The sequence below is a fragment of the Bufo bufo genome, chromosome 4, assembly GCF_905171765.1.
Source record: "Bufo bufo chromosome 4, aBufBuf1.1, whole genome shotgun sequence".
In the NCBI taxonomy this organism is placed as follows: domain Eukaryota; kingdom Metazoa; phylum Chordata; class Amphibia; order Anura; family Bufonidae; genus Bufo; species Bufo bufo.
The window spans coordinates 612,148,911-612,220,999 of NC_053392.1; the positions used below are offsets into that span (position 1 = coordinate 612,148,911).

A 72,089-nucleotide genomic window follows, 5' to 3' on the forward strand; every position below is an offset into this window, starting at 1 on the left:
ATTACTACCAAGATGCATAACTTTACATTTATCCACATTGAACCTCATTTACCAAGTTGATGTCCAATCACTTGTGTTCAAGTCAGCTTGTAGTATATGGACATCTTCCATAGACTGTACAGCACTACACAGCTTAGTGTCATATGCAAAAATAGATATGGTGCTATTAATCTCGTCCTCAATATCATTAATAAATAAATTAAATAATAGAGGGCCCAGTACTGAACCTTGGGGTCACCACTTATAACACCGGACCATTCTGAATAGGAATCATTGACCATAACTCTCTGGACACGGACCTTCAGACAGTTTTCAATCCAATTACAAACTATACTTTCCAAGCCAATAGACCTTACTTTACCTATTGAACGTCTATGAGGGACAATATCAAAAGCATTTGCAAAATCCAGAAACACTACATTCACAGCTGCCCCTCTGTCCAGGCTACTACTCACCTCCTCATAAAAATAAATCAGGTTAGTCTGACAACTTCTGTCCTTGGTAAACCCATGCTGGTTATCGCTTAGAATATTATTTATAGTCACATACTCCTGTATATAGTCCCTTAAGAGTCCTTCAAACATTTTTCCCACAACAGAAGTTAAAGTAACTGGTCTATAATTAAGGACCTAGATCCTTTTTTGAATATGGGCACCACATTTGCCTTGCGCCAATCACTTGGCACTGTACCAGTACCTAGAGAATTTTTTAAAATTATAAACAGGGGCACACCAATGACTGAACTGAGCTCTTTAAGAACTCTTGGGTGTAATCCATCTGGACCCGGAGCTTTGTTCACATTTACCTTCTTTAACTTATCTTGGACCATATCTACAGTTAGCAATTGAGTATATCACTGAATGTACTAACAGCCCCAGCACCACAGATATCAGCTCCTTTCTCTTCTTTTGTATATAAAGAGCTAAAATTTTTTTTAGTAAACTCTGCCTTTTCCTTATCTTTAGTGACTACCCCCTCCCCACTCTTTACCATTATTTAGGGGACCTACCTGCTCGGACCTTGGGTTTTTAGCATTTATATATTTAAATATTTTTGGGGGATTTGTTTTGCTCTCTTTTGCCACCTGCTGTTCGTTTTGTATTTTTGCAAATTCTATCTCCTTTTTACAGATTTTATAAAGCCCTTTGTAATCTTCAAATGCTACAGCTGACCCCTCAGATTTGTATTTTTCAACCCCTTTGGGACACAGCCTTTTTTTACCTTAAGGACCAGGCCATTTTTTGCAAATCTGACCAGTGTCGCTTTAAGTGGTGATAACTTTAAAACGCTTTGACCTATCCAGGCCATTCTGAGATTGTTTTTTCGTCACATATTGTACTTCATGACACTGGTAAAATGAAGTCAAAAAAATAAAATTTTATTTATAAAAAAATACCAAATTTACCCAAAATTTGTAAAAAATGGCAAATTTACAAGTTTCAATTTCTCTACTTCTATAATACATAGTAATACCTCTAAAAATAGTTACCGTATTTTTTGCCCCATAAGACGCACTTTTTCCTCCCCAAAAATGGGAGGAAAATGCCCCTGCGTCTTATGGGGCGAATGCTGACAGTTTTAACATCGCTAGACGCGATGTACGGAGCGGGGGCCGGGGGAGGGACTGGGAGGAGGAGCTGGGGGCCGGCAATAGCGGTGGGGGCGGTGCGGTCACTGTACTATAGCCTCGCCCCACCGCTCCGGTATACTAATATAAAATGTATTATTGAATTAAAAGTTATTAAACATGCCCCCCTCACTCCTAATAGTACCGTATATTCTAATTTCTTCTGTATAATGCCGGAAGGTAGGACAGGCGGACGGCAGCGTAACTCCCTGATGTCACGTGCCTGCGCCGCCTGCTTTATGAATGAAGCAGGCGGCGCAGACAAGTGACGTCACTGAGGGACGCGCCGGCCGCCCTGCCGGCATTATACAGAAGAAATTAGGATATACGGTACTATTAGGAGTGAGAGGGGCATGTTTAATAACTTTTAATTCAATAATACATTTTATATTTGTATACGGCGGGGGCGGCGGCGGCGGGGGGGGGGGCACACGGAATCTGTGGATGGCACAGTTAAGGGGTGGGGGTCTGTGGATAGCACTGTTATGGGCTGGGGGAGCACTGTGGATGGCACTGTTATGGAGTGGGGGGTCTGTGGATGGCACATATATAACAGTGCCAGCCACAGATCCCCCCCCTGTAACAGTGCCAGCCATAGATCCCCCCCTGTAACAGTGTCCGTCATCCACAGATCCCCCCATAAGTGTCCGTCATCCACAGATCCCCCCATAAGTGTCCGTCATCCACAGATCCCACCATAAGTGTCCGTCATCCACAGATCCCACCATAAGTGTCCGTCATCCACAGATCCCACCATAAGTGTCCGTCATCCACAGATCCCACCATAAGTGTCCGTCATCCACAGATCCCCCCATAAGCGTCCGTCATCCACAGATCCCCCATAAGTGTCCGTCATCCACAGATCCCCCCCATAAGTGTCCGGCATCCACAGATCCCCCCATAACAGTGTCCGTCATCCACAGATCCCCCCATAACAGTGTCCGGCATCCACAGATCCCCCCATAACAGTGTCCGTCATCCACAGATCCCCCCATAACAGTGTCCGTCATCCACAGATCCCCCCCATAACAGTGTCCGTCATCCACAGACCACCATTAGTTCCAAACCCACCAAAAGCACACCTTTTGGTTAAAAAATTTTTTTTCCTTATTTTCCTCCCTAAAAACCTAGGTGCGTTTTATAGGCCGGTGCATCTTATAGGGTGAAAAATACGGTATTACTTTACATTCCCCATATGTCTACTTCATGTTTGGATCATTTTGGGAATGATATTTTATTTTTTGGGGATGTTACAAGGCTTAGAAGTTTTAGAAGCAAATCTTGAAATTTTTCAGAAATTTTCAAAAACCCAATTTTTTGGGACCAGTTCAGGTCTGAAGTCACTTTGCGAGGCTTACTTGATAGAAACCACCCAAAAATGACCCCATTCTAGAAACTACACCCCTCAAGGTATTCAAAACTGATTTTACAAACTTTGTTAACCCTTTAGGTGTTCCACTAGAATTAATGGAAAATAGAGATACAATTTCAAAATTTCAATTTTTTGGCAGATTTTCCATTTTTATAATTTTTTTCCAGTTACAAAGCAAGGGTTAACAGCCAAACAAAACTCAATATTTATGGCCCTGATTCTGTCGTTTACAGAAATACCCCATTTGTGGTCGTAAACTACTGTACGGGCACACGGCAGGGCGCAGAAGAAAGGAATGCCATACGGTTTTTGGAAGGCAGATTTTGCTGGACTGTTGTTTTTTACACCATGTCCCATTTGAAGCCCCCCTGATGCACCCCTACAGTAGAAACTCCATAAAAGTGACCCCATCTAAGAAACTACACCCCTCAAGGTATTCAAAACTAATTTTACAAACGTCGTTAACCCATTAGGTGTTCCACAAGAGTTATTGGCAAATGGAGATGAAATTTCAGAATTTCAATTTTTTGTCAAATTTTCCATTTTAATCCATTTTTTCCAGTAACAAAGCAAGGGTTAACAGCCAAACAAAACTCAATATTTATGGCCCTGATTCTGTCGTTTACAGAAACACCCCATATGTGGTCATAAACTGCTGTACGGGCACACGGCAGGGCGCAGAAGGAAAGGAATGCCATACGGTTTTTAGAAGGCAGATTTTGCTGGACTGGTTTTTTGACACCATGTCCCATTTGAAGCCCCCCTGATGCACCCCTAGAGTAGAAACTCCAAAAAAGTTACCCCATTTTAGAAACTACGGGATAGGGTGGCAGTATTGTTGGTACTAGTTTAGGGTACATGTGATTTTTGGTTGCTCTATATTACACTTTTTGTGAGGCAAGGTAACAAGAAATAGCTGTTTTGGCACCGTTTTTATTTTTTGTTAATAACAAAATTCATCTGACAGGTTAGATCATGTGGTATTTTTATAGAGCAGGTTGTCACGGATGCAGCGATACCTAATATGTATACTTTTTTTTATTTATGTAAGTTTTACACAATGATTCATTTTTGAAGCAAATAAAATCATGTTTTAGTGTTTCCATAGTCTGAGAGACATAATTTTTTCAGTTTTTGGGTGATTAACTTCGGGTAGGGTATGATTTTTGCGGGATGAGATGACGCTTTTATTAGCAGTATTTTGGGGTGCGTGTGACTTTTTGATCGCTTGCTATTACACTTTTTGTGATGTAAGGTGACAAAAAATGGTCTACTTAGCACAGTTTTTATTTAAAATTTTTTACGGTGTTCATCTGAGGGGTTAGGTCATGTGATATTTTTATAGAGCCAGTTGATACAGACGCGGCGATACCTAATTTGTATACTTTTTTTATTTCTGTAAGTTTTACACAATAATATAATTTTTGAAACAAAAAAAAAATCATGTTTTAGTGTCTCCATAGTCTGAAGCCATAGTTTTTTCAGTTTTTGGGCGATAATCTTAGGTAGGGTCTCATTTTTTGCGGGATGAGATGACGGTTTGATTGGCACTATTTTGGGGTGCATATGACTTTTTGATCGTTTGCTATTACACTTTTTGTGATGTAAGGTGACAAAAAATAGTTTATTTTGCACAGTTTTTTGAATTTTTTTTTTACGGTGTTTATCTGAGTTGTTAGGTCATGTGATATTTTTATAGAGCCGGTCGATACGGATGCAGCGATACCTAATATGTATACTTTTTTTTTTATTTATGTAAGTTTTACACAATAACAGCTTTTTTAAAACAAAAAAAATGATGTTTTAGTGCCTCCATATTCTGAGCCATAGTTTTTTTATTTTTTGGGCGATTGTCTCAGGTAGGGGCTCATTTTTTGCAGGATGAGGTGACGGTTATATTGGTACTATTTTGGTGGGCAAACGCCTTTTTGATCGCTTGATGTTGTACTTTTTGTGATGTAAGGTGACAAAAAAATTGTTTATTTAGCACAGTTTTTATTTTTTATGGCGTTCATCTGAGGGGTTAGGTCATGTGATATGTTTATAGAGCCGGTCGATACGGACGCGGCGATACCTAATATGTATACTTTTTTTTCCCCCCTATTTTTTACCAATTTTTTTAAACTTTATTTGGGGAAAATTACGTTTTTGTTTATTTTTACTTGAAACTTTAATTTTTTGGGGGGAAAACTTAATTTTTTCAACTTTTTTTTATCGCTTTTTCTTTTGTCCCACTTTGGGACTTGAACTTTTGGGGGTCTAATCCTTTACAATGCATTCCAATACTTCTGTATTGGAATGCATTGGCTGTATGAGTAATACTGTGTGTATTACTCATACAGCTTCCGGCCTGTGAGATCCAGGGGGCTGGATCTCACAGGCTCGTCACCAGAAGGCAGCGGCGATGCCTCAGGAAGGCATCGCGCTGCCTTCCATGCCATCAGGTCCCCCCTACAGCCCCATGGGGACCCGATGGCACCACCGCTGCCGCTGCCGCACCAGGTAAAAGCCGCAAACCGCAGGTCTGAATTGACCTGCGGTTTGCGGCGATCGCCGACACGGGGGGGTCACGGTGGTGATCGGAAATGCACATGACGTACCGGTACGTCATGTGTCCTTAAGTACCAGGACAACATGCCGTACCAGTAAGTCATGTGTCCTGAAGAGGTTAAATGCCCTTTTTTTGTCTTTTATTGCCCTTTTTACAGTACCTGTAAGCCATGGGGGTCTAACCTCCTCAGGACCGCCGTACGCAGGATTGCGTCTTTGCGGCGCGTCCTCTCGCGAGACGCGAGATTTCCTGTGAACGCGCGCACACAGGCGCGCGCGCTCACAGGAACGGAAGGTAAGAGAGTTGATCTCCAGCCTGCCAGCGGCGATCGTTCGCTGGCAGGCTGGAGATGTGTTTTTTTTAACCCCTAACAGGTATATTAGACGCTGTTTTGATAACAGCGTCTAATATACCTGCTACCTGGTCCTCTGGTGGTCCCCTTTGTTTGGATCGACCACCAGAGGACACAGGTAGCTCAGTAAAGTCCCACCAAGCACCACTACACTACACTACACCCCCCCCCGTCACTTATTAACCCCTTATTAGCCCCTGATCACCCCATATAGACTCCCTGATCACCCCCCTGTCATTGATTACACCCCTGTCATTGATCAACCCCCTGTAAAGCTCCATTCAGATGTCCGCATGATTTTTACGGATCCACTGATGGATGGATCGGATCCGCAAAACGCATACGGGCGTCTGAATGAAGCCTTACAGGGGCGTGATCAATGACTGTGGTGAACAAAACCAGACAAAGAAATACCATACAATGGCCGCACCTCAAAGTAATATACAATTTATTTAGGATATGAAGGTTTTAAAAACAACATATACATGGGGCATCAATGACTGTGGTGATCACCCCATATAGACTCCCTGATCACCACCCTGTCATTGATTACCCCCCTGTCATTGATCAACCCCCTGTAAAGCTCCATTCAGATGTCCGCATGATTTTTACGGATCCACTGATAGATGGATCGGATCCGCAAAACGCATCCGGACGTCTGAATGAAGCCTTACAGGGGCGTGATCAATGACTGTGGTGATCACCCCATATAGACTCCCTGATCACCCCCCTGTAAAGCTCCATTCAGATGTCCGCATGATTTTTACGGATGCACTGATAGATGGATCGGATCCGCAAAATGCATCCGGACGTCTGAATGAAGCCTTACAGGGGCATGATCAATGACTGTGGTTATCACCCCATATAGACTCCCTGATCACCCCCCTGTCATTGATTACCCCCCTGTAAAGCTCCATTCAGATGTCCGCATGATTTTTACGGATGCACTGATAGATGGATCGGATCCGCAAAACGCATCCGGACGTCTGAATGAAGCCTTACAGGGGCATGATCAATGACTGTGGTTATCACCCCATATAGACTCCCTGATCACCCCCCTGTCATTGATTACCCCCCTGTAAAGCTCCATTCAGATGTCCGCATGATTTTTACGGATGCACTGATAGATGGATCGGATCCGCAAAACGCATCCGGACGTCTGAATGAAGCCTTACAGGGGCATGATCAATGACTGTGGTGATCACCCCATATAGACTCCCTGATCACCCCCCTGTCATTGATTACCCCCCTGTCATTGATTACCCCCCTGTAAAGCTCCATTCAGACGTCCGCATGATTTTTACGGATCCACTGATAGATGGATCGGATCCGCAAAACGCATCCGGACGTCTGAATGAAGCCTTACAGGGGCATGATCAATGACTGTGGTGATCACCCCATATAGACTCCCTGATCACCCCCCTGTCATTGATTACCCCCCTGTAAAGCTCCATTCAGATGTCCGCATGATTTTTACGGATGCACTGATAGATGGATCGGATCCGCAAAACGCATACGGACGTCTGAATGAAGCCTTACACGGGCGTGATCAATGACTGTGGTTATCACCCCATATAGACTCCCTGATCACCCCCCTGTCATTGATCAACCCCCTGTCATTGATCACCCCCCCTGTCATTGATCACCACCCCTGTCATTGATCACCCCCCTGTCATTGATCACCCTCTGTAAGGCTCCATTCAGACATTTTTTTGGCCCAAGTTAGCGGAATTTTTATTTATTTTTCTTACAAAGTCTCATATTCCACTAACTTGTGTCAAAAAATAAAATCTCACCTGAACTCACCATACCCCTCACGGAATCCAAATGCGTAAAATTTTTTAGACATGTATATTCCAGACTTCTTCTCACGCTTTAGGGCCCCTAGAATGCCAGGGCAGTATAAATACCCCACATGTGACCCCATTTCGGAAAGAAGACACCCCCAGGTATTCCGTGAGGGGCATATTGAGTCCATGAAAGATTGAAATTTTTGTCCCAAGTTAGCGGAACGGGAGACTTTGTGAGAAAAAAATAAAAAATATCAATTTCCGCTAACTTGTGGCAAAAAAAAAAAATTTCTATGAACTCGCCATGCCCCTCATTGAATACCTTGGGGTGTCTTCTTTCCAAAATGGGGTCACATGTGGGGTATTTATACTGCCCTGGCATTCTAGGGGCCCCAAAGCGTGAGAAGAAGTCTGGTATCCAAATGTCTAAAAATGCCCTCCTAAAAGGAATTTGGGCACCTTTGCGCATCTAGGCTGCAAAAAAGTGTCACACATCTGGTATCGCCGTACTCAGGAGAAGTTGGGGAATGTGTTTTGGGGTGTCATTTTACATATACCCATGCTGGGTGAGAGAAATATCTTGGTCAAATGCCAACTTTGTATAAAAAAATGGGAAAAGTTGTCTTTTGCCAAGATATTTCTCTCACCCAGCAAGGGTATATGTAAAATGACACCCCAAAACACATTCCCCAACTTCTCCTGAATACGGCGATACCACATGTGTGACACTTTTTTGCAGCCTAGGTGGGCAAAGGGGCCCATATTCCAAAGAGCACCTTTAGGATTTCACAGGTCATTTACCTACCTAACACACATTAGGGCCCCTGGAAAATTCCAGGGCAGTATAACTACCACACAAGTGACCCCATTTTGGAAAGAAGACACCCCAAGGTATTCCGTGAGGGGCATGGCGAGTTCCTAGAATTTTTTATTTTTTGTCACAAGTTAGTGGAAAATGCTGATTATTTTTATTTTTTTTATACAAAGTCTCATATTCCACTAACTTGTGACAAAAAATAAAAACTTCCATGAACTCACTATGCCCATCAGCGAATACCTTGGGGTCTCTTCTTTCCAAAATGGGGTCACTTGTGGGGTAGTTATACTGCCCTGGCATTCTAGGGGCCCAAATGTGTGGTAAGGAGTTTGAAATCAAATTCAGTAAAAAATGACGAGTGAAATCCGAAAGGTGCTCTTTGGAATATGGGCCCCTTTGCCCACCTAGGCTGCAAAAAAGTGTCACACATCTGGTATTGCCGTACTCAGGAGAAGGTGGGGAATGTGTTTTGGGGTGTCATTTTACATATACCCATGCTGGGTGAGAGAAATATCTTGGCAAACGACAACTTTTCCCATTTTTTTATACAAAGTTGGCATTTGACCAAGATATTTATCTCACCCAGCATGGGTATATGTAAAAAGACACCCCAAAACACATTCCTCAACTTCTCCTGAATACAGAGATACCAGATGTGTGACACTTTTTTGCAGCCTAGGTGGGCAAAGGGGCCCATATTCCAAAGAGCACCTTTCGGATTTCACAGGTCAATTTTTACAGAATTTGATTTCAAACTCCTTACCACACATTTGGGCCCCTAGAATGCCAGGGCAGTATAACTACCCCACAAGTGACCCCATTTTGGAAAGAAGAGACCCCAAGGTATTCGCTGATGGGCATAGTGAGTTCATGGAAGTTTTTATTTTTTGTCACAAGTTAGTGGAATATGAGACTTTGTATGAAAAAAAATAAATAAAAAAAAATCATCATTTTCCACTAACTTGTGACAAAAAATAAAAAATTCTAGGAACTCGCCATGCCCCTCACGGAATACCTTGGGGTGTCTTCTTTCCAAAATGGGGTCACTTGTGGGGTAGTTATACTGCCCTGGCATTCTAGGGGCCCAAATGTGTGGTAAGGAGTTTGAAATCAAATTCAGTAAAAAATGACGAGTGAAATCCGAAAGGTGCTCTTTGGAATATGGGCCCCTTTGCCCACCTAGGCTGCAAAAAAGTGTCACACATCTGGTATCTCCGTACTCAGGAGAAGGTGGGGAATGTGTTTTGGGGTGTCATTTTATATATACCCATGCTGGGTGAGAGAAATATCTTGGCAAAATACAACTTTTCCCATTTTTTTATACAAAGTTGTCATTTGACCAAGATATTTATCTCACCCAGCATGGGTATATGTAAAAAGACACCCCAAAACACATTCCTCAACTTCTCCTGAGTACGGGGATACCAGATGTGTGACACTTTTTTGCAGCCTAGGTGGGCAAAGGGGCCCATATTCCAAAGAGCACCTTTCGGATTTCACAGGTCATTTTTTACTGAATTTGATTTCAAACTCCTTACCACACATTTGGGCCCCTAGAATGCCAGGGCAGTATAACTACCCCACAAGTGACCCCATTTTGGAAAGAAGAGACCCCAAGGTATTCGCTGATGGGCATAGTGAGTTCATAGAACTTTTTATTTTTTGTCACAAGTTAGTGGAATATGAGACTTTGTGAGAAAAAAATAAAAAATATCAATTTCCGCTAACTTGTGCCAAAAAAAAAAAATTTCTATGAACTCGCCATGCCCCTCATTGAATACCTTGGGGTGTCTTCTTTCCAAAATGGGGTCACATGTGGGGTATTTATACTGCCCTGGCATTCTAGGGGCCCCAAAGCGTGAGAAGAAGTCTGGTATCCAAATGTCTAAAAATGCCCTCCTAAAAGGAATTTGGGCACCTTTGCGCATCTAGGCTGCAAAAAAGTGTCACACATCTGGTATCGCCGTACTCAGGAGAAGTTGGGGAATGTGTTTTGGGGTGTCATTTTACATATACCCATGCTGGGTGAGAGAAATATCTTGGTCAAATGCCAACTTTGTATAAAAAATTGGGAAAAGTTGTCTTTTGCCAAGATATTTCTCTCACCCAGCAAGGGTATATGTAAAATGACACCCCAAAACACATTCCCCAACTTCTCCTGAATACGGCGATACCACATGTGTGACACTTTTTTGCAGCCTAGGTGGGCAAAGGGGCCCATATTCCAAAGAGCACCTTTAGGATTTCACAGGTCATTTACCTACCTAACACACATTAGGGCCCCTGGAAAATTCCAGGGCAGTATAACTACCACACAAGTGACCCCATTTTGGAAAGAAGACACCCCAAGGTATTCCGTGAGGGGCATGGCGAGTTCCTAGAATTTTTTATTTTTTGTCACAAGTTAGTGGAAAATGCTGATTATTATTTTTTTTTTTATACAAAGTCTCATATTCCACTAACTTGTGACAAAAAATAAAAACTTCCATGAACTCACTATGCCCATCAGCGAATACCTTGGGGTCTCTTCTTTCCAAAATGGGGTCACTTGTGGGGTAGTTATACTGCCCTGGCATTCTAGGGGCCCAAATGTGTGGTAAGGAGTTTGAAATCAAATTCAGTAAAAAATGACGAGTGAAATCCGAAAGGTGCTCTTTGGAATATGGGCCCCTTTGCCCACCTAGGCTGCAAAAAAGTGTCACACATCTGGTATTGCCGTACTCAGGAGAAGGTGGGGAATGTGTTTTGGGGTGTCATTTTACATATACCCATGCTGGGTGAGAGAAATATCTTAGCAAACGACAACTTTTCCCATTTTTTTATACAAAGTTGGCATTTGACCAAGATATTTATCTCACCCAGCATGGGTATATGTAAAAAGACACCCCAAAACACATTCCTCAACTTCTCCTGAATACAGAGATACCAGATGTGTGACACTTTTTTGCAGCCTAGGTGGGCAAAGGGGCCCATATTCCAAAGAGCACCTTTCGGATTTCACAGGTCAATTTTTACAGAATTTGATTTCAAACTCCTTACCACACATTTGGGCCCCTAGAATGCCAGGGCAGTATAACTACCCCACAAGTGACCCCATTTTGGAAAGAAGAGACCCCAAGGTATTCGCTGATGGGCATAGTGAGTTCATGGAAGTTTTTATTTTTTGTCACAAGTTAGTGGAATATGAGACTTTGTATGAAAAAAATAAAATAAAAAAAAATCATCATTTTCCACTAACTTGTGACAAAAAATAAAAAATTCTAGGAACTCGCCATGCCCCTCACGGAATACCTTGGGGTGTCTTCTTTCCAAAATGGGGTCACTTGTGGGGTAGTTATACTGCCCTGGCATTCTAGGGGCCCAAATGTGTGGTAAGGAGTTTGAAATCAAATTCTGTAAAAAATGACGAGTGAAATCCGAAAGGTGCTCTTTGGAATATGGGCCCCTTTGCCCACCTAGGCTGCAAAAAAGTGTCACACATCTGGTATCTCCGTACTCAGGAGAAGGTGGGGAATGTGTTTTGGGGTGTCATTTTATATATACCCATGCTGGGTGAGAGAAATATCTTGGCAAAAGACAACTTTTCCCATTTTTTTATACAAAGTTGTCATTTGACCAAGATATTTATCTCACCCAGCATGGGTATATGTAAAAAGACACCCCAAAACACATTCCTCAACTTCTCCTGAGTACGGGGATACCAGATGTGTGACACTTTTTTGCAGCCTAGGTGGGCAAAGGGGCCCATATTCCAAAGAGCACCTTTCGGATTTCACTCGTCATTTTTTACTGAATTTGATTTCAAACTCCTTACCACACATTTGGGCCCCTAGAATGCCAGGGCAGTATAACTACCCCACAAGTGACCCCATTTTGGAAAGAAGAGACCCCAAGGTATTCGCTGATGGGCATAGTGAGTTCATAGAACTTTTTATTTTTTGTCACAAGTTAGTGGAATATGAGACTTTGTAAGAAAAAAAAAAAAAAAAAAAAAATCATCATTTTCCGCTAACTTGTGACAAAAAATAAAAAGTTCTATGAACTCACTATGCCCATCAGCGAATACCTTAGGGTGTGTACTTTCAGAAATGGGGTCATTTGTGGGGTGTTTGTACTGTCTGGGCATTGTAGAACCTCAGGAAACATGACAGGTGCTCAGAAAGTCAGAGCTGCTTCAAAAAGCGGAAATTCACATTTTTGTACCATAGTTTGTAAACGCTATAACTTTTACCCAAACCATTTTTTTTCTACCCAAACATTTTTTTTTTATCAAAGACATGTAGAACTATAAATTTAGAGCAAAATTTCTATATGGATGTCGTTTTTTTTTGCAAAATTTTACAACTGAAAGTGAAAAATGTCATTTTTTTGCAAAAAAATCGTTAAATTTCGATTAATAACAAAAAAAGTAAAAATGTCAGCAGCAATGAAATACCACCAAATGAAAGCTCTATTAGTGAGAAGAAAAGGAGGTAAAATTCATTTGGGTGGTAAGTTGCATGACCGAGCAATAAACGGTGAAAGTAGTGTAGGTCAGAAGTGTAAAAAGTGGCCTGGTCTTTCAGGGTGTTTAAGCACTGGGGGCTGAGGTGGTTAATTTTAGCCGTTTATACTTGTTACCTAAAGGGATAAAAAAAAAAAATTGTGCAATTACTCAATGTGGATTTGAAGCTCTCCCATTTACCCTCAGTATTATTATGTGACAGTAGCTGCTCCCAGTCTATGCCCTGAAATGCTGCCCTCAACCCAGGGAAACTAGCCTTTTTTAAATTCAGTGTCTTTGCTCTGCCCGACAGAGTTTGCTTCTTATAGTTTAGGGGGAATATAATTATATTGTGGTCACTATTACCTAGTGCAGGCATGCTCAACCTGCGGCCCTCCATCTGTTGTAAAACTATAACTCCCACAATGCCCTGCTGTAGACTGTTCGGGCATGCTGGGAGTTGTAGTTTTGCAACAGCTGGAGGGCCGCAGGTTGAGCACGCCTGACCTGGTGTTTCTCGAACAGTGACATTTCCAACAAGCTCTGCATCATTAGACATTACCAGATCCAACACAGCATCGCCCCTAGTGGGATCTTCTACACACCGGCCCATGAAGTGGTCCTGCAGCAAGCTGAGGAATCTTCTCCCCTTTTGCGGTTGAGACAGAACCATGAACCCAGTCAGTGTCTGGGAAGTTCAAATCACCCATTATGCCCACTGTACCAGCCTGTGCCGCCCGCTCTATTTGGTTATACAGTTGAGCTTCTATCTCCTCTGTGATGTTAGGGGGTCTATAGATTACTCCAAGTATTATTTTTTCAGTGTTTATATCCCTTTGAACTTCCACCCAAAAGGTTTCCACATCCTCACCATCCGCACCCATAATTGCCTCTTTCACACTTGTCTTCAGATCACTCCTCACATCACACAGGCACACGCCATGGCCTTTTCTATTTACCCCGTCTTTCCTAAATAGTGTAAAACCCTTAATATTTACAGCCCAGTCATGCGAAGAATCCAACCATGTCTCAGCCACACCAACTACATCTATGTGTTCTTCTAGTACCAGAGCCTCCAGCTCCCCCATTTTTCTAGCTAGACTTCTGGCATTTGTGAAAATAAATTTTTGTTTCAAAAGTCATTTATTTGGATTTTAGCATCGGAAAGTAAATGACTAAGCAAAAAGAATCATAATACGTTTTGCATTATAAAGGGTAACAGAAACAAGGTAAGAAAAAAAATCATGGATAAAAACATAAGTAAGTCAAGGGGAAAATCTAGTAACATTTAAAGAATGAAACAAAGAAATAAACATTGGAGTACAGTGGGGATTGTAAATGATCAGTTAATAAAATAACATTATGACATTGATGGTGTGCTATAAAGTAATACAGTAGCAGAGATCAGTAGAATGAGGAGAGGATAGCCACGGCTCCCAGAGCTTCTCAAAGGCCGCATAAGTGTCGGTACATATGGTGGTTAATCGTTCAAATAAAAGTATCTTATTGATTCTATCTAGTACAGCCTGAAAACTAAGTGAGGCCGAGCGCCATTTAAAAGCTATATGAATTCTGGCAGCTAAAAGAATAAATTGGGACAGCTTACATTTAGCAAATGTCAACCAGGATGGTATGTTCCCTAGGAGGCAAAGCGGTAAGGAGACAGGATATTGGCAACGCAACACAGCCGACACAAGAGAGCAGATTCTTCCCCAGAAGTTTTTAACTAGTGGGCAAGTCCACCATATGTGTAACATAGTACCCTCGGTATTGCAGTCGCTGAAGCATCTGGAGGAAACATCAGGGTATATGCGGTGTAATCTAGCTGGAACCATGTAGGTCCTATGAAGTATTTTTATAGATGTTTCAGCTAAGGTGGTTTGCCAAGATCCTTTAGTAAGTGTCTGGGAGCGCTGGAGAAGCGCCATCGAAAAGTCGGGTATTCCACCCCAAAGTCCTCCTCCCAAGCTTTCATTTAAGGTAACTTGGAACCCTCGGCTACACCATTAAGTAATCCATATATCCTGGACAGTAGACCTTGTTTGTGTAACGAGTAGGCTATAGAGCGTTCAAAGTATAGTCGAAGGTGCCAGTAGGCGTTTGAATAGAAGATAAGAATAAGAAAATCTGGTTGGCATTGTATACAGTTAGGTCCATAAATATTGAGACATCAACACAATTCCAACATTTTTGGCTCTATACCCCACCACAATGGATTTGAAATGAAACAAACAAGATGTGCTTTAACTGCAGACTGTCAGCTTCAATTTGAGGGTATTTACAGCAGGTGAACAGTGTAGGAATTACAACAGTTTGCATATGTGCCTCCCACTTGTTAAGGGACCAAAAGTAATGGGACAATTGGTTTCTCAGCTGTTCCATGGCCGGGTGTGTGTTATTCCCTTATTATCCCAATTACAATGAGCAGATAAAAGGTCCAGAGTTCATTTCAAGTGTGCTATTTGCATTTGGAATCTGCTGCTGTCAACTCTCAAGATAAGATCCAAAGAGCTGTCATTATCAGTGAAGCAAGCCATCATTAGGCTGAAAAAACAAAACAAACCCATCAGAGAGATAGCAAAAACATTAGGCCTGGCCAAAACAACTGTTTGGAACATTCTTAAAAAGAAGGAACGCACCGGTGAGCTCAGCAACACCAAAAGATCCGGAAGACCACGGAAAACAACTGTGGTGGGTGACCGAAGAATTCTTTCCCTGGTGAAGAAAACACCCTTCACAACAGTTGGCCAGATCAAGAACACTCTCCAGGAGGAAGGTGTATGTGTGTCAAACTCAACAATCAGGAGAAGACTTCACCAGAGTGAATACAGAGGGTTCACCACAAGATGTAAACCATTGGTGAGCCTCAAAAACAGGAAGGCCAGATTACAGTTTGCCAAACGACATCTAAAAAAGCCTTCACAGTTCTGGAACAACATCCTATGAACAGATGAGACCAAGATCAACTTGTACCAGAGTGATGGGAAGAGAAGAGTATGGAGAAGGAAAGGAACTGCTCATGATCCTAAGCATACCACCTCATCAGTGAAGCATGGTGGTGGTAGTGTCATGGCGTGGGCATGTATGGCTGCCAATGGAACTGGTTCTCTTGTATTTATTGATGATGTGACTGCTGACAAAAGTAGGTGCCTACCAAAATCACATAACGACCCTCGGGGTCTATGATAGATTGTGTTACAGAAAATAAAAAATAGTTTTTAAGTAAAGTGATTACTCCTCTACTTTTAGAGCGGTATGTAGAGGCGTAATGTGGGTGGAAATATTTTGGGTGTGAGGAAGCAGTAAAGTGCGACTCCTGTAGGCAGAGAACGTCGGGCGCATGCCTCTTATAATTAAGAAAGGCCGTTTTGCGTTTTTGTGGGGAATTGAAGCCCCTCACATTGTGGGTTATGATTTTACACATAACAAAATGGAAGGTAAGAAAGCTAATGTATGAGGAAACGCACGATTACTCCACCGGAAGGAGCCCACCTGCACCTCCCAACCAGGCCATGACCTGCAATTATTTAAAAGAGAGAGCAGATTGATACCCATAAGTACAATCCTACAGTAAAAGAAAAACATAGAGAACAAAAAAATTAAGCAACTGGGTATACAGTTGTGCCGTTTAAGGTTGGCACAAAAAGGTTAGCCAAATGGATAGAGGCAATGGCTTAACATAGCCAATCGCACTCCTCCAAAGGGTCTCAAATACAAGGGCAACATGATAGTCCAACCCGCCGAATCCCTGTGGGAAGAAAGGTTAGTGGCAGGTAGTATAAACAATGAAAGAGAGGCTAGGGTCCAAGAGGTAATAGACAAAAGAGCAAACTTGTCGATCATCTTTCGATATAATCCGTTCCGTTTCTCTAAAGAATGATGAACTTCAGAAGGCTGTTCTCAGGAGGCTGGGTAGTGCGGGGATGATGAAGTGTTAGCTGGAACTTTGGTCCAAACCCTGGCTGGGCGTTGAGGCCTAGGCGGCGCAGAAGGTGGTGGCTGTTGGTCCAGCGGGATCCCTGCACGTTGAAGGACCTCACATCCCTCCAGAGGCGTGTGGGTGCGAGAGTTCAGCTGAAATGTTAGGGCAAACGGAAACCCCCATTTATAGCGGATCTGAGCCTTCTGTAAAGCCTTTGTCATTTCTCTGCGTTTACGAAGAGTGGAGGGAGCCAGGTCGGCATATAGGTGGACAGATGAAGGGAGTCCCGGTAGGTTGGAGATGTTCCGGGCCGCTGTTAGGATTCGGTCTCTCACCTCCGGGTAATGAAACTTGAGGACCACATCCCTCGGTAGGTCTGGAGTGCGGGGTTTACCTAGGGCCCTGTGGACCAGGTCCATTCGCAACTGATCCGCTGCTGCCTGAGGGAGAAATCCCTTGAATAAAGAGAGTAGGGTTGATGGTAAATCAGAAAACGATTCTGGCAGACCCCGAATTCTCAGGTTTTCCCTCCATGACCTGTTTTCTAAGTCCTCAATCTTGAGCTCAGGTGCAGCCAACTGGGCAGCTTGGGAGTTTATATATTCCCTGTCTGCTCCTAGGGCATCAGATATCTCAACAGCACGGGTTTCAAGATCCGACACTCTGTTTTCAATGTCCTGAATTTGGCGAGAGAACTCAGCTACCGCCTGCGAGAGTTCGGAGCGGAACAGTGAGGCAATATTCCTGTAGAGGTCCCCCTGGCCTTGGTCGTGAGTCGCATGGACAATTGGTGGTCCACTATCAGTGGACGAGGCAGGGCTAGCAGGAGACACCACCGGGTTTGCCATGATGGATTGTGAAGTGAGTCTGAATAGTTCCGGAAGCGTCTGTGATGGATTAGGCATACCGTCAACTTTTGTCTTGCCCTTGGTGCGGGTCATTCTTCGGGACCCTAGCATAGATATAAATTTCTGGTGGAGCCTTTAGATCGGTGCTAAAGCGGGATTGTGAAAATACATTTTAAATTACTATTACCTGTAAAGTGAATATCTGGGATTTTTGGGTTACCTTGGTTGATGTTTGTATGTAACAGGTTCTTGTTACCAGCAGTTCTATTTTTCATTGGTGTATAGTTCTGCCCAGTCTTCTCCCTACTTTCATCACTTACCCCATCACCCACTAAATCCCCATTGTCCCCTCCTATATCCCACTCTCTATCTACACTATCTATCCCCTTATCAGTATGACCCCACACCCTCCCCCCAGATCCTAGTTTAAAAGCTCCTCCAGCCATCTAACCATTTTTTCCCCCAGGGCAGTTTCACCCTCCACATTAAGGTGCAGCCCGTCCCTACTGTAGAGCCTGTAACCGACAGAGAAGTCGGCCCAGTTCTCCATGAACCCAAACTCTTCCTTCCTGCACCAGCTTCTGAGCCACTTATTTAACTACCTAATCTCCGGTTGTGTCTCTCGAGTGATGCTCGTGGCACTGGTAGTATTTCTGAAAACACTACCTTGAAGGTCCTGGACTTGAGCTTCTCTCCCAGTTCCCTAAAATAATTTTTACGGACCTTCCATCTCCCCTTGACTTTGTCATTGGTGCCAATGTACAGATGTTCGAGAATGTGCAATGTTGAATTCCAGCAGGTTACAACATAGCGAATTAAGAGGTGTAGCTAGCATCTTACGCAGGCCACTGTACTTTTTAAAAAATCCATGCAGGGAGCATGTGTTATTTCCTCCAGGTTTTGGGCCTAAATGTACTCAGTCACACAAAGTATGGAACGGTTTGCAAATCTGGTTTCTGGAAGTTAGACAGGGAGGCACAGTGTGATATGTTTCCCTTTCCACAAACACACTGACAGTTGACTTTGGAAATAATGCAGTATCTGCGCCACTAACAGGCCTAATGTCTTTTCGGTGCTAAAATATGTAGAGTCAGAAAAAAACTGTCTAGTATAAAAGACAAGTTGACAAAAGTACTATGCTGTTATAGGGTGATGGGGAGGTGGTGACAGCAATAATGAGCAGAGCCAACGTACAGCCAAAACATTCAAGAGAACTGCCAGGGGCAGATCTGCTTCTGCTGTGGTCAGCTGAGGAGCAGATGGTACTGCTGCTCTTGGTGCAAGCTCAAAAGCTTCAGATCTAGGGCAAGGTCTAGTGGTGGTGGTGGCTCTGTGTGGGTATGAAAAAACCATTGCAGTGTGCAAACTCTGCAGTGATAAAATAAGACGTGGCTGTTCAAGCACAAATTTAGTTGTACAGCTCTTCTTCAGCACACGAGGCTTCGTCACCTGCTCACATGGAAAAATTGAACTGGCCATCAATGTAAGCAAGAATGTCCACCTACCCACATTCTAGTAGCCAGGACACCTCTAGAAGTAGTACAGTGTTGTTGCCATCATCATCGCCAACATCGTCAGCTACTGGTTCTCCTGCTCTGTCTACTCCTCCTCGTCCTCTTCTTAGGGGCTCATTCTGACAGCCGTACGTTTTGTTCCGCACCTGCGGAATGGGTGCTGACCCATTCATTTCAATGGGGCCGCAAAAGATCCGGACAGCACACTGTGTGCTGTCTGCATCAATTGTTCCATCCGTGGCCCCGCAAGAAACATAGAGCATGTCCTATTCTTGTCCACAATTGCAGACAAGAATAGGCATTTTCTATGAGAGCACCTCCATGTGCGGATTGCAAATTGCGGAACTCACACGGGCCAGTATGCGTGTTATGTGGATATGCAATTTGCGGACGGCAAGACACATACAGCCGTCTGAATGAGCCCTTATTGTCAGTCCTCCATAACGGAATGAGTGGGCAGCAAAAAAAAATGCACTCCCAGTAATCCGCTTGTGTGCCAACTGAACTTCCACCTGGCCAAGCTGCTGGTGGTGCAGTTACCGTACCAGTGGTGCAGTGGATTCCACTGCTTGTAAGGCAATTGATGGTGTGTGGTCAGCCTGGATGGTGGATACCTAGCCTCCATTATTTCTCAAAAAAGACAATGCCTTATACTCTCATGTGACAGAAAAGATGGCCGCTCCTTGGAATTATGTTTGAAAGGCAAGGTGCACTCCACCATCAACACGTAGAGCAGCAATTATGGCCAGGTGTCATTCATGGCCCACCCAGTTAATGCTTTGCATGGCAGTGGTGATGCTGCACCATAGCAATGAGCCCAGGTGCTATTGACAACTCCATGGTTGTGCCTATCTGGTTCCCACACCAGGCGATTATCCTCCTCCTCCATGTCCTCTTCAATGGACATCTTCCTGTCCCCAACAGAAACAGGGCAGTGCGTTGCTTCCACTCCTCTTTCATATTTGCAAACCGTAGCGTTGCCATACTGTCTTACAACTGGTGAGCCTGGCCAAGAGAAGCCACAATGATGGACCTTCCATTCCCTCCCGCTCCAGTACAACTATTTCTTCTAGCTTGAGGCAAAAGCAGGTGTAGCTACTGGGATAATTTTTGGGGAATAAATACAGGGCTGAGAACCTCATTCAGTGTCGGAGCTTGGAGCTACATGACCTGCTGGCTGAGAAGAGTTTTATTGTGTGTTTAGCAAGTACCTAGGTGAGGTGACGATTTTGTTTAGTTAGCGCCCAGACGAGCAAGGACCTTTGTTTTGCTGTTTTTGTTCTATTTCGATGCCATGGATTTACTCAAGTGACTGTATAAGGCCTCTTGCACACGACCGTATGGCCTTTTCAGTATTTTGCGGTCTAAAAAAAAAACGGATTCGCAAAAAATATGGATGACGTCCGTGTGCATTCTGTTTTTGCGGAACGGAACAATGTTCGTTATGTTCTATCTTTGAACGGAACGGAAAAATGGAAATACGAAAACGGAAGGCATACGGAGTACCTTCTGTTTTTTTTATTTTTTGCGGATCCAATGAAATTAATGGTTCCGCATACAGAACGCAAAAAACGAAAAGAAAAAAACGTTCGTGTGCAAGAAGCCTTACATGGATGTAAAATAAACGGTAGACGTTTAAAATGCTGAATCCTGAAGTCTCTCATTCCTGACACCACCTACAAGTACAGGTCCAGACATCTCGTTAAAAAAAAAGAAAAGCTCTACTGTGATTGGTTGCTTCAGGCAAAAAAGACAGTTTTTTCTTTAAGACAGTTTGAAAAATCTGCCAGAAGAAAGCAAAGCAAGACCTGGAGTGTATGGAGGGTTAGGTCAAGTAATTCTCACTACAGTAGTGTCTAAACTCCATGCACTATAGGAACTTGTGATCAGTGATGCTCAGTTCGCAGTGTTCGCCAGCGAACACATGCGGGCTGCCATCTTTAGTAAGGTAGACTCACCCGTCCGGCGATGCACAGGTAAGCCCTTACCTGTGCCGGTCTGAAATCAAATGCAGTCACCGGGAGCAGGCAGTTCCGAGAACAGCCCGATGAAGGCCCCTGGCGGCTGCTCTGCATTTGATTTCAGACCGGCTCCCAGCACAGGCACAGGTATGGGCTTACCTGTGCATCGCCGGACGGGTGAGTCAAGATGGCAGCTGGCGAACTGACCATCACTGCTTGTGATGTCAGAGGGTCACATGACATGGGAAGCCTAGATCCCAAATTTACCATGTGACTGACAGTAAACACCATGATTAGGCTTAGTCATTATTATTTTTATATTACTAATCTTTATGACCACAGGACGTGGGATGTAGATATTACCCTGCTGCTACTTCAAACCCACGTGACTTCCCACAGCAGTTCAGGTGACCCTGTGACATCACAAGGTCCCTGCGGCTCGTAGGGGGCAATTTACCAAGACAGTCACTTTCTGCGCTGGTCTTGATATCGCCTGTGCCACCCAGTCCAAGCCAGTCATATAGTGCCAGTAATTTCTGGCAATATTAATTGCCGGTATTTTCCTATGAGGGCTGTTACTAATGAGCGCTTTAATCAGTCCATGGGACTGATATGCAAATGAGCTCCTAGAAAGCGCTGCCTCTAATGCCACCAGATGTAAGGCAGCTCTCCTATAAATCAATGTTCGACCCTTTAAATAGGCCTTGAGACATGACTCGGATAATAAATAAGCCAGCCTTAGAGAGGCTGTAGGACCTTTGATGATGTCACAGTCATGTGATTAGATACATGGGAGGGATAGAAATGTTAGTGGCTGTAGGACCTTTGATGATGTCACAGTCATGTGAGCAGTTACATGGGAGGGACAGAAATGTTAGTGGTTGTAGGACCTTTGATGATGTCACAGTCATGTGATCAGTTACATCACACACGACCATTACAGGACTGTGCTTTTTGCTTGAATTCAGTGGAAGAGAGAAAAGCCAGGGTTTACACATAGGACTGTATGGTAAAGGGGCGGCAGGAATGTTTTTACATGGGACTGTTTGTTGGAAGCGGCTGTAGGGATTTTACATAGGACTGTATTTTGGATGAGAGAGTGAAGGGATGTTTTTACATGGGACTGTATGTTGGAGGGGGTGAGGCTTTTAGATCTCCTAGACTGCAGAGTCAGTGATGGGGATTCCAGCTGTAGTTAGTGAGTCGGATCATTAGATTCATCTCAGCAACAAGAGGCGACTCTTCCCGCTCCCAAACATCTATTTATTTAAAGGGGTATTCTCATCTTGAACACTGGGGTATATCGCTAGTCCCATAGAAATGAATGGGAAGTGCACTGCGCAAGCGCAGCCACCGCTCCATTCACTTCTATGAGGATGATGGAAATAGCTGAGCCAGCGCTCAGCTATTTTTAGTAGTTCTATAGAAATGAATGGAGAGCAGCCGCACATGCCCACTTTGTGGGGTCAATTCTAAATATAGGTGCAGCTCCCAGAGGTTGGACCGGCACCTATCAGAGATTGGAGGCATATCCTAGCGATATGGGAATAAACCTTTAATACGAGACAGACGGCCCTTCCCTCCACCCTTGTAAGGTGTGTATTATGTGTGTATTATGTATGTATTGTGTGTTGTGTTTATTATGTATGTATTGTGTGTGTGTATTATGTATGTATTGTGTGTATTATGTATGTATTGTGTGTATTATGTATGTATTGTGTGTGTATTATGTATGTATTATGTGTGTATTATGTATGTATTGTGTGTGTATGTATTATGTATGTATTGTGTGTATTATGTATGTATTGTGTGTATTATGTATGTATTGTGTGTGTATTATGTATGTATTGTGTGTATTATGTATGTATTGTGTGTGTGTATTATGTATGTATTGTGTGTATTATGTATGTATTGTGTGTATTATGTATGTATTGTGTGTGTATTATGTATGTATTATGTGTGTATTATGTATGTATTGTGTGTGTATGTATTATGTATGTATTGTGTGTATTATGTATGTATTGTGTGTATTATGTATGTATTGTGTGTATTATGTATGTATTGTGTGTGTATTATGTATGTATTATGTATGTATTGTGTGTGTGTGTGTTATGTGTGTATTGAGTATTATGTATGTATTGTGTGTATTATGTATGTATTGTGTGTATTATGTATGTATTGAGTATTATGTATGTATTGTGTGTGTGTTACTGTATATATTGTGTGTTGTGTGTATTATGTATGTATTGTGTGTATTATGTATGTATTGAGTATTATGTATGTATTGTGTGTGTGTTACTGTATATATTGTGTGTTGTGTGTATTATGTATGTATTGTGTGTGTGTGTGTGTTACTGTATGTATTGTGTGTGTATTATGTGTGTGTGTGTGTGTGTATTGCGTGTGTATTATGTATGTGTTGTGTGTGTATTTTGTATGTGTTGTGTGTGTATTATGTATGTATTGCGTGTGTATTATGTATGTGTTGTGTGTGTGTGTGTATTATGTATGTATTGAGTGTGTATTATGTATGTATTACTGTATGTATTGTGTGTGTGTGTGTGTGTTACTGTATGTGTTGTGTATTGTGTGTGTATTATGTATGTATTGTGTGTGTGCATTATGTATGTATTGTGTGTGTGTGTATTATGTATGTATTGTGTGTGTATTATGTATGTAGTGTGTGTGTGTGTTGTGTGTATTGAGTATTATGTATGTATTGTGTGTATTATGTATGTATTTAGTATTATGTATGTATTGTGTGTGTATTATGTATGTATTGTGTGTGTTACTGTATATATTGTGTGTTGTGTGTATTATGTATGTATTGTGTGTGTTACTGTATGTATTGTGTGTGTATTATGTGTGTGTGTGTGTGTATTGCGTGTGTATTATGTATGTGTTGTGTGTGTATTTTGTATGTGTTGTGTGTGTATTATGTATGTATTGCGTGTGTATTATGTATGTGTTGTGTGTGTGTGTGTATTATGTATGTATTGAGTGTGTATTATGTATGTATTACTGTATGTGTTGTGTATTGTGTGTGTATTATGTATGTATTGTGTGTGTGCATTATGTATGTATTGTGTGTGTGTGTGTATTATGTATGTATTGTGTGTATTATGTATGTATTGTGTGTGTATTATGTATGTATTATGTGTGTATTATGTATGTATTGTGTGTGTGTGTTGTGTGTATTGAGTATTATGTATGTATTGTGTGTATTATGTATGTATTTAGTATTATGTATGTATTGTGTGTGTTACTGTATGTATTGTGTGTGTGTGTTACTGTATGTATTGTGTGTGTATTATGTATGTATTGAGTGTGTATTATGTATGTGTTGTGTGTGTATTATGTATGTGTTGTGTGTGTTGTGTGTATTGAGTATTATGTATGTGTTGTGTGTATTATGTATGTGTTGTGTGTGTATTATGTATGTATTGTGTGTGTATTATGTATGTGTTGTGTGTGTATTATGTATGTATTGAGTGTGTATTATGTATGTGTTGTGTGTGTGTATTATGTATGTATTGTGTGTGTATTATGTATGTGTTGTGTGTGTATTATGTATGTATTGAGTGTGTATTATGTATGTGTTGTGTGTGTGTATTATGTATGTATTGAGTGTGTATTATGTATGTGTTGTGTGTGTGTATTATGTATGTATTGAGTGTGTATTATGTATGTATTACTGTATGTATTGTGTGTGTTACTGTATGTGTTGTGTATTGAGTGTGTATTATGTATGTATTACTGTATGTATTGTGTGTGTGTGTGTTACTGTATGTGTTGTGTATTGTGTGTGTATTATGTATGTATTGAGTATTATGTATGTATTGTGTGTGTGCATTATGTATACAGTATATTGTGTGTTGTGTGTGTCAGTGCCGACTGTCTACATATAAAGAAGCCATGGTCTATTCTCCTGGATCAGCCGCTCCAGGTCTGGAGAATTTTGGGTCTTCAGGATATCCACATACAGTTTATCCACATTTAGTACATATTAGTTTTACGGTTATAACACGTGTAGTTGTTGGGCTAACAATGTGGTTTTTGCTGTGTTTTTTTTTTTTTTTTTTTTTACTGTGGTCAATGCAGGTTTATTTTTGTCTGCTATTCATATAGCATTACCCTAAAATATTCCATCCACTTTGATATATTACACACTTTTATGCCTATTTATCCCCCCTTTTTCTGTTATAATATAATTTGTTTTTTTTACTTTTTTGTTACATATGGGTTATTCTTTTAAATATTGATATTAAAGGCTATGTTTTAGATGGTGGTAGTCTGTGATATTTACATCTTTTATGAGGTAATTGGGTCAGGGCGAGAATTCAGACAGTGATTGCTGGCCTTTTAGGGACAGGATTTTTGTATTTTTTTTTTAACCTAATTTATATTTTACACCCTTACAACCAAGCTCCATAAATGTAAGGAGCTTGGTGCTAGGCTTTAGTCCGGAGTGTCGTCCATAAACAGTGTGGAATTAAAGCACCTGCTCCTGCAATCTAGCAGGAGCAAGCAGGGTCCCCAGATGTCAATGACGGCCAGGAACCCCGAAGAGAAGACAGAAGGCTTGTATTACCCCCTCTGCCTTTTCCTTTCCTCACTGAAGAGCTCAATGAACAGAAGTGGCTATGCTGCTTCATCTGTTGGCTCTCATGATCGCAGGGTATCTCTGTCATAAGAGAGCTGCAAGGTCTTAGCACACCCTGGTCAGCACTGCCTGTGTGCAATGCCCCCACATGGGGTTGTTTTCCCCTTTGACTGGGGCTGGATACACTGCTTGTCATACAGGAGCGCACAGCATTACTCTGATTTATAATGCTATGTCTCTGCATGACCTTACTGCTACAGAATAATACTGACAGCTTTATGTCAGTATGATTCTGTAGAAGTCGTGGATGAAGCATGGACTGTGCCATCACAGATATACCATGGACGTGTGAATGAGGCCTTATATTGGGCTGAAAGATGAGAATGGGCTGCTGTATGTGGTACACTGCAGTGTGTGTCCTCTGTAATGTGGTATATAGCAGGGGCGACTCACTGACTGATATATCATATTATGATCAGCGATCTTGTATATATGACACCAAAAAAGTCATCTCCATTGTACGCTCTCAGTAGTCCTCTATAATTCCCAATTCCTGAATCAGTTTTCTTCATGAAAGATGTTCTTCCGTATGCAATTGTCCTCTCAATCCTCCATGTTTCCCTCAGGTTTTTTAGGTGCAGGGTTCTTGTTTTGAAAGACAATGGTCTATTCCATCAAGGACCCACTAAGGATGGAGAAGGACAGAGACCACATGGCTGCAAGGATATTGGACCTCACCCTGGAGATCATCTCCTTGATAACTGGAGAGGTGAGTGTCTCACATGACGTCACTCTTATCTCTAGTAATAAACCAGGGAAATGTCTGGAAAGGTGAAGGATTCTTAGAATCTCTGTAGTGATCGGCGTCTCCCCATACACAGGATTACACAGTAGTGAAGAAGTCGTCTGGTGAGTGTGTGACACCCCGTGTGTCAGGAGGATGGAGCAGGACCCAGAGCCCCATCACCGAGCCTCCACCTCATTCCCTGATACATGAGCAGAAGATCCTAGAACTTACCACCAGGATCACTGAGCTGCTGAGCAGAGAGGTGAGCGCTGCTGGGAATGCTGGGACATTATACAATAACGCCAAGGGAGGCGTCTGGTAATGACTGTATCCTTGTGTTGTCAGGTTCCTATAAGGTGTCAGGATGTCGCTGTCTATTTCTCCATGGAGGAGTGGGAGTATTTAGAAGAACACAAGGATCTGTACAAGGACATCATGATGGAGAATCACCAGTCTCTCACATCACCGGGTAAGAGGAGACCTTCCATGACTGTAGAGGGGAGAACAGTTCTGAGAGTCAGATTCCCCATCATCTGATCATCACATATAGACAATGTATTCAGTCACTGTGTGTATTTCCTATTGGTTAATGAAGAGGGTCCAGCGTCCGGAGAACATAATAAAACTTCAGGCCTTGATATATCCAGATAATATTACACAGACACGATCACTTACTTGTTTCAGGCCAACTATGGGGCCTTTAGTCCCATTATTTCCATACACAGTGCATGTAATAGTATAAAACAAGATTGCAGACAATTGTGATTTCCCATAGACATAGGTGCACAAAGTGCAACTCAGAGGACCACATGTTGTGCATAAGTTTATACAGGTACCACCCCAAGCTGTCATGTGACCTCTGTAAACTCTATGGACCAGATAACTACACTAAACAAAAATATAAACGCAACACTTTCGGTTTTGCTCCCATTTTGCATGAGCTGAACTCAAAGATCTGAAACATTTTCTACATACACAAAAGACCCATTACTCTCAAATGTTGTTCACAAATCTGTCTAAATCTGTGTTAGTGAGCGCTTCTCCTTTGCCGAGATAATCCATCTCACCTCACAGATGTGGCATATCAAGGTGCTGATTAGACAGCATGAATATTGCACAGTGTGCCTTAGACTGCCCACAATAAAAGGACACTCTGAAATGTGCACATTTTTGCTTTACTGGGGGGGTCAGAAAACCAGTCAGTATCTGGTGTGGCCACCATTTGCCTCACGCAGTGCAGCACATCTCCATCGCATAGAGTTGATCAGGTTGTTGATTGTGGCCTGTGGAATGTTGGTCCACTCCTCTACAATAGCTGTGCGAAGTTGCAGAATATTGGCAGGAACTGGAACGCGCTGTCGTATACGCCGATCCAGAGCATCCCAAACATGCTCAATGGGTGACATGTCCGGTGAGTATGCTGGCCATGCAAGAACTGGGATGTTTTCAGCTTCCAGGAATTGTGTACAGATCCTTACAATATGGGGCCGTGCATTATAATGCTGCAACATGAGGTGATGGTCGTGGATGAATGGCACAACAATGGGCCTCAGGATCTCGTCACGTTATCTCTGTGCATTCAAAATGTCATCAATAAAATGCACCTGTGTTCGTTGTCCATAACATACGCCTGCCCATACCATAACCCCACCGCCACCATGGGCCACTCGATCCACAACGTTGACGTCAGCAAACCGCTCACCCACACGACACCACACATGCTGCCTGCCATCTGCCCTAAACAGTGAAAACCGGGACTCATCCGTGAACAGAACGCCTCTCCAACGTGCCAGACACCATCGAATGTGAGCATTTCCCACTCAAGTCTGTTACAAAGACGAACTGCAGTCAGGTCCAGACCCTGATTAGGACGACGAGCATGCAGATGAGCTTCCCTGAGATAGTTTCTGACAGTTTGTGCAGAAATTCTTTGGTTATGCAAACCGATTGTTGCTGCAGCTGTCCGGGTGGCTGTTCTCAGACGATCATGGAGGTGACATGCTGGTGTGGAGGTCCTGGGCTGGTGTGGTTACACGTGGTCTGCGGTTGTGAGGCCGGTTGGATGTTCTGCCAAATTCTCTGAAACGCCTTTGGAGACGGCTTATGGTAGAGAAATGAACATTGCGTGGGCAACAGCTCTGGTAGACATTCCTGCAGTCGGCATGCCAATTGCACGCTTCCTCAAACGTTGCGACATCTGTGGCATTGTGCTGTGTGATCAAACTGCACATTTCAGAGTGGACTTTTATTGTGGGCAGTCTAAGGCACACCTGTGCAATATTCATGTCTAATCAGCACCTTGATATGCCAAAGGATTATCTCGGCAAAGGAGAAGTGCTCACTAATACAGATTTAGACAGATTTGAGAACAATATTTGAGAGTAATGGGTCTTTTGTGTATGTAGAAAATGTTTCAGATCTTTTGAGTTCAGCTCATACAAAATTGGAGCAAAACCAAAAGTGTTGCGTTTATATTTTTGTTCAGTGTAGAATCATGGCTTCTGAGCAGTAGATCGTGCTGTCTAAACAGTGATCTGATGCTCAGAAGACACGATTCTGTAGCCATGATCGGTGGTGCCTGGACAAGTGACAGGATAACCCGATGAACGAGCATTTCGGCGGCACATTTAGACGGTTAGTTGATTGGGAACAAACGTTCTCAGAAAGGGTCGTTCCCGATAATCTGGACTGTTATTGGTTGTGTCAAAATGCACCTTAAGGCTACCAAGATATTGACATGTATTAAGCAAGGCATGGACTTGCCGGGCAGGAACGTTGTACTACCACTTTACAAAGCTTTGGGGTGCCCTCATCTGGAATATGCAGTTCAGTTCTGGGCAACAATCCATAGAAAGGATGCCCTGGAGCTGGAAAAAGTACAAAGGAGAGCGACTAAACTGATAAGGGGCATGGAGGGTCTTACTTATGAGGAAAGATTAAAAGAATTTCATTTATTTAGTCTTAAGAAGAGCTCGAGCAGAACTCCAATCTGTGCTGGGCTGTGAATGAGGGTGGTTGGGTCTTCCAGTGTCTGCCAGGAAAACGATCTTAGGGAGTCAAGGAGAGTGAAAAAACAATCAGGGACAGTCAGAAATCAATGAAGCTTATTGCCAGGGAGAGTGAAGGGAAAGTTTATAATTGCAAAGAAGAATTGTGTGTTGTGTACAATAGAGAGAAGCAGGGCAGCTGAGAGACAGGGAAACAGGAGACAGGACCTATGGCTGTGCCTGCTATCAGAAGTGCAGGTGCACATCAAAAGCAACTACCTACAAGCAAATACTTTCATTTTGTTTCCCCATCTTCACAGAAATCCTTTTTTTTTTTTTTTTAATGGGGTGGTCAAAATCTAATTAAGCAGTGTATGTGTGTATATATAGATATATATATATATATATATATATATACAAACACACGTGATTACTGCAAGTTAAGTTTAAACTGAGAATCATGCCTCAATTGTCCATTCTCCATTTACATATTTTCAGTTTCCACACAGTCGCAACTTAATTTTATCTTTTTTTTTTGGGAGACGCTTTCAATTTAATTAAGCAGCATATATACGTGATTACTGCAGCAATACCCATGGTGTGGCAGCAATCTACCTGTGTGTGTTAAGTTGAAATGGACCGTCATGCCTCAATTGTCCATTCTCCAGTTACGTATTTTCAGTTTCCACATGGTCAAAATTTAATTTTTTTGGCCTTGTTAAATGTAATTAATTAACAAGAGCAAAATAAAACGTTGGCAGGCAAACACAAACATAGGCACCACTGCTCTATTAAACCACATGAAGCGGCATCACCACATCCTTTGGGCAAAGTCAGCCATGGACAGCCAGCCACTGAGGCAGGAATTTCCTCCTTTTCCCAGGCCGCATCTACGAGCAGTACAGTGTCTTTCACATCATCATCATTCCTTTCTGATTCTTCTACTCAGACTGCTCATCCTCCTCCTCTCCATCGCCAGCAATCGATACTGGAATGCGTGGCTAGGAAACAACTCTACGCGCCCAGCAATCCGAGTGGCTGAGATGCTGGCGATGTAGTTGCTGCCGTACCACTTAGCGGATTCTGCTGCCTTTAGGATCATGCCATGCCACTTGGTAACCATCATGTTCTCTCAAGCCAATTTTTTATTTTTTTTTATCTCATAACACTGTGTGTGTTTAATCATCATCTGCCCCCGATCAGGGACAATTTTTTAAAGCTTTGGAAAATTAAAAAGCATGAGACATGTGCCGGCGTGATGTGTTTTTAAACGCACTGTTCTTTAACGCAGTGAAATATGCATTTACCCACAGATATATCTGTCAGTGACATCATTTTCCATTGCTGTCATAGCGTGTCAAAGCTTGGGGAGGGAAGGACGGGGAATCATAAAAAATAAAAGAAATGAGATAACAAGGTTTCCTACAAATCTTAAGTCCCAGGACGCTAGAGGAGCAACTTTGTTCAGTCCAAACCGAACTTTTTCAAAAAATTTGGCGAATTGGACCCAAAACGGATCTTGACTTCGCTCATCACTAATTATAATACATACAGACCTATAATTGTACATAGTAGCCCATATATCACGTCACCAGGTAGAGGTTGTGGCTCCTATGTAGACTGTGCCCGGTCTTATTACAATTGTATATACCTAATGTAATGTCTGTACAGATAAGACTGACACATTATCCCAGAATGCTGACCTACTGAATTGTTAGGCCACCCAATAGCCAGTCCACCCCTGGGGGAGAGGTCCACCACTTCTAAGCAGCCCAAAATCTAAAATCCACTCCTGCCTGTGAGAATGTGTTCACTTCAGGCTACCATGCTGCATTTGCTTCAACTCAAATCTATGATGATTTTTTATTTTATTTTGTTGTATGGTCTGGATAGAATCTCTATCTCTACAAATGATTATATTCTGGTACCTCTACAAAGCAAAAAATAACTCAATAACTCATGAGCACAATGGGGAAAAATTACTAAGACTATTGCTTTATATGCAATGTCTGCTGGCGTAAAATCCACCAAAATTCTTAATAGGTGCATTTCTCTTAATAATTGTGGCACACCTAGGGAGGTCTATGCACGATAAACTGAAATCTAGCTTCAAAGGCTATGTACACCTTTGGGGGATTTTTTATTATTATTGCATTGTACTTCTTTTGAGATAAAATAATTTTTTTAATGTCTTTATTACAAATATGAAGCCCTTTTTTCTGTATAGAGCTGAGATGCAGTGGGATCAGAATTTTCTCTCTGCTCCATCAGCCATCTAATCTGACGGCTCCTTATCTCTGTTCTCTGACATTATAAACACTCACAGCTCAGGTATTTAAACATTTTCACCACTATGGTGTTTTCTGTGGGTTTAATTTTGAGTGAATGTGATTTACATTTGAAACCACAAGTTTACATACACTATATAAAAAGACACATGTATGTTTTTCTCAATATTGGACATGAAATCAAAATAAACCTTTCCTGTTTTTGGTCAATTAGGATTACCATAATTATTATTATTTGCCAAATCCCAGAATCATGAGAGAGAAAGAATGTAAGGCATTTTTATTACTTTTTACAAAGTCAAAAGTTTACATACATTTCATTAATATTTGGTACCATTGCCCTTAAACTGTATGACTTGGGTCAAATGTTTTGGATATCCTTCCACAAGCTGCTCACAATAGTTGGTCGGAATTTGGGCCCATTCCTCCTGACAAAACTCCCTGTCCAAGGGAGAGGGAAAGATGGTGACCCCTAACTCACCTTGAGGCTGGCACCTGACTGCCCTGACGTCCCGAGACGGGTTTTTCACCCGTACGCCGATCACGTTCCTAAACCCTGGCTTTCCCTAAGATGAACCCTACGTAGTGAATAGGGCGGTGGGAACACTAGTCCGCACCACTAACACTAAAGGGAAACACTAGGGAGAAGACAGACAATACTGACAAAACATATAGTCAACAAACAACCAACAGGGATCCGGAGGGTAATGCTCTGGTACGACAACCAAGGATAACAGCAACTCAGCTCTAGTGGGTCAGTATAAAAGTCCAGGCAGGAAGCTCTATATCTGGCAACCAGAGAAGTGGGAGAGGAGAATATAAGGAGGTTGGGAGTGCTGGACAAGAAACAGCTGAGGAGAAGAAGCTACGGATCCCTGAGTGAGACAAAAAGGATTGCAAGGCAAACCCAGAAAGCTAGCATTAAGTAACAGCACTATCTTTAGACATAGAGCGCGCAGCCACCCGCTGCGACTTCCTGACCCCGGGTATAACGGAGTCAGACGTGGCTCTTGACACCCTCGTGACATCATTATGGCCAAAAAGTTCAATTTTAGTTTCGGCAGACTTCAAGACATGTCTCCAAAAATGTAGGTCTTTGTTCCTGTGTGCATTTGCAAACATTAATCTGGCTTTTTTATGTTTCTTTTGGAGTAATGGCTTCTTACTGGCAGAGTGGCCTTTAAGCCCATGTTGATACAGTACTCATTTCACTGTGGATATTGACACAATCTTACCAGCTTCCGCCATCATCTTCACAAGGTGTTTTGCTCTTGGGTTGATATGTACATGTCGGACCAAAGCACGTTAATCTTTGGGCCACAGAAACCGTCTCCTTCCTGAGCGGTATGGTGGCCGGACATTCCCATCTTGCTTGTACTTGCATTTAATTGTTTGTACAGATGAACGAGGCACCTTCAGGTATCTTGAAATTGCACCCAAGTTTGAGCCAGACTTGTGCAAGTCCACAATTCTCTTCCTGATATCTTGGCTAATTTCTTTAGACTTTCCCATGATGCTACACAAAGAATCAGTGTGTTTCAGGTGTGCATTTAAATACATCCACAGGTGTGTCTCTAATTAACTCAGATGTTGCCAACAAACCTAACAGAAGCTTCCAAACACATGACATCATCATATGGGAAGTCCAGAATTGTTTAAAGGCAAAGTAATTTTAGTGTATGTAAACTTTTGACATTGCAGAAAGTAATAAAATTGCCTTAAAACATTCTCTCTCTCTCTCTCATTATTCTGTCATTTGGCAAAAAATAATAATTATGGTAACCCTAATTGACCAAAAACAGGAAAGGTTTATTCAGATTTCATGTCAGATATTGAGAAAAACACGCATATGTGTCTTTTTATATAGTGTATGTAAACTTCTGGTTTCAACTGTAATTACTGAAGTTGTGCATTAGGTTCTCATCTGTGCTAGTTATTTCCTTTGTTATGCTTTGCTAGAGGAGCAGAACAACGAAAATAACGGAAGTGCCGGATTTGGTACATAACCGAGACGAACTAACATGACCAGACTCTATTGACTACAATGAAGTCCATTCAGTTTCTGTTCGGGATCCTGTTTCTTTTTATTCAATTTTTTATTTTACCGGACAAAAAAGTCCTGCATGCAGCACATTTTAACATTTTCTTTTTTTTTTAAAACTAAATCTGTGATGGAGCCTCCAACACAGATGTGAAAAACCCATTAATAGTTTTCTTCTATCTCCTATATACAGTGTACTTGTTTCCTGGCTTACTATTGTATCATTAAAGCTTAATTTAACTTATTTTATAAAAAATCTTTATTTAGAGTATTTTTTTTATTTTTTTTCAGGTGAAGATAGGATGAGCCACTCCCATGGACCTCTCCGTTTATCTCCCTATCATGAAGTAGAAGATAATAATACCACAGAAGATAATTCAATAACTCCTAATGTACCCTTAGTCCTTGACAATGGAGATCTGTCCACCGATACCGCAGGTCTCAAGAAACCTTTATCAAATCTGGTTGGCAAAACAAGAACGAAACAGAAACACGGGAAAATATTTCCATGTGAGAAACATTTTAAAAAGAAATCTAATCTTTTCTTGAATCAGAGAAATCATAAAGCTAAAAGGCCATTTTCATGCTCTGAATGTGGAAAATGTTTTACTAGGAAATTCCTTCTAGTTGCACATCAGAGAAGTCACACAGGGGAGAAGCCTTATTCATGTCCTGAATGTGGAAAATGTTTTAGTCGGAAATCATATCTTGTGAACCATGTAAGAATCCACTTAGGGGAGATGCTATTTTCATGTACAGAATGTGGGAAATGTTTTAGTCAGAAAGCAAATCTTGTGAACCATCTAAGAGTCCACCTCGCTGAGAAGCCATTTTCATGTTTAGATTGTTGGAAATGTTTTAGTAAGAGTTCATTTCTTTTTTACCATTGGATCACTCACAACAGAGAGAAGACCCTTCCATGTTCAGAATTTGGAACAGGTTTTGCCCATAACTTGGCTCTTCTCAATCATCCGATAAATCCCAAAAAAGAGAAGCCATTTCTGTGTTCAGAATGTGGGAAATGTTTTAGTCACAAAATGGATTTTGTTAGACATCAGAGAACTCACACAGGGGAGAAGCCATTTTTATGTCCTGAATGTGACAAGTGTTTTAGTCGGAAATCATCTCTTGTGGAACATGTAAAAATTCACACAGGAGAGAGGCCATATTTATGCTCAGAATGTGGGAAGTGTTTTAGTCAAAAATCAGACCTTGAGAGACACCAGAGAACTCACACAGGAGAGAAGCCATTTTTATGTCCTGAATGTGGGAAAGCTTTCCGTCAGAAATCAAATCTTGGGGAACATCTAAAATTTCACACGGGGGAGAAGCCATTTTCATGCTCAGAATGTGGAAAACGTTATACCCTTAAATCAAATCTAGTTTATCATCTGAGAACTCACAAAAGAGAGAAGCCATTTTTATGCTCAGAATGTGGGAAATATTTTAGTCAAAAATTGGATCTTGATAGACATCGGAGAACTCACACAGGAGAGAAACCATTTTTATGTCCTGAGTGCGGGAAATGTTTTAGTTGGAAATCATCTCTTGCGGAGCATCTAAGAATTCACACAGGAGAGAAGCCGTTTTCATGCTCAGAATGTGGGAAATGTTTTAGCCTGAGATCGGGTCTTGCTACACATCAGAAAACTCACACAGGGGAGAAGCCGTTTTCATGCTCAGAATGTGGGAAATGTTTTAGCCTGAGATCAGGTCTTGTTAGACATCAGAGAACTCACACAGGAGAGAAACCATTGTAATGATTAATAAGAGAAACCATTGTAATGATCAGATAGAGAAATCATTGTAATGATCAGATAGAGAAACCATTGTAATGATCAGATAGAGAAACCATTGTAATGATCAGATAGAGAAACTATTGTAATGATCAGATTGTAGGGAATATGGCAGGTGTGGAGCTTCATTGTAGGACCTGTGCCTAATGATGTATTTTGTTGTATACAAAACATTATATGACACACACCCTTTATCTGTTTTCTATCTCTTTTATACAGCGTACGTTTTCCTGGCTTTTACTATTGTCTCAATAAAGCTTAATTGCTGAACCCATCAGAACCCCTAATACAAATTAAGAAGGTCGGGCATCTGCACGTTCCTCTTCATTCATTACTATGGGACCTGTCAGAAATAGCCGAGTGTAATTCTCAGCTATCTCCGTTATTGTAGTGTATGGTTAACCCCTAAATGACCAAACTCATTTTCATTTTTTTTCTCTCTGTCTTCCAAGAGCCATAACTTTTTCAATTTTCCTATCACATAACCATATGAGGGCTTATTTTTTGCAGGGCAAGTTATTATTTTTTCTTGGCACCATTTTTTTATATTACCGTATTTTTCGCCCTATAAGACGCACCGGCCCATAAGACGCACCTAGGTTTTTGAGGAGGAAAATAAGAAAAAATATATTTTGAACCAAAAGGTGTGCTTTTGGTGGGTTTTGAACTAATTGTGGTCTGTGGATGGTGCACTGTTACGGGGGATCTGTGGATGGCGCACTGTTATGGGGGATCTGTGGATGGCGCACTGTTATGGGGGATCTGTGGATGGCGCACTGTTATGGGGTATCTGTGGGTGACGCACTGTTATGGGGGATCTGTGGGTGACACTTATGGGGGATCTGTGGGTGGCTCTTATTGGGGTCTCTGGATGGCACTGTTATGGGGATCTGTGTATGACAGTTATGGGGGGGATCTGTGGTTGACGCATATATAGCATCTTATGCACCTAGGTTTTTGAGGAGGAAAATAAGAAAAAATATATTTTGAACCAAAAGGTGTGCTTTTGGTGGGTTTTGAACTAATTGTGGTCTGTGGATGGTGCACTGTTACGGGGGATCTGTGGATGGCGCACTGTTATGGGGGATCTGTGGATGGCGCACTGTTATGGGGGATCTGTGGATGGCGCACTGTTATGGGGTATCTGTGGGTGACGCACTGTTATGGGGGATCTGTGGGTGACACTTATGGGGGATCTGTGGGTGGCTCTTATTGGGGTCTCTGGATGGCACTGTTATGGGGATCTGTGTATGACAGTTATGGGGGGGATCTGTGGTTGACGCATATATAGCATCTTATGCTATGTGTCATCCACAGATCCCCTCCATAAGTGTCCCTGTCAGGGCCGTCTTTAATGTTGATTGGACCCTGGGCAAGAATTTACTTGGGCCCCCTGGATCCCCCCACCCCCCCCCCCCACTTTGCTGTACTTGCTATACAGCAGCACTTACCTGTCACGTCCAGGGCCTCCAGGTGACGTCTCCTCTCTGTCATCTGTAGATCTTCTCTCTCATCATCTTCTCCACTCGGTCTGGACAACTTCTCTCAGCCGCCTCGTCTCTGCAGAGTGTGACACAGACATCTTAGCTTCCTCACATTCTATCATTATCCCCCAACTGGAGTCCCCACAGTGTTATCCTGCTGCTTGCTGTGCCCCCCCAGGGGTGTAGCTATAGGGGGTGCAGAGGTAGCAGCCGCTACCGGGCCCAGGAGCATGAAGGGGCCCAAAGACACTTGTGCCGCATAAGAAGACACACAAAGCACTGAGGGAAGGGGGGCGCCCAAGCTGAACTCTTGCACCGGAGCCCACGAGCCTTTAGTTACGCCCCTGTCCCCCCCCCCCAATACCCCCAAATACTATCCTGAAGAAACATTACTGCCCCCCATAGTAATAGTGCTCCTCATAGTCCCACCAATAGTAATTCCCTTCTAGAATGCCCTCATTAGTAACACTGCCCCAACTGTGATAATGCTCCTCAACCATGCCCCCATTAGTAGAAGAGCCCTCCCATATTAATAATACCCTCCATAGTCCCCAGTAGAAATAAGGCCCCCTATTGTTCCCCCAGTGGTAATAAAGCTATCTACAGACCCCTTAGTAGTAATAAGGCCCCCATAGTGCGCTTAGTAGAAATAAGGCTGATCTATAAGACCCTCCTATAGAGCCCCCAGTAGTAATAAGACCGCCTATAATGTCCCCTGGATCTGCAGTGCCCCCTGTAGTTATAATCCTCCCTCCACCATACAGTCCCATGTAAATAACATCACCTCCTCCCCAGCCGCCTCCAACGCACAATCCCATGTAAGCATCACCCCCTAAGGCTACTTTCACACTTGCGTTCGTGCGGATCTGTCCTGTACCGATAATACAAACGAATGCATCAGTTCAGGACCGATTCGTTTGTATTAGATTTAAATTTCTAAGTCCCAATACGGATCCGTCCTGACTTACATTGAAAGTCAATGGGGGACGGATCCGTTTACAATTGCACCATTTTGTGTCAATGCAAAGGGATCCGTCCCCATTTACTTACATTGTAAGTCAGGACGGATCCGTTTGGCTCCGCAAGGCCATGCGGACACAAACGCTGCTTGCAGCATTTTGGGGTCCGCCTCCAAAATGGAACGGGGGGCCGTACGGAGCCAAACGAATGCATTCTGAATGGATCCGCATCCATTCAGAATGCATTGGGGTTAAACTGATCCATTTGGGGTTGCTTGTGAGAGCCTTGAAATGGATCTCACAAGCGGATCCCCAAACCCAATTGTGAACGTAGCCTAAACATTAAGTCCCATGTACATAAACATCATTCCCCCCCACCATCCACTTTCAACATACAGTCCCATGTAAATAACATCACTCCCTCCCCCAGCCACCTCAAGCACACAGTTCCATGTCAATAACATCCCTCCCTTCAGCCCTAACATACATCCCAGTTAAATAACTACAACTCCCAGCATTGCTCTGCCTCTCCCTCTCCCTTCACTTACCTCTCCAGTCCTCATATACAGACATCAGCATTAGGCTCCTTCCCCTCTTCACTCCGGTCCAATCCTGCACTGGTCACATGATGGTGACATCATCCAGGTCATCCTATCACAGCCTGTTTTGCTGATCACATGACCTGTGATGTCACCACAGGTCCTTCACCTCTTCCCAGACAGTGTATATTAGATTCAATTGTATTGCCGTTCTGTGTACGGCAATACAGTTGTATCTAGCAGGCAGGCAGGACATTCGGGGCCTGGGACAAAACATCAGGGGCCCAGGCCCGAATGTTTTAATCTAGTGATGCAGTCACTAGTGAATGGGAGTCGGGAAACTGAGCTCCCTTGGGCCCCCAGGAGCAACTGGGCCCGGGGCAGCTGCCCCTTTTGCCCTGCGGCAAAGACGGCCCTGGTCCCTGTAGTGAATGACCCTCAATACAGGGGGTGGGGGTCGCATCTGCTTTTATAATGACAGCGGGGCCCGTGCAGTGACTGTATAATCGTATATCTCTAATACTTAATTGTTATGGGTAATCGCATAATCAGCGCCTGTATACTTACAACTACAAGCGCTCGGTAGGTAGCAGAGAGGAGGGAGGAGGCAGGCTGGGAGGACGGTCGCTGGCAGCGTGAGTCACTACGTCATGCGCCCACGCCGCCTGCTTCATTCAGTGGGCGGCGCAGGCGCGTGGCGTAGTGACTCACGCTGCCAGCGCCTGTCCTCCCGGCCTGCCTCCTCCCTCCTCTCTGCTACCTACCGAGCGCTTGTAGTTGTAAGTATACAGGCGCTGATTATGCGATTATATACCCATAACAATTAAGTATTAGAGATACGATTATACAGTGAGCGGGGCCCGTGTAGTAGAATACAGTCACTGCACGGGCCCCGCTGTCATTATAAAAGCAAATTCAGCAAAATCAGCAGCATTCGCCCCATAAGACGCACTGCTATTTTCACCTCACTTTTGGGGGGGAAAAGTGCGTCTTATAGGGCGAAAAATACGGTACCTTCTACTGGAAAGTGGGAAAATATTTTTTGTGGGGTGAAACTGAAAAAAAAAGAAGGAAAAAACACAATTCAACCATGTTTTTTTTCAGGTTTTGTATTTACTATGTTCATTGTGCACTGCAAATGATATGACAAACTTAGGCCTCATGCACACAAATGTATTTTCTTTCCGTGTCCGTTCCGTTTTTTTTTCTGACCGTATACGGAACAATTCATTTCAATGGGTCTGCAAAAAAAACGGAAGTTACTTCTGTGTACATTCTGTTTCCTTATGGCCTTATGGCACACAAACATTTTTGTTTCCGTTCCGTTTTTTGAGTTCTGTATATGAAACTATTTCAATGGATCCGCAAAAAAAACTGAAGGTACTCCTTCCGTATTTCTGTTCTGTTCAAAGATAGAACATGTCCTATTATTGTCTGCATAACGGACAAGGATAGTACTGTTCTATCAGGGGCCAGCTGTTCCGTTCCGCAAAAAACAGAATGCACACGAACGTCATCCGTATCTTTTGCAGATCTGTTTTTTGAGGACTGCAAAATACTGAAAAAGCCATACGGTCGTGTGCAAGAGGCCTATGTCTGTATTTCCGTTCCGCAAAAAAATAGAACATGTCCTATTAGTGTCCGCATTACGGACAAGGATAGTACTGTTTTATTAGGGGCAAGCTGTTCCGTTCTGCAAAATACGGAATGCACACAGATGTCATCCATATTTTTTGCGGATCCGTTTTTTTCAGACCGCAAAATACATACGGTCATGTGCATGAGGCCTTATTCTGTTTGTCAGTATGATTAAGGCAATACCAAATTTATATCTTGTAGTTATTATTACATGTTACTACTAGTGTGGGCACTATTTTTCCTGAAGTACTGTATTTGGGGACATTGAGGTGCACAATGGGCACACTATTGGTGGTGGCAGCCAAATGTCTGCAACACAGAAGATGTCAATGGAAGTAATATATATCTAGTGCTGTGTCTTCCTGTATGGCCAGGCAGCAGGCTGACGGTAGGACTGGCTCAGTGATGTTGTCTGTGTCTCACCTCCTCAGTTCCATCCTTTATATCTTAATTGGAGATAACTGGGGGAGGAGGCCAAAACATTGCAGCTGGCACTGGCCACTGCAGCGGGCAGCTTCTGTGGAGATATTTTGTCTCCTGAGGCAGTATATTGTTCTCCACTTTGGTATTTGGTGCTGTTGTGGCGGTATATTGTGCTGCATTGTGATATTTGGTGCTGGTGAGGAAGTATATTGTGCTGCACTGTGGTATTAGGCAGCTTAACAAAATACCACAGTGCAGCACAAATAGCTTACGCACTATGGTATTGCTGGCACTGCCTCCTTGAGCTGACCCCACCTTCTGTCAGTCTGGGTCCACCTACAACATGGGGCCACTTTTTTTCCCCAGGACAATTTGAAAATAAATTTCCGCCACTTCGGGACCACAGGGTGTATTATTACATGGGCAGGGCACTATAGAGACATGTCTGTTACTAGGGACATTACTGGGCAAACACTTGGGATGAGGATATGTCCAGTACTGGATGCCTTGTTGTGGACACTATAGAGCATTACTTTGTGCACTATGGGGAGATGTGTTATACTGGAGGCAATATGGGGGCACTGTAGGGTGTTTTAGGGCATTACTGGTGGCAATATAAGAGAATAATGTGGATAATAGTTACAATAGGGGGCATTATTATTGTTGGAGGTGTTATTAATCCAGTGAGTTTGGACCCACTAACCAACTAATTGGTTTGGATTTGGGCTAAACCCTAAGGGCGTTTTTCCGGCACTCCCTGGTATTCACCCTTTAACCCCTGTACAGGGATCTGGACTTCACTGCATGGGAACAACCAGACCACTACCTCCTGGGATAGTCCCAGTATAGTTGGCAGCTGACCTACTGGGGTCAGGGATCCTGGTAAAAGCACTAGGAGCTCAGGATAAGGAGAAACACACCAAAACAGGCACTGAACAGTAGACTTGATTGCTGGCAGGGTGGTAGTGCAGACAGGGCAGGATGGGTGTTTGTCAGCCCTTGTCTGTATTTCTGCAAACTGAGTTAACCCAAAATACAAACAAAACTGAAAGTACAAGATCACACATGCAGGGTGGGTCAGGACTCGAGACACGCTGGATACAGAGGCAGGCGATAACGCAGGCAAATCGCAGACAAATTGCTGAAGCACCAGATTTCAATACATCTTTGCTGGTCACCAAGAAACCAAGGTTAGGCACCCTCTGCCTGAGTAGCGCAGTATCTGCACCCACAGGGTACAGTAGGACTGTGGTGGGCAGGGACTGTGGGCCTAACAGTACCACCATTTACACCCCCTCTTCTTCAGGCTAGACGTTTGCAAAAAAAGAAGAGCATCAGTATTCTCCTATAGGTTCGCAAGAGCTTTCCAGTCCACCAAAACATGAGTTTGCCCCTGACTTTCTTCTTTCCAAGAATGTCTTTGACTTCATAGGAATCCTCAAAACTGACTTGAGAAGTTTGAGTAGAACTTCTAGAATATTGATTAAAGACCACTGGTTTTAGAAGAGAAACATGAAAAGAATTGGGAATATGCATGAAGCTTAACTGATAGCACACAGGGTTTATCTTTTTTATTACTTCAAATGGTCTAATGAAGTGAGGAGCCAAATTGTATGGCACTACTTACAGATTAATGTCCTTTGAGCAAAGCCATACCTTGTCACTAGGAGAAAACTGAGGAGGATTTTTGCATTTCCAATCTGCAGTCACCGGTAGTTTGGGTGGCTCCTTGGTCACAGGGCTGGTGACCCATGGTCTGTGCTTCAGCATCCCCATCTCAGCATCTTCTTCTGGTCACTCAGTAGCACTGTTCCCTAACTGCAGAACACTAGGGGCTCTGACTGCTCTCCTTATATACAATTTCTAGCTAGACTAGAACCTTCTAGTGGAAGGGGTGGAGTGGAGAAACTCAGCACAAACAATTACAAAGTTACCACTCCAGTCTGTCATGGACTTACATTAGAGCTTCAATGATACTCAATGGCAATGACACAGCAGTTTTACCAGACAAAAACAAGTTTCCAGACATAACAACATAGCTAAAACTAGACATTCAAAAGGCCAGTCTGTCTGGTTTTGGTGGTAAACAATTCTGTCTTTTTCCCTCCAAAACAAGCTCTTCTTTAAACCCTATGGCAGCTGTGGAAAATTACCAGCTTCTCATTCAAAGTCCCAAAAGTCTCTCAGTACTCATTAACATTTTCTACAGAGCCTCGCAAATACAGTGATAATAAACAGGATATATATAACAACATACATATGAAATGCAGTTACACAGCATTAAAAAGTGAACGTTAACCCGTTCAAGTGAAATAAAGTAAGAAGTTTATAACTTTGCATAGGGGAAACAGGGGCAAATGTCCAAACTTCACAGTACGTCTGCTCCAGGGCACTACAAATCTGCAACCTTTTTTATCTGAGTTTTTTTTTTTCCCAATGCGCTTTTGTTATCCTAATCCTTAAATTTCAGAAAAATTCTCTACTGATATGTCAGCTGCAGGCACTTCAGAGGTTGAAGAGATATGTACTGGAATATTGGGCTGGTAACCATACACAATGAGAAATTAAGTTAGCCCAGTTTTCCTGATGAACATTAGTGAAATAGCATAAAAAGTTGGTAAGAATTTGATTGACCAACTCTTTGTGCCCATTAGACTAGGGGTGGTAAGCCGAAGAGGTCTAAGGATACATCCAGGTGTTTGCGCACAACTTTTCAGAACTTTGAAGTGAATTGGACACCTCTGTCGGACACAATATACTGTGGTAAACCATGAAGGCTGTATTAGAAACATAGAAACATAGAATGTGTCGGCAGATAACCATTTGGCCCATCTAGTCTGCCCAATATACTGAGTACTATGGATAGCCCCCGGCCCTATCTTATATGAAGGATGTCCTTATGCCTATCCCATGCATGCTTAAACTCCTTCACTGTATTTGCAGCTACCACTTCTGCAGGAAGGCTATTCCATGCATCCACTACTCTCTCAGTAAAGTAATACTTCCTGATATTACTTTTAAACCTTTGCCCCTCTAATTTAAAATGATGCCCTCTTGTAGCAGTTTTTCTTCTTTTAAATATTCTTTCCTCTTTTACCTTGTTGATTCCCTTTATGTATTTAAAAGTTTCTATCATATCCCCTCTGTCTCGTCTTTCTTCCAAGCTATAAATGTTAAGGTCCTTTAACCTTTCCTGGTAAGCTTTATCCTGCAATCCATGTACCAGTTTAGTAGCTCTTCTCTGAACTCTCTCCAAAGTATCAATATCCTTCTGGAGATATGGTCTCCAGTACTGCGCACAATACTTCAAATAAGGTCTCACAAGTGCTCTGTAGAGCGGCATGAGCACCTCCCTCTTTCTACTGGTAATGCCTCTCCCTATACACCCAAGCATTCTGCTAGCATTTCCTGCTGCTCTATGGCATTGTCTGCCTACCTTTAAGTCTTCTGAAATAATGACCCCTAAATCCCTTTCCTCAGATACTGAGGTTAGGACTGTATCACTGATTTTGTATTCTGCTCTTGGGTTTTTACGCCCCAGGTGCATTATCTTGCAATTATCAACATTAAATTTTAGTTGTCAGATTTTTGACCATTCCTCTAGTTTTCTTAAATCCTTTTCCATTTGGTTTATCCCTCCAGGAACATCAACCCTGTTACAAATCTTTGTGTCATCAGCAAAATGACACACCTTACCATCGAGGCCTTCTGCAATTTCGCTGATAAAGATATTAAACAATATGGGTCCCAGAACAGATCCCTGAGGTACCCCACTGGTAACAAGACCTTGGTCTGAATATACTCCATTGACTACAACCCTCTGTTGCCTGTCCCTCAGCCACTGCCTAATCCATTCAACAATATGGGAGTCCAAGCCCAAAGACTGCAATTTATTCATAAGCCTTCTATGTGGGACAGTATCAAAAGCCTTACTAAAGTCTAGATAAGCGACGTCTACTGCACCTCCTCCATCTATTATTTTAGTCACCTAATCAAAAAAATCAATAAGATTAGTTTGACATGATCTCCCTGAAGTAAACCAATGCTGTTTTTCATATTTCAATCCATGGGATTTTAGATGTTCCACTATCCTCTCCTTAAGTATGGTTTCCATTAATTTCCCCACTATTGATGTCAGGCTTACTGGCCTATAGTTGCCCGACTCCTCCCTACTACCCTTCTTGTGAATGGGCACAACATTTGCTAATTTCCAATCTTCTGGGACGACTCCTGTTGCCAGTGATTGGTTAAATAAATCTGCTAATGGTTTTGCTAGTTCACCGCTGAGCTCTTTTAATAGCTTTGGGTGTATCCCATCAGGCCCCTGTGACTTATTTGTATTAATTTTAGACAGTTGACTTAGAACCTCTTCCTCTGTAAAGACACATGCATCAAAAGATTCATTAGTCTTCTTTCCTAACTGAGGTCCTATTCCTTCATTTTCCTTTGTAAAAACTGAACAGAAGTATTCATTGAGGCAGTCAGCTAGTTCTTTATCTTCTTCCATATACCTTCCTTCTTTTGTTTTTAATTTGGTAATTCCTTGTTTTAGTTTCCTTTTTTCATTTATGTATCTGAAGAATGCCTTATCGCCTTTTTTCCCTGACTGAGCTATTTTCTCTTCTGCCTGTGCTTTAGAAGCTCTTATAACTTGTTTGGCCTCTCTCTGCCTAATCTTATAAATTTGCCTGTAATCCTCATTTTTTTTTTTTTTTTTTTATAATTCCTAAATGCTATCTTTTTGTTTTTAATGATTTTGGCCACTTCTGCTGAGTACCACAGTGGTATCTTCCTTTTTTTGCTTTTACTGACAAGCCTAATGCAATTTTCTGTTGCCTTCAATAGTGCCACTTTTAAGTAGTCCCATTTCTCCTGGACTCCAATGAAACTGTTCCAATCTGATAGGGACTCGTATACCACTAATCTAATTTTCGAAAAGTCAGATTTTCTAAAATCTAAAACTTTTGTTTTTGTGTGGTGTGACTCAGTCACTGTACTTATAGTAAACCACACTGACTGGTGATCACTAGATCCCAAGCTTTCCCCTACAGTAATATCATATACCAAATTCCCATTTGTGAATACTAAATCTAAAATGGCCTCCTTCCGGGTTGGCTCCTCCACTACTTGCTGTAGAGATAAATAATCCCAGTAGGGAATTTAGAATATCTGTACTCCTGGCAGAACTAGCTATTTTGGATTTCCAGTTTACATCTGGAAGATTGAAGTCTCCCATAATGATAACTTCCCCCTTCAATGTCATTTTAGCTATTTCCTCAACTAGTAGATCATCTAATTCTTTGACTTGGCTAGGTGGTCTATATATCACACCTACACGAGTTACCTTATGATTATCAAGCTGCAAGGTAACCCAAACGGACTCTAAATTGTTCTCGCTAACTTGTATCAAATTATATTTTATGCTATCTTTCACATACAGGGACACCCCTCCCCCCTTCTTGCCTTCTCTGTCTTTCCTGTATAGAGAGAACCCTGGTATTGATATATCCCAGTCATTACTCCCCTTGAACCACGTCTCAGTAACAGCCACTACATCTATATTCTCAGATGCCATTATAGCCTCAAGTTCATTGATCTTATTCCCTAAACTGCGAGCATTTGTAGACAAGAATCTGTATTATCGTGAGATCTGAGGTTCAGGAAAAAATTGACTTACCAAGACTAAGGTGCAAAAAGAATTAATGAGACTATGATAAAAGATATATGTATACAAAAATCAAGTAAAGTTACAATCACCGAAAGTCATCAAAACAAATGAGCGAGCTCCATATAGAGCAGTGCCAAACATGGCACTTGGCCGACACCCATATCATACAAAGAGAGGTGATGGTAACAGGCCAATCTTACCCTGATGATGTCTTCAATGGAGATGAGCTCTTTGTTCTACAGTTAAGTGTTTTCTAGTCTCCTGGCCACCCCTGGTTCATTTCAACCCGTCTCAAAATACAAAAAAAATTAATGTATGTATGCAACGGCTATTACACCATGGTCTGGCTTAGTTTCAAAGCAAATTCCATAGAGGTATCTACAGAATAAGTGATCTATTCTACATACATCTATCAATTCTATTCATTAAATACTGTCCCTAATTGTTTAACATGAAACCAATGTGGCATTGGCCTTACTAAAAATCCAGTCTCTGTGACTTTGTCTAGCACAGTCTCTTACCCCTCGTTCCTGCATGTTGATGTATTGCAGGTGTATTCACATGCAGGTTTCAGAGCCTCTTTCCAGTGGTTGTAGGACAGTCCATAACCTTGTATGTGGGAGGGGTTTTGACAATGATAGCTCCTCCCCTCACTGGTCTGTAGGTCATTGTATAATGTAATCAGCCCTGCTGGGTGGTTGGTGTACCGCAGGAAGTCTTGGGTACAGGGGTGTAGCCAAAGGCTCATGGGCCCTGGTGCAAGAGTTCAGATCGGGCCCCCCTTCCGTCAGTGCTTTGTGGCCAGGGGCAGGGGAGCACATAGCCATGCTGCCTGAGGAAAAAAATTGAAATGGCACCCCCACCCCCATGCCAAATTCTTGACCCAACCCCTTCCCTTCAGCTAGAGGATTAACTTGACCAGCATGCACCAGTGTCTTCTTATGCAGCACAAGGGTCTTTGGGGACCCTCAAGCTCCAGGGCCCGGTAGCCACTGCTACCTCTGCACCCCCTATAGCAGTGATGGTGAACCTTTTACAGACTGAGTGCCCAAACTGTAACCCAAAACCCACATATTTATCGCAAAGTGCCAACACGGCAATTTAACCTGAATACTACAGTCCAATACAGTATATCTTCCATGTACTTTATCATTTAGCTATAATATCCCGCCTACATTCGATGCACTGTCTGTGCTGTTCATAGTGTGCCCTGCGCTGATGAATGTCAGGAAAAGTCTAAGGCATACTGGTACACCATAGACTATTTCACCATAGACACCCGTGCCATACTGGTTCGCCATCACTGCCCTATAGCTACGCCCCTGCTTGGGTAGATGATTGCCTTTGTGGTCCACTCCCGGACAACAGTAGTGCAGGCAGCAAGACCTTGTTTAGCATGGCAGACCGGTGGTTAAAGTCATTTCTTGTTGGGTGGCAGGAAGGCCACCGAAAGCTGTGTCTTACCACACCTGGTGGTTTTAATTTGGGCAGCCCCTGAACACTGCTGAGGTTGTCAGTCCTCGCTCTGCTCAACTATGGGTGGCATCTTAGGCTGCTTTCACTTTCCCTTTCCGCTATTGAGATCTGTCATAGAATCCATAGGGAAAACGCTTCCGTTTTGTCCCCATTCATTGTCTATGGGGACAAAACTGAACTGAACGAAACGGAGTCACCAGAATGCATTCCGTTCCGTTTGGTTTTGCTCCCATTGCGAGCAGAATAACGCTACAAGCAGAGTTTTTCTGTTCCCGATGTGGTGCGGAGCAAGACGGATCCGTCCTGACACACAATGTAAGTCAATGATGGGGGATCCGTTTTCTCTGACACGATAGAAAACGGATCCGTCCCCCATTAACTTACAATGGTTTTAGAGACTGATCCGTCTTGGCCATGTTAAAGATAATACAACCGGATAAGTTCAGAACGGATGCAGATGGTTGTATTATCATGACGGAAGCGTTTTTGCTGATCCGGTTGCTGATGACTGATCCAGCAAAAATGCTGCTGTGAAAGTAGCCTTACACCAGTTTGGTAATTGACCCCATTAGGTATTTCTGTGTCCATAACGACCGGCCCTATACAAATATTACATGATCACGTCAGGTGAATGCTGTAAAAAAATAAATACAATACTAGAACAGCCATTTTACCATACCTCCCAACTTTTTAAAATCGCAAAGAGGGACAGTATGTGCGGCGTGAATAACGGCAGTTTTTTTCATATTAGGCCACGCCTCTAACTTCGCTCAAAGCACCAGCTGGGGATTGGTTAGGTGAGTGTAAGTTACTTTATTTTTTTACAGCATGTGGAGCCCCGGGGATAATTTTTTTCCTTGCACTTCAATATCCATTTAAATATTAGCACATAAATGATCAGATTATAGATATTTTAAGGTCCAAGTAGAAACCATACAGAGCAATTTAGTAAATTTATTAATGCACATTTATGCATTAATTCCCCAGGTCAAAAAGAGAGACCTTTAAGGATCAAAGAGGGACAGAGGGACTTGGGTCAAAAAGAGGGACACTTGGAAGGCGTGATTTAACATTCACCTGCCCCCAAAACATCATAATATCAAACAATAAAAAAAATCGGTACCCCAAAATGATATCAATGAAAAATCACGTTAGTGGCTGCAGGACCTTTGATGATGTCACAGTCATGTGACCAGTTGCCTAGGAGAGATGTAAATATTAGCGGCTGTAGGACCTTTGATGATGTCACAGTCATGTGATCAGTTACATGGGGGGGGAGAATATTTAGAGGCTGTAGGACCTTTGATGATGTCACAGTCATGTGATCAGTTACGACCATTACAGGACTGTGCTTTAGGTGTGAAGAGAGAAGCGTGAGGGTTTACACATGGGACTGTATGGTAAAGGGGCTAAAGTGTGTTACATGGGACTGTTTGTCAGAGCGGGGTTGAAGGGATGCTTTTTTACATGGGACTGTACGTTGGAGGGAGAGAGGCTTTGAGAACTGCTAGGCTGCAATTCCAGCTCTTGTTAATCAGTCGGATCGTTAAATTTATCTCAGTAACAAGATCCGGCTCGTCCCGCTCCCAAACATCTATTTATATAATATGAGACAGTCGGCCCTCCCCTCTCCCCCCCCCCCCTTGTAGGGTGTGTTGTGTGTGTGTATTATGTGAGTGTTACGTGTGTGTCGGTGCTGTCTACATGTACGGGCTGTTCCACACAAACTTGTCCAGTCCGTAAATCGCGCTCCGTGTGTGAGCGTGATCCTCTGTTCTGGACTTGCAGGAGCGCATGGCATTATATTGATTTATAATGCTGTGTGTATCAGCTTGACCTTACTGATAGAGGTTCATACTGACAGCTTTATGTCACTATAGGACATATTTATTAAGCCTGGCGTTTTAGATGCTGGTCTTAAAAAAATCCCTAATCTGGCGCCAGCCTCTTCATAACTACGGCGGATCCTCCGCTAGTTCTAAATGTAACGGCTTTCTAGCTGTCTTACATTTAGACCTTTTTCTACTCCGGAAACAGGCGTAGCAAATGGTAAATCAGACGGGCCTCCTGGCCCATCCCCGCCCGCGCCACGCCCACACTTTTAGACCTGGAATGAGCGGTGAGAAGTCGAAGATTGCGGAGCAACTAACCATCTGCGCCTGAAATAGGCCTAATATAGTCGTATTTCAGTATAGAAAATGACCCCCTATGATCCTGTAGAAATTAGGTGAAGCAGAGACACACAGCATTATAAATCAGTAGAATGCCGTGCGCTCCTGCAAGTTCACAACTGAGGATCACGCTCACATACGGAGTGATTTCCAGACTGTACACTTTTGTGTGAAACAGCCATAAAGGAGCGATGGTCTGTTCTCATGGAGCAGCCGGGTCAGGTCTGCGGTATTTTGGGTTTCCGGGACCAGATACAGTTTGGCCACTTTTAGTGCTAAAATGTGTTTAGTTGTTCAACAATTTTTTATTTTTTTTTCGTGGTCAATGTAGGTTTCTTTTTTATCAATTTCTAAGCATAATTGTATTTTTTTTATTATTTAGATTTATAGTTTGAAAAAAAATTGTGGGAAATGATTTAAAAAAAAAGTTTTTGTTATTTTTTCTGATAATCATATAGCGTTACCCTAAAATATTCCATTCATTTTTATATATTGCACATCTATTGTAAGGTAATTTGCTCAGACCAAACATTGTGACTGTGATTGCTGGCCTTTTGGGGACCAGAACTTTGTGAGTATTTTTTTAACATAATTTTTACATAATTTATATTTACCACCCTTACAACCAAGCTCGATGTATGTACAGCGTGGAATTAAAGGGGTTGTCCACCTTATTTATATTGATGACCTATCCTCAGGACAGGTCATCAGTATCACATTGGCAGGGGTCCGACACCCAGCACCCCCGCCAATCAGCTGTTTGAAAAGAAAACAGTGCTCCTATTTTCATTGTTAACCTGCTCGCTGTCGCACCCGCAGTGGTGAGCAGGTGTAATAACTGTATATCTAAGCCATCCCATTCACTTCTATGAGACGTGAATACTACAGAAGTGAATGGGGATGGAGGAGCTGTAATTACGCTGCGATAGAGAACAGTTAAACAGTGAAGAGAAGGCAGCGCTCGTAGTCCCTTCAAAGTGCTGCTTTCCCTTCATACAGCTGATTGGCGGGGGTGCCGGGTGTCAGATTGCCGCCGATCTGATATTGATGACCTATCCTGAGGATAGGTCATCAATATAAAAAAAGCAGACAACCCCTTTAGGCCTCCTGCACACGACCATAGGTGTCCCGTTGCCTTAAATTGCGGACTGCATTTGCTGATCCGCAATACACGGGCACTGTTTTGTGTGCATTCCGCATCATGGATGCGGACCCATTCACTTCAATGGGTCCGCAAATCCGGAGATGCAAAATGGTGCGGAACGGAAGCACGGAACGGAACCCAACGGAAGCACTATGGAGAGCTTCCATGGGGTTTTGTTCCGTACTTCCGTTGTGCAAAAAGATACAGTCGTGGCCAAAAGTTTTGAGAATGACAAAAATATTAGTTTTCACAAAGTTTGCTGCTAAACTGCTTTTAGATCTTTGTTTCAGTTGTTTCTGTGATGTAGTGAAATATAATTACATGCACTTCATACGTTTCAAAGGCTTTTATCGACAATTACATGACATTTATGCAAAGAGTCAGTATTTGCAGTGTTGGCCCTTCTTTTTGCAATCTCGCATTGCAACCTCTGCAATTCGACTGGGCATGCTCTCAATCAACTTCTGGGCCAATTCCTGACTGATAGCAACCCATTCTTTCATAATCACTTCTTGGAGTTTGTCAGAATTAGTGGGTTTTTATTTGTCCACCCGCCTCAATGGGATTAAGATCTGGGGAGTTTCCAGGCCATGGACCCAAAATGTCAACGTTTTGGTCCCCGAGCCACTTAGTTATCACTTTTGCCTTATGGCACGGTGCTCCATCGTGCTGGAAAATGCATTGTTCTTCACCAAACTGTTGTTGGATTGTTAGAAGAAGTTGCTGTTGGAGGGTGTTTTGGTACCATTCTTTATTCATGGCTGTGTTTTTGGGCAAAATTGCGAGTGAGCCCTCTCCCTTGGATGAGAAGCAACCCCACACATGAATGGTCTCAGGATGCTTTACTGTTGGCATGACACAGGACTGATGGTAGCGCTCACCTTTTCTTCTCCGGACAAGCCTTTTTCCAGATGCCCCAAACAATCGGAAAGAGGCTTCATCGGAGAATATGACTTTGCCCCAGTCCTCAGCAGTCCATTCACCATACTTTCTGCAGAAGATCAATCTGTCCCTGATGGTTTTTTTTGGAGAGAAGTGGCTTCTTTGCTGCCCTTCTTGACACCAGGCCATCTTCCAAAAGTCTTCGCCTCACTGTGCGTGCAGATGCGCTCACACCTGCCTGCTGCCATTCCTGAGCAAGCTCTGCACTGGTGGCACTCCGATCCCGCAGCTGAATCCTCTTTAGGAGACGATCCTGGCGCTTGCTGGACTTTCTTGGACGCCCTGAAGCCTTCTTAACAAGAATTGAACCTCTTTCCTTGAAGTTCTTGATGATCCTATAAATTGTTGATTGAGGTGCAATCTTAGTAGCCACAATATCCTTGCCTGTGAAGCCATTTTTATGCAACGCAATGATGGCTGCACGCGTTTCTTTGCAGGTCACCATGGATAACAATGGAAGAACAATGATTTCAAGCATCACCCTCCTTTTAACATGTCAAGTCTGCCATTTTAACCCAATCAGCCTGACATAATGATCTCCAGCCTTGTGCTCGTCAACATTCTCACCTGAGTTAACAAGACGATTACTGAAATGATCTCAGCAGGTCCTTTAATGACAGCAATGAAATGCAGTGGAAAGGTTTTTTTGGGATTAAGTTAATTTTCATGGCAAAGAAGGACTATGCAATTCATCTGAACACTCTTTATAACATTCTGGAGTAGATGCAAATTGCTATTATAAAAACTTAAGCAGCAACTTTTCCAATTTCAAATATTTATCTAATTCTCAAAACTTTTGGCCATGACTGTAGAACATGTCCTAGCTTTTTGCAGAACTGCCGGATCGCGGACCCATTAAAGTGAATGGGTCCGTGATCCTCTGCGGCTGCCCCACGGTCCTGTATTGGTGCATTGCGGCCCGCATTTTGTGGGCCACAGCACAGCCACTGGGCGCACACGTTCGTGTGCAGGAGGCCTTAATGCTCCTGATCCTGCAATCTAGCAGGAGCAGGTCGGGTCCCCAGATGTTGGTGACGGCCCTGGGAACCCAAGGAGAAGACAGAAGCCATGTATTACCGCCTCTGCATTTTCTTTTCTCGGTGTGCTATTCAGTGATAGAGGAAAGTGGCTATGCTGCTTCCTCTGTTGGATCGGGTGATCTCCAGGTGTTTCTGGCATAGGAGAGCTGCAGGGTCTTAGCACACCCTGGTCAGCTCTGCCTGTGTGCAGTGCCTACACAGTTTTCTCCAGTAACAGGGGCTTTGGATGCACCAGTTGTAGTAGAAATGTGGAAATGGTGCAAAAAAAAAAGGTATCAGTGATCAATGAATAAAAAAAACAAGTAAAAAAAAAAACACTCATGCTAAACTATAGACATAATATGGGAACTCATGTTAATAATTTATTTTGGTGTCAGTTTGCATATTTAAAAAAATTAAGAGCTATAGTATGAAAATAAATAGCTAAAAACATATTAATAAAAAGCCCAATGTGACATGTTAAAAATGTCACAATTTTTTTTTTTAGTAGTGCAACAAATAAAGTTACAACTGATAAACTACTGCATGTGGTAAATCACAAAAAGTGTCCAGTCATTACGGCCTATTCAGGCCTGGTTATTAACCCCTTCCTGACATTTGAGGTACAATAACATCACAGCGGGAAGTGACTTCATGCAAATTGACATAATAGTACGTCATGGACGGGCACGGAAGCTGTGCTTGCTCGATCAGTACAGGGGCCCGGCCGTATCCGCTGGCATCTCTGAAAATGCAATGCTGGCGGATTAACCCCTTATATGCCACTGTCAATGCTGATGCTGTATGGTACTGAATTGAACTGTCAGTATTACACTGACAGTTGCCTATGAGACCTATGCATGGCAGATCTCGAGGCCTTTGCAAGGCCCGGGGTGCCCTGTCATCGTAGCGGGGGCAATGGGAGAGACAGAGGGAGCTTCCTCCCCGCTACAATGACAGGGCACCCCAGGCCTTGCAAGGGCCTCGAGATCTGCCATGCATGGGTCTCATAGGAAACTGTCAGTGTAATCCTGACAGTTTAATTGAGTACAGTGCCATACAGCATCTGTTGTAATGCATTGTAAAAGGGATCAGATGCTCATAAGTTGAAGCCCCATTGTGGGACAAAATAAAAAGTGATTTTTTTTTTTATTATAATAAAAAATTTAAGTTTCCAGTAAAATAAGTGCCCCTTTCCCCTCACAAGCCATTTATTAACAATTATTTTTTTTTTAAATAGACATATTAGGTATTGCCGTGTCTGTGTTCTATAAATTTATCACATGAGCTACCTTATCAGGTTAACGCTGTAGAAAAAAAAAAAAAGTGCCAAAACAGACATTTTTGGTCACCTTACCTCAAAAAAGCATTACATCAAAAGATCAAAAAGTACTACGTACCCCAAAATGGTACGAACGAAAGCATCAACTCATCAAGCGAAAACAAGTCCTAACACAAGACAATCACCAGGAAAATAAATAAAATATGGCTGTCAGAAAATGGCAACACAAAAACATTACTTAAAAAAATAAATATATATATATATATATACTATTATTGTGTAAAACTGAAACAAAAAAAATAAAAAATAGGCATATTGGGTATTGCTGCGTCGGTAAAGACCTGATCTGTAAAAATATCACATGATCTATCCCATCAGTTAAACGTCGTAAAAAAAACTAAGAATGAAAATTGCACCAGATCAGCCATCTTTGGTCACATTCCCTCACAAAATGAGTAATATTGAGCAATCAAAATTGTACGTACCCCAAAATAGTATTAAAAAAAAATCCCACAAAAAATGAGCCCTCACAAAAATATGGCTTTCAGAAAATGGCGACGCAAAAACAATTATTTTTCAAAAATGCTTTGTGTAAAAGTGGTAACACATTAAAACAACATCTACAGAATATTGGTATCTCTGCAATAATACCGAGCAGCAGAATACAGATAACGTAATTTGTCCTGAACCGTCTACGCCGCAATAACAAAATCTTAAAAGCAGTGACAAAGTTGCTGCCGTTTCTTCATCCTGCTTCTCAAAAAGTGAAATAAAAAGCAATCAAAAAGTTGTATATACCCCAAAATAGAACCAATGATGATAGCAGCTCATCCCGCAAAAAATAAGTCCCCGCACAACTCTATCGAAAGAAAAATAAATGTATGGTTGTCAGAAGATGGCTGCACTGGTGCCTAGAGGCTGTTCAATACCAACGTGGTGCCGGTAAAAGAGTCCATCAAAATCTGCGCTGCAAAGCCCTCTACATCCACATGTATGGCAATTTAGTACCCAGTAGAATCAGCCTAACAATTTAAAGGGCGCGTCGTGTCTCAGATGGCCCAAGCTGGGCACTGAAATGCCACATCTCTGGAAAACTTGCTCATTAATTTCGGCAAAACACCTATGGGTCAAAATACTCAGTCCACCCCTTGATAAATACCATGAGGGGGTCACTTCTCGGGGGTTCCTTTCACCCCAGAGCCTCTACAGTTGTCAGCAGGAGATATGTAAATCGTGGCGGTTAGGCCTCAAATGCGCATGGAGTCCTTTTACTCCCAAACCATGTGGTATGTCTAGGCAAAAGATTAGGGCCACGTGTAGGGTGTGTAGAAAACCAGGAACTACAGCATAATATTCCGAGGCCTGACTTTTCACACTGGCACACAATGGGCACAACCAATTGGGCACTGAAGTGGCATATACGTGTAAAAATTGCAATTTTCACTCTGCACTTTGTGCTGTGAACCTCTCATGCAGGTTATAATTGGGGAAGAGCGAATTGAAACATCCGAAGTCGATTCGCATAAAACTTTGTTTCAATTACTTCATAGTGGTACCTTGGAACTGAACCCGAGTTCGGGAAAATGTTTTTTTACAGTAGAAATCAATTTATGAAGTTATTACGGGAAGTTATTCGGATCACCGGAGCCAATACATTCTAATACTGTACGGAGCGCTCGCTCCGTACAGTATTCTAACGAAGTCTTATGGGAATCGACTTCGGATGTTTCATCCGAAGTCAATTCGCTTCCCCCTAGTTATATACTATCGGTTCGTGAAAACCATGGACACAATGGATGGCATCTGTGTTTGGTCCGTGGTTTTTCACGCATTGTTTCTAGAAGATGGTTTTGTAGCCAATTTGTAGCTTAGAAGTGTCTGTGAAACACAGAAGACACATGGACTGAAAATCACAGAACCACAGTTCAAAAGTGGATGGATCACGGACAGTGTCACGGATGAAGCATGGACTGTGTGGACTGTGCCACTGACGAGTGAATGAGGCCTTGTTTACTTCATGTAAGATGTTCTTCCAGATGTGATTTTGCTCTCATTCCTCCTTGTTTCCCTCAGGTTTCTTAGGTACAGGACTCTTCTTATGATAGACAATAGACCATTCCATCAATGACCCACCAAGAATGGAGAAAGACAGAGACCACATGGCTGCGAGGATATTAGACCTCACCCTGGAGATCATCTCCTTGATAACTGGAGAGGTGAGAGTCTCACATGACATCACTCTTATCTCTAGTAATAAACCAGGGAAATTACTGGAAAGGTGAAGGATTCTTAGAATCTCTGTAGTGATCGGCGTCTCCCCATACACAGGATTACACAGTAGTGAAGAGGTCGTCTGGTGAGTGTGTGACACCCCGTGTGTCAGGAGGATGGAGCAGGACCCAGAGCCCCATCACCGAGCCTCCACCTCATTCCCTGATACATGAGCAGAAGATCCTAGAACTTACCACCAGGATCACTGAGCTGCTGAGCGGAGAGGTGAGCGTTGCTGGGAATGCTGGGACATTATACAATAACGCCAAGGGAGGGGTCTGGTAATGACTGTGTCCTTGTGTTGTCAGGTTCCTATAAGGTGTCAGTATGTCGCTGTCTATTTCTCCATGGAGGAGTGGGAGTATTTAGAAGAACACAAGGATGTGTACAAGGACGTCATGATGGAGAATCACCAGTCCCTCACATCACCGGGTAAGAGGAGATCTTCCATGACTGTAGAGGAGAGAACAGTTCTGAGAGTCAGATTCCCCCATCATCTGATCATCACATATAGACAATGTATTCAGTCACTGTGTGTATTTCCTATAGATTAATGAAGAGGGTCCGGCGTCCGGAGAACAAAATAAAATTTCAGGCTTTATGATATATCCAAATAAGATCTAAACAAAGACATGATCACTTACTTGTTTCAGGCCAACAATGGGCCCTTAGGCCCCATTCACATGTCCGTGGTGTGTTGCGGACCCGCAAATTGTGGATCCGCAACACACCCGCCCGGCAACCCTATAGAAATGCCTATTCTTGTCCGCAATCTGCGGACAAGAATAGGACATGTTCTATCTTTTGCGGAGCTGCGGACCTGAAGATCGGGGCCGCTCTCCGCAAATGCGGATGCTGACAGCACACTGTGTGCTGTCCGCATCCATTCTGTCCCCATAAAAAATGAATGGGTCTGTACCCGTTCCGCAAAATTGCGGAACGAATGCGGACCCATTTGCGGACGTGTGAATGGAGCCTAAGTCACAGCAGATCCATACATGTAATAGTATAAAACAAGATTGTAGCCAATTGCGATTTCCCAACAAAGTAATGTGGTAGACATAGATGAACAAAGTAGAACTCAAAGGACCATATATTAGGCATAAGTATATCCAGGTACCACCCTGAGCTGTCATGTGACTTGATACTCTATGGATCAGATAACAATATATTCACAAATGGAAAGTTAGATATTGATATTGAACATACATCATACAAATACGTTCCTCGGCATTGAAATTGTAACACCATAAAGGAAAAGATGTGACATCATAGGATTAATAGACATGTTAATGATATGCAAGTGATAAAAAATGGAAACAAAACATCTTAAATTAAGTCCGTATCGAAGAGGAGCACTACATGCAGAAATAAACTTACACGCCCTGGCATGCTATCAATGAGGTAGTCTGATGAATGTTCTGCCATGCTGAATGCACTTGGGCACGCAAATCATCAAGATCCACTACTAGCAGCTTCCTCTGCAACTGCCGACCAATGATGTCCCAAATATGCTCAATGGAAATTAATGCCGAATCCGGCAAGTGTTCAGGATTTTTGGCCAGAGAGAAAAATGCAGCATGCTGAGGTATTTTCTCCGGCCAAAAAACATAAGAGGGACAGAACTGATGCATACTAAACTGAATGCTCTCCATTCAAAATGCATTAGGATAAAACTGATCAGTTCTTTTCCGGTATTGAGTTCTGTCCTAGGGGCGAAAAACGCTAGTGTGAAAGTACCCTAAGGCCCCTTGAAGATGAGTGTGTCCGGATTAGGTCCGGATGCTTTGCGTCTGCGATCAAGGAAAATTGTGCGACTGTGTATGCAATTTCAGTCAGTTTTGACTGCGATTGCGTTGCGTTGCTCAGTTTTTTCCGCGCGAGTGCAATGCGTTTTGCACGCGCGTGAGAAAAAACTGATTGTGGTACCCAGACCCGAACCCGGACTTCTTCACTGAAGTTCGGGTTTGGGTTAGGTGTTTTATTCATTTTATTATTATATGGTTATAAAGGAAAATAATAGCATTCTTATTACAGAATGCTTACTAAAATGTGGCATGAGGGGTTAAAAAAAATATATAATTAACTCACCTCATCAACTTGTTCACGCAGCCGGCATCTTCTAGCTTTATTCAGCAGGACCTGCGCTGACGTCACCATGGGGTGAGCGCGATTACATCATCAAAGGTCCTTTGGCAGGTCCTAAAAGAAGAAGAAAGAAGACGATGCCGGCTGCGCAAACAAGTGGATGACGTGAGTTATTTTTATTTTTTACCCGCTCAAGCCACATTCTACTAAGCATTCTGTATTAAGAATGCTATTATTTCCCCTTATAACCATGTTATAAGGGAAAATAATACAGTAAATTGACTTTAATGGGGTTGCTCATCCCTATCATCTCCTAGCAACCATGCGTGGAAATCACAGGGCATCCGCACTTGCTTGCGGATGCTTGTGATTTTTACGCATCCTTATTTATTTCTATGGGCCCGCGTTGCGTGAAAAACGCAGAATATAGAACATGCTGCGATTTTCACGCAACGCACAAGTGATGCGTGAAAATCACCGCTCATCTGAAGTGAATAGGTCCAGATTCAGTGCAGGTGCAATGCGTTCACCTCACGCATTGCACCTGCATGGAATTCCGCCCTTAGGCCACATAGGCTGCTCCAGGGGCGTAGCTAGAAATGCATGGGCCCCATAGCAAAAAAAAATTATGGGCCCCCCCCTGTGCCATCCACAGATCCCCCTCCCCTAAATAGTGCCATCCACAGATCCCCCTCCCCTAAATAGTGCCATCCACACATCCCCCTCCCCTAAATAGTGCCATCCACAGATCCCCCTCCCCTAAATAGTGCCATCCACAGATCCCCCTCCCCTAAATGGTGCCATCCACAGATCCCCTTCCCCTAAACAGTGCCATCCACAGATCCCCCTCCCCTAAATAGTGCCATCCACAGATCCCCCTCCCCTAAATAGTGCCATCCACAGATCCCCCCCTAAATAGTGCCATCAACAGATCCCACTCCCCTAAATAGTGCCATCCACAGATCCCCCTCCCCTAAATAGTGCCATCCACAGATCCCCCTCCCCTAAATAGTGCCATCCACAGATCCCCCTCCCCTAAATAGTGCCATCCACAGATCCCCCTCCCCTAAATAGTTCCCACAGATCCCCCTTCCCTAAATAGTGCCATCCACAGATCCCCCTCCCCTAAACAGTGCCATCCACAGATCCCCTTCCCTAAATAGTGCCATCCACAGATCCCCCTCCCCTAAACAGTGCCATCCACAGATCCCCCTCCCCTAAACAGTGCCATCCACAGTATCAGGTGCCTCCCCCCCCCATGTGCTAGTATCAGATGCCAACCCCCCTCCCCCCATGTGCCAGTATCAAGTGCCCCCCGCTCCACCCATGGCAGTAACAGTCGGGTATTAAAAAAAAATAATAAACACTTCTACTTACCTCCATGTCAGCGATGCGATGCAGCCTCTTCCTGTGTCCCACCCTGTATGTCCATATATGGAGTCAGTGCTTGTATTTCAGAAAAGTTTCTGCTGGGATTCGAACCCACGACCTTCTGTATCAGAGGCAAAGCACCTAACCACAAGACCATAAGAGATGCCTTGCTGCTGGCTGAAAAAATATGAGACTTCTACTGTTATAGCTGGCTAAGTGTACATCTATACACATGACAGCTGCTCATATATAGAGATATAGCAGTGCTGGGTGTGTTGGGGTAGCTGTCATGTGTATAAATGTACACTTAGCCAGCTATAACAGTAGAAGTCTCATATTTTTTCAATCAGTTGCAATGCCTCCTTTATGGTTGTGAGGGTAAATGCTTTGCCTCTGATACATTGGAGGTTGTGGGTTCGAATCCCAGACACATCAGAAGACTTTAGGAGACAGTAAGATTAGATCACATTAGCGAGGGGGCCTGAACATTAAGACTGCTGCTGTGAAGGGGCCCTGAACATCGATATTTAACTAACTTGAAAATAAACTGTCGCACACGCTGCCGGGGAGCCGGGCCCCGAAGCAGCTGCTTCCCTGGTAGTTACGCGGCTGCCTGTGTGTAGTGTCTGTGTGTGTTAATAAAAAAAAATATATATTATGCGGTCCGGACGGGCCCCCAGTGGCGTAGGGCCCCATAGCCACTGCTATGGTTGCTATGGCGATCCCTACGCCACTGGACTGCTCACAGTAGCACAAGCAACATGCAGCCTGGCATTGACTTTAGACAAATGAACAACTCAGTGTAACCCGAGTTGTTATATATTGATTTTATGTATAATACTGTCGGTACGATGCCATGCAGTCTGGACCTGTAGGGAAGAATACAAAACACCTTTTGGCAGGATTCAAATGAGCATCCTCCTACTAACAAAGTAGTGGTAATGACGAGGTTTCCTGGACGGGACACTAGGGCCTCATGGTAATGCCTGACACGTCAGACGTATCGGCACCGGTGCACAGCAGACGTCTAGGTGCTTTTCAACTGGAGAACCAGAAGATGAACAAAATATATAATCTCACATATTAATTATTGTAATAATTGCTTTCCGTATAATGTAGGCATCATAGGGAGTTTAAATATACCCCCCCCCCCCCCGACAGCCAGCATTCCCGTGTAATGCGAATCTCTCATTCCTGGACCCCTACATCGGTCATATGGGGTATCCATTAGTATGGACGGGAAGCCTTGTTTTATTAATATTTTATGCTTGCCAACCAAGGGATAGAGGTGGAGCACACCCCCATAATGAAAGCCTTCCCAGAAGACTGGGTTGAGAATGGGTGGGGGAGACTGGGATCATTGACACAATATGGGGATCCGATCAGTATTGGGTTGTGTTCCACATCCTCCTGTCCCTGGAACCAGAGTGGACTCTTATCACACAATGTGTTAAGTAGTGAGAACCTTTCTGTTTTTATGCCTTTATTTTTATAACTGTTTTGCGCACGTTTTGTATGTCTCATTTCTTTTAATTTTTGTAACTAAGTACTGTACCTTTTTAGTATAGTAAAGCACATCTTTAATGGTTTTGCCTCGTGCCCTGAACAAGCCCAGTAACTTCCATATTTAAGTATATGAGGGTGGCGTGTGCTACTGTGAGCCTGCTTGCGAGTGGGCGCTGTGGGATTTTATATGAGCCACTAATTAATTGGTATATTAATTTAAATGTCATAGATGGTGGCAGCGTGTTGGGTTGCATAAAAGGCCGATGTCGGGGTGGCATCGATGTTCAATCTGAGGCCTGTGTGTAGGGGGCGTGAGAGGTTGAGTGCAGGAATTAGATCGATCCTCCGTCGCAAATGTTAAGATATCAGGAGTAAGCTTTAGGTATAAATTACCTAGGCATTTATTAGAAATATTACAATTAGACCCTGTATATCCATATACCTACATTTACTGCGTGATTAACCATACTGGCAATCCAGTCCAAGGTTTGGCTACATTCTTTCTGGCAATCAATTCCACATTTTCTGAGATACTTTTGAAAATGTATAAAATCCACAAGACAAGTGTAATTAATGATGATTCATTTCCAGGTGGATCCTGCAGACCAGGAGAGGGTAAGGCGCAGGGCGCAATAAACATATGGAATTATACTCCTATTATATGTATTTATATGGAAAGAGATGACACAAGACATGAACATCTGAACTGCAGTACAGATGGCGATTACTAGTGTGGTGACGTTCAGACTGAACTACAGAGGTGGATACAGCACAGATCGCTAAACATCAGTTGGGACCTGTATACTACTAATGACTTTCATCAATTAACCACTATTTTTTAAGTCCCTACTTGGATTACGCTGATATATCATTTTTAGATCATTATTTTAACCACAAGGGCCCCGCGGCAGAATTCCAATTATATATATTTATTTGTTAGTGTGCACACACGCCCTATACAAAGGAGGATTGCCGGACTGAGCATTAATTATACAGCATTTTTTCATCTATTTATTTCATTTTAAATTGTATTTGTTGATATACTTTGTGTTTTTAAATTTGTGTTTGTTTCCATTAAGCTTAATAAAATTTATGTAAATCTGAATAAATTAGCTATAGTTAAATAGATTTCCACGGCTATTTGTATAAACTGCTCGAGATAGTGTGAGTGCCAATAGTTAACACTATAATTGCTGAATAAAAACATGATTTTTTTGGGGTGGAAAATATGAACATTTGTTTCGTTTTCCAGGTGAAGACGGGATGAGTGACTCCCATGGATATCTCCATTCTTCACCCTATCATGAAGCAGAAGATAACAATACCACACAAGCTAATTCAAAAACTCCTAATTTACCCTCAGTCCTTCACAGCGGACATCTATCCACCAATACCGCTGGTCACAAGAAAACTTCATCTAGTCAATCACTGGTTGTCAAAACAAGAACTAAACAGAAACGTGGAAAAATATTTCCATGTGAGAAACGTATGAAAAATAAATCTAATCTTTCTTTGCATGAGAGAAATTGCAGAGATAAAAAGCCATTTTCATGCTCAGAATGTGGAAAATCTTTTGCCAGGAAATTTATTCTAGTCGGACATCAGAGAATTCACACAGGGGAGAAGCCGTATGCATGTTCAGAATGTGGGAAATGTTTTAGTCAGAAATCATATCTTGTGAACCATCTAAGAATCCATCTAGGGGAGAGGCCATTTTCATGTACAGAATGCGGCAAAAGTTTTAGTCAAAAAGCAAATCTTGCGAGCCATCTAAGAATCCACCTAGGGGAGAAGCCATTTTCATGTACAGAATGTGGGAAATGTTTTAGTCGGAAATCATCTCTTCTTTATCATTGGAGCACTCACAAAAGAGAGAGTCCATTTCCATATTCAGAATTTGGAACAGAATTTGCCCATAACTTAGCTCTTCTTAGTCATCGGAGAACTCTCAAAAAAGAGAAGCCATATTCATGTTCAGAATGTGGGAAATGTTTTACTCAAAAATCAGATCTTGATAGACATCAGAGAACTCACACAGGGGAAAAACCATTTTTATGTCCTGAATGTGACAAGTGTTTTAGTCGGAAATCATCTCTTGTGGAACATCTAAGAATTCACACAGGAGAGAAACCATTTTCATGCTCAGAATGTGTCAAAAGTTTTTGTCAAAAATCTGATCTTGATAGACATCAGAGAACTCACACTGGAGAGAAACCATTTTTATGTCCTGAATGTGGTAAATGTTTCCGGCAGAAATCAAATCTTGGGGAACACCTAAAAATTCACACAGGGGAGAAGTCATTTTCCTGTCCTCAATGTGGGAAGTGTTTTTGTCAGAAAACAAATCTTGAGGAACATCTAAGACTTCACACAGGAGAGAAACCATTTTCATGTTCAGAATGTGGGAAATGTTTTAACCGTCAATCAAGTTTCATTCGGCATCAAAGAACTCACACAGGGGAGAAGCAGTTTTCATGCTTAGAATGTGGAACTAGTTTTACCCTTAAATCAGCTCTGCTTTATCATCAGAGAACTCACAAACGAGAGAAGCCATTTTCATGCTCAGAATGTGGGAAATGTTTTAGTCAAAAATCAGATCTTGATAGACATCAGAGAACTCACACAAGGGAGAAACCATTTTTATGTCCTGAATGTGGTAAATGTTTCCGTCAGATATCAAATCTTGAGGAACACCTAAAAATTCACACAGGGGAGAAGCCATTTTCCTGTTCTCAATGTGGGAAGTGTTTTAGTCAGAAATCAAGTCTTGAGGAACATCTGAGACTTCACACAGGAGAGAAGCAGTTTTCATGCTTAGAATGTGGAACCAGTTTTACTCTTAAATCAGCTCTGCTTTATCATGAGAGAACTCACAAACGAGAGAAGCCATTTTCATGCTCAGAATGTGGGAGATGTTTTAGTCAAAAGTCAGATCTTGATAGACATAAAAAAACTCACACAGGAGAGAAGCCATTTTTTTGTCCTGAATGTAAGAAGTGTTTTAGTCGTAAATCTTCTCTTGCGGAGCATCTAAGAATTCACACAGGGGAGAAGCCGTTTTCATGCTCAGAATGTGGGAAGTGTTTTAGCCTGAGATCAGGTCTTGTTAGACATGAAGGATTGCACACAGGAGAGAAACCATTTTTATGTTCAGATTTGTAGGAAATATGGCAGGTGTGGAGCTTCATTGTAGGACCTGCTGCCTAATGATGTCTTTTGATGTATACATAATGTTATATTACACAAACCACTTATTTGTTTTGTTATATACAGTGTATTTTGTTTCCTGGTTTACTATTGTCTCAATAAAGTTTAACCCCTTAGTGACCACCCATACGCCTTTTTACGGTGGTCACTAAGCGGCCCAGTCTAAGCGCTGCACGGGTCTCCCGTGCAGCGGGGAGCAGAAACCCCGCTATCACATGAGAGCCGCGGCCCTGCTCTAACAGTCCGGACTGGCAGAAGTGCTGATCCGGGCTTTTTAACACTTTACATGCTTCGGGCAATGGTACCCGCCGCATGTAAAGTGCTCTCTCCAATCGGCAACCTGCAAATGCGATCGCGGGGTGCCGATGTGTGTGAAGGCTGCCTGGGGTCTGATGTAGGCCCCAGACCAGACTAATTTCCAGCAGTTATGGGTCTTGGGAAGTGGCAATGCAAAAACATTTTTTTTTCTTTAAAAAAAGGGGTTTTATTGCAAAAAAGTAGTAAAACGTAAGAAAAACGATATGTATTCAGTATCACTGTAATTGTACTGACCTAGAGAATAAAGATATTATGTTATTTATACCGAAAAATGAACGCTGCTAAATTTATAACGTAAAAACACAGTGGCAGTATTGCTGTTTTTCCCATCTCCCTCCCAGAAAGAGTTAATAAAAGTTAATCATAAAGTTATGTGTACCCCAATATGGCGCCATTAAAAACTACAACTTGTCCCGCAAAATACAAGCCCTCATAAAGCTAAAAAAAAAAAAAGTTATAGCTCTTGGAACGCGACAATGAAAAAAGGAAGAAAAACGCTTGGTCAGTAAGGCCCAAAACAGGCTAGTCACTAAGAGGTTAATACAAATGAAGCTGCAAATCAGACGTGTGCGCTTTTCACTCCATTCATTTCTATGAGACCTGCCAAAAATAGCCAAGTGCAATTCTCAGATATCTTCAGTATTGAAGTGTATGGTTAACCTCCCAATGACTGAACCAATTTTAATTTTTTTTCTCTCCGCCTCCCAAAAGCTATCAGGTTTTAAATTTTCCATTCACAGTCACATGATGACTTATTTTTTGCAGGACAAGTTGTATTTATAATGGCGCCATTTAATTTAAGCTATTTGGATAACAGTCTTTCCAAGTCTCTTTCCAGATCAAACTAAAAAACATTCTGAAGTGGAACAATGTGTCTCCAGCCTAGAGAACGGCCTACAGGAGCATTCTGCACAAGTAGAGGACCGAGACCACCAAATCAAAGATCTCACTGCTGAACTTGATGACTTGGAAAATCGCAGCCTTCAAAAAAAAATTGGGGATCAGAGGTGTGTCTGAGGAGGTTAAAGATTTGCCACTCTCTACAGCGGTATCCCTGCCAGATCTTTCCTCTGTGCTACAAATGGATCAGGGGCACAGAATTGTCCCTGAGTGTACAGATTCCAACTCCAGACCACGTCCAGTCATCTTCAAACTCCTGAACTTTCATGAAAAGTTGAAAATACTGGAGGCATATAGAAAACTGTCATCCTTGGAATACAAGGCTGCACTCTTAATTTTTCAAGGCTGCAAACGTTGCCGCAAAACATGAGCACAACATGTGTTTTCAGCTGCAGTACTCGGCTTATCTCCGGGTCCTTATCAACAACAAGGCCCAGATTTCTGATGACCCTGATTAGGATACGGCAGAGCTACAGTATTCCTCCAGAGCTTCCTCTTCATGTATCTGAACTGCCTGAGTATCCGTAAATATGACTGTACTTATGTTTTGACTTTTGCTCTTTGCCTTTAACATTGTTTGCAGGTTATAGGTGTCGAAGGCTGAATAAGTATCCATTGTATAATTGTCCCTTTTGAAAATTATTTGCCTGGTTTCCCTAGTTCAAGACCAAACTACAAACACCACACATGTAGTACAAAAATCATCTTTATTGTGTCGTATCCAAAAGGACATACAATACATAAATATAGAGAATAATAAGTAAAAAGCAGTGCAGATCAATGCTGTGAGCATGATAGCCCCACTGTCACGGGGTTCCAAAGGTGCACTCGGTCCCCCATTGCCCGCAGAACTGTTGCTTAGCTTTTGGAATGAGGTTCTGTGTTTGACCTCATTCCCAGGGCGGCTTTACTAGCTGGTGGCTCCCTGCTCCTAGTCTGCCTTGAGCGCCGAGCTGATCACTCGGTGCTCGACTGGTTGGTCTGTCAGTCATGTGACGCTGGCCACGTCACATGACCCTCACTCCCCACTATAAATACAGGCAGCCTGCTGGCTACAGGTTGCCTGTTAATTTCTAGGTTCCTGGCTATTTGTTGGACTGCTGAATACTTACCTGATCCTGTTCCCTGACCATCCTTTTGCCTGCTCCTCCTGTACTGCGCATCCGTCCTGGTATTGTGACCTCGGCTCCCACCTGACTACTCTCTTAGGACTCCTCTTGTACTTCTCTTCTCTCCTGGTATTTATGACCCCGGCTTCTCCTGACAATTCTCTGCTTGCTCCATTTGTACTTTGCAGCTTTCCTGGTATTGACTCGGTCCGTTCACGTCCTGTTGTTTGTCTGTCTGTCATCCCTGCACTTACTCCAAGTTAGGGATTGCCGTCCAGTTGTCCCCTGTCATTAGGACTCGCGAGGCAAGTAGGCAGGGCCAGGGGTAAGGGTGGAGCGCAGTGGTCACTTCCCTCCCCCCTGTGTGTGTGTGTACGCGACCGTTACAGATTAACAGGCCCAATAACCACTGTATTATGAATCCTCTGGTGACCCTGACTGACCATGTCTCTAATCTGACGCAGAGGGTGCAGGAGTTAGGGGAAAAACTCAGTTCTTTTGAGTTAGGGCAAGGTTCTTCCACTCCTCAGGCCTTCAGTCCGCATTTTGAGCCCCAGATTAAGCTCCCAGAACCCTTTTCTGGAGACTTGAGGAAGTTTCTCTCTTTTAAGGAGAGTTGCAAACTTTACTTCCGTTTGCGCCCCGTGTCCTCTGGTCCCGAGAGTCAACGCGTGGGCATTATCATTTCCCGATTACAGGGTGATCCCCAGGACTGGGCGTGGTGTGTCCCCTCAGGATGGAACGAACCAGCCCTGAAGAGTCAGTTCAGGTCAGGTCTGTCTGATAAATTAAAGGATCTTCTGGTCAGTTATCAACTTCCAGAGACCTTAGAGGAGATGATGACCCTTGTTGTCCGACTTGACCGATGGGTTAGAGAGAGACGACAGGAACAACAGTTCTCTTCCCAGATGGTGGTCCAGCCAGAGGCCTATCCCAGAGACAATGCTGAAGTCTCCACCGAGGAACCCATGCAGGTTGGCATGACCCGAGGGAATCTTCGCCGCAGACGTGGAGAATGCTTTTACTGTGGAGATCCTGACCATTGGATCAACCAGTGTCCTAAGAAGGTCCTCTCTGTCAAGTCTCCTAAGACAAGGCAACCTAAAGACCAGGTACACCCTGAATTTTCTAAATGTAAGCTTTCGGTACCCATTACGATTTCTCTGGGAGTAGATAAATGGCCGGGTAAGGCCTTTATTGATTCTGGCTCAGCGGCTAGCTTTATTGACTCTGAGTATGCTGTAAGATTGGGTATTCCTATGTTTGCCTTACCAACTCCTATCCATGTCATGGCTATTGATGCTACTCCTCTTATTGGTGGTACAGTGAGCTTATGTACCTCGGAGATTTCTCTAACCGTGGGTGTGTGCCACTCAGAGAGATGTTCGCTTCTAGTCCTGGAGAACCTACCTGCTGAGGTGGTACTAGGGTTGCCTTGGCTCCGACTACATAACCCCACTATAGATTGGTCCAATGGGGAGTTGGTGAGATGGGGGCCTAAGTGTGACTCGTGCTTGTCCGTGGTACAGGCTGGGGTCTCAGTAAAGTCTGATACTTTACCCTCTGTTGTTAGAGAATATTCTGATGTATTCTCATCACCAACCCCGAAGGTTCTACCCCCCCATAGACCTTATGATTGTACCATAGAGCTAGTAGAGGGGGCCAAGTTTCCTAAAGGACGAATTTATAATCTTTCTATGCCCGAACGCAAGGCCATGGAAGATTATATTAAGGAGAGCCTTGGTAAAGGGCATATTAGACCTTCTGTCTCTCCTATGGGGGCGGGGTTTTTCTTCGTTAAGAAAAAAGATGGTGGTCTTAGGCCATGTATCGATTACCGGAGATTAAATAAAATCACTGTCCAGAATAGATACTGCCTCCCATTGATTCCGGATTTATTTAACCTGGTTCTGGGGGCAACCTGGTTTTCCAAAATTGACCTGAAAGGGGCATACAATCTAATGCGAATCAAGGAGGGAGACGAATGGAAGACGGCGTTCAATACTCCGGTAGGACACTTTGAATATCAAGTGATGCCTTTTGGACTCAGCAATGCCCCAGCTGTGTTCCAAAACTTCATGAATGACATTCTTAGGGAGTACTTAGGTAAATTTGTTATTGTCTATCTTGACGACATTTTGATATTCTCTCCTGACTTCGAATCCCATGTGTCTCATGTTAAACAAGTATTAGAGGTGTTGAGGGAGAATCAGCTATCCGCTAAACAAGAGAAATGTGTCTTTGGTGTACAGGAGATTCTGTTTCTAGGGCATGTTCTGACTCCTCACGCCTTCAAGATGGATCCTGGTAAGGTACTAGCAATTAAGGAATGGGTAAGACCTTCATCCTTAAAGGCCTTACAGCGGTTCTTAGGTTTCGCCAATTACTATCGTAAATTTATTATGAATTTTTCCGGAATTGCTAAACCGTTGACCGACCTTACTAAGAAAGGGACGGATTTGGAGAATTGGTCTACTGAGGCCATTTCTTCATTTGAAAAATTAAAAAAGGCATTCAGTAGCGCTCCCATTCTGATCCAGCCTGATCAGGAGAAACCTTTTATTGTGGAGGTGGATGCGTCCGAGGACGGCGTAGGAGCAGTCCTTTCACAAGGTCCTGCTAGCCTCACTAATCTGAGACCATGTGCCTTCTCCAGGAAATTCTCTCCCACGGAGAGAAACTACGACATAGGGAATAGGGAGCTGCTGGCCATTAAATGGGCATTTGAGGAGTGGAGGCATTTCCTGGAGGGGGCAAGACATTGTGTAACTGTTGTCACTGACCATAAAAACCTTATGTTTCTCGAGTCTGCTAAGAGGTTGAATCCCCGTCAAGCCAGATGGGCTCTGTTTTTTACTCGTTTTGATTTTTCCATCACGTTCAGGCCGGGAAGTAAAAATGTGAAGGCGGACGCATTATCTCGGAGCTTCCAGGCTTTTCAACCTACTGAGGTACCACCTGAATCCATCCTACCAGCAAAAATCTTCTTATAAGCTCTTACCCAGGATATCTCGGCTCGCATTAGCTCTGAACAACATCTGGCACCGGTATCCACCCCAACAGATAAGTTGTTTGTTCCCGTACAATTTCGTCTCCAGCTGTTGGGTGAGTGTCACGATTTTGCCTTTTGTGGACATCCAGGTGTTGAGGGCACTAAGGATCTGGTTTCTAGATCTTATTGGTGGCCCACTCTAACTAGGGATGTCAAGTCCTACGTGTCAGCCTGTGAGGTTTGTGCCAGGTCCAAGACACCTAGGACTCGCCCTGCTGGTAACCTACGACCCCTACCCATTCCCAGTAGACCCTGGTCCCATATCTCGATGGACTTTATAACTGACCTACCGCTGGCGGAGGGTAAGACTGTGGTTTGGGTAGTGGTCGATAGGTTTAGCAAGATGGTTCATTTCATTCCTCTGTCTAAACTTCCGAATGCTAAAACCCTGGCGTCAATTTTTGTGAGAGAGATTGTTCGTTTACATGGCATCCCGGAAAATATTGTTTCTGACAGGGGTGTGCAGTTTGTGTCCAAATTCTGGAGGGCCTTCTGTCAAAGATGTAAAATTTCATTGTCTTTTTCTTCCGCCTACCATCCTGAGAGTAATGGGCAGACTGAACGCCTTAATCAGTCTGTGGAACAATTCTTGAGGTTGTATGTTGCTGATGACCAGCAATTATGGGTCAAATTCCTTCGGTTGGCTGAATTTGCTTTGAATAACCGTGTCAATTCTTCTGCTGGGGTCTCCCCTTTCTTTTGTAACCATGGTTTTCATCCCCGTTTTCATTCTGGGTCGTCCATCTCCTCCTCTAACCCTGAAGCGGATAAACTCTCCTCCGAACTGTGCACAGTTTGGGCCCGGGTTCAATCGAACCTAGAAAAGGCTCAAAGTTCTCAAAAACTCAAGGCCGATAGGAGACGTTCAAGGGGGGTAAACTTTCAGGTTGGGGATAAAGTATGGTTGTCCTCCAAGAATCTATCTCTCAAGGTAACTTCTAAAAAATTTGCTCCTCGTTTTATTGGACCATATAAGATCACGGAAGGGATTAACCCGGTATCTTTTAGGTTGGAGCTGCCTGAGTCATTCCACATTCATAATGTGTTCCATAAATCTCTGCTTAAAAAATATTTTGAACCGGTAGTACCATCAAAAGCCTCGCCTCCGCCGGTTCTTGTTAATGATGCTGTCGAGTATGTGGTGTCTAAAATAGTGGATGTCAGGAAGGTGCGTAATTCCTTGCAGTACCTGATTCACTGGAAGGGGTATGGACCTGAAGAGAGATCTTGGGTACCTGCCAGGGAGGTTCATGCTCCTAGACTTGTTCGTAAATTTCATTTAGAACACCCTGAAAAGCCATCGCCTGAAGTCTTGGGTCCGGTGGCCCCTCGTAAAAGGGGGGGTACTGTCACGGGGTTCCGAAGGTGCACTCGGTCCCCCATTGCCCGCAGAACTGTTGCTTAGCTTTTGGAATGAGGTTCTGTGTTTGACCTCATTCCCAGGGCGGCTTTACTAGCTGGTGGCTCCCTGCTCCTAGTCTGCCTTGAGCGCCGAGCTGATCACTCGGTGCTCGACTGGTTGGTCTGTCAGTCATGTGACGCTGGCCACGTCACATGACCCTCACTCCCCACTATAAATACAGGCAGCCTGCTGGCTACAGGTTGCCTGTTAATTTCTAGGTTCCTGGCTATTTGTTGGACTGCTGAATACTTACCTGATCCTGTTCCCTGACCATCCTTTTGCCTGCTCCTCCTGTACTGCGCATCCGTCCTGGTATTGTGACCTCGGCTCCCACCTGACTACTCTCTTAGGACTCCTCTTGTACTTCTCTGCTCTCCTGGT

At 43.0% G+C, this 72,089-nt stretch overlaps 2 protein-coding genes and 1 long non-coding RNA gene across 3 annotated transcripts; all 3 read left to right on the forward strand.

The window, feature by feature from the left end:
- The first annotated feature begins 22,177 nt into the window (after positions 1–22,177).
- On the forward strand, positions 22,178–26,762 carry LOC120999778. Its single transcript, XR_005778643.1, has 3 exons — positions 22,178–22,246; positions 26,467–26,609; positions 26,722–26,762. It is a non-coding gene; the product is annotated as an uncharacterized LOC120999778 (long non-coding RNA).
- Positions 26,763–26,850: 88 nt separating this feature from the next.
- LOC120999690 (gastrula zinc finger protein XlCGF26.1-like) lies at positions 26,851–35,931 on the forward strand. The gene is made up of 3 exons (XM_040430709.1): positions 26,851–26,889; positions 26,973–27,096; positions 34,235–35,931. The coding sequence occupies exons 2-3, from the start codon at positions 27,012–27,014 to the stop codon at positions 35,701–35,703; spliced, it is 1,554 nt and encodes a 517-aa protein (XP_040286643.1). The 5' UTR covers positions 26,851–26,889; positions 26,973–27,011; the 3' UTR covers positions 35,704–35,931.
- Positions 35,932–57,137: 21,206 nt separating this feature from the next.
- On the forward strand, positions 57,138–64,882 carry LOC120999369 (gastrula zinc finger protein XlCGF26.1-like). Its single transcript, XM_040430239.1, has 2 exons — positions 57,138–57,187; positions 62,973–64,882. The coding sequence occupies exons 1-2, from the start codon at positions 57,154–57,156 to the stop codon at positions 64,880–64,882; spliced, it is 1,944 nt and encodes a 647-aa protein (XP_040286173.1). The 5' UTR covers positions 57,138–57,153.
- Positions 64,883–72,089: the final 7,207 nt, after the last annotated feature.

Bases quoted from the DNA above. Each gene is read 5' to 3' on its own strand.
- LOC120999690 (XM_040430709.1), top strand. From the start codon at position 27,012: ATGGAGGAGTGGGAGTATTTAGAAGAACACAAGGATCTGTACAAGGAC. The intron at 27,097-34,234 runs GTAAGAGGAGAC...ATTTTTTTTCAG, and splicing joins CCAGTCTCTCACATCACCGG to GTGAAGATAGGATGAGCCAC.
- LOC120999369 (XM_040430239.1), top strand. From the start codon at position 57,154: ATGATGGAGAATCACCAGTCCCTCACATCACCGG. The intron at 57,188-62,972 runs GTAAGAGGAGAT...TTCGTTTTCCAG, and splicing joins CCAGTCCCTCACATCACCGG to GTGAAGACGGGATGAGTGAC.